The sequence below is a fragment of the Pyrus communis genome, chromosome 1 (genome assembly GCF_963583255.1).
Source record: "Pyrus communis chromosome 1, drPyrComm1.1, whole genome shotgun sequence".
Lineage (NCBI taxonomy): Eukaryota > Viridiplantae > Streptophyta > Magnoliopsida > Rosales > Rosaceae > Pyrus > Pyrus communis.
This window is the reverse complement of record NC_084803.1, coordinates 42698418-42769272: the sequence shown is the minus strand read 5'-3', so window position 1 is coordinate 42769272 and position 70855 is coordinate 42698418. Positions and strand designations below refer to the sequence as shown.

Below are 70855 nucleotides of genomic sequence, written 5' to 3'. Positions count from 1 at the left end.
ACCACAATCTCATAGCTCATGTTTTAAACATAGCGATGTCATACCTCAACTTATGAATTTGTTGTAATGTCAAACCTCCATTAAATTTTCTGTCAGTTTGACTGTTAAATGATGACTTGGCAATAATGGGACCCACTCATAATTTAAAAATTAAATAAGTGAAGAATTTTTTATCTGAAACAATTAAAATTATTAAAAACCCTATCTCTCCTTGTGTCTCTCTCCCTTTTCTTCTCTCTCGTCACTTCTTGACTACGATAAGTCCTTTGTCATGGAAGCCACCTGAACTCGAGATCCGGCTACTATATGAGCTTCCTGTCGGAGATTCTTGGATATGGCGTCGTGAGAAACTGAAGCGGCGTAATCGCCATCGCCGTTACTGATGTGGTTGCCGTTACTGCTGGAATCGAGGGCACTAGGGATTTTGGAGTAGTGGAAGGCATCGTTCTGGGGAAGGAGGAGGAACTCGATGGAGTCGGGGGATGAGATCTTTTCGGTGAGGTAGTCTGCACATCTTCTCTTTTTCCTTCTCTCCTTCGTATAGCGTGTATTCTCCACCGATGCCCAAAAATCATTTTACCCATAACATCATGGGTTTAAATTAAAAATTAAATCTTAATTTTCTCCGGTAGAGAAATAGTCTAGTGTTTTGGTCCAATGGCTATGAAAGTTTTGTGGGATTTGAATCCCACTCCGGTAACTCGTAAATCTCACTAGTACAAAAAAGACTTTGTGCGACGCAGGACCTTCGTCACGCAAAGTCAAAAAAACGTCGCTCAAAAATTAGCCCAACAAACCTTCGTCGCGCATCCACCGTCGCGCCAAGGCAATGAAAGCAGGGTTTGCGTGACAAAGAAGTGACCTGTGTCGCGCGAAACCACTTTGTGCGACGTAATACCTACGTTGCGCAAAACCACTTTGCGCGATGTAGGTCACTTCTTCGTCGCGCAAACCCTTCCTTTTTTTTTCAAAAAAAAATTTATTTAATTTTTAATAAATATTGTAATTAAATTCTAAACAATAATTAATAAACCAAGAAAAAGTATTTAACTATAAAATATATGAAAATGTACATACAAGATGTCCGAACAAAAAGGAAAAAACTATTAGTCTTCTAGGTTTAATACATCATGCTACTGAGTATCGGCTGGGTGAAGTGGCTGGGAAGCCGAAGGTGGAGCAAGATCAGGTGCTGGCATCGGGATTTGGAGGTCGGACATCGCTAAGGCCTAAACAATCATATTCATCATCTCGTCCTGGGCCCTAATGTGCTCGCCCTAGGCCTCAAGCTAACCTTTTAGGGTTGTCACTTCCTCCTTCAAGGAATTGACATCTCCTATAGACGATCTGGAAGATGAGGCACCCGTCTCACGAACCTCCGCCTTCCCCATACATCGAACAACCTTGCCATGACGACAACCTAACTTTTGATTCAGGACCTCAGTCACGATTTGAAGACCTGCATCCTCGGGTACAATGACATCCTTGATCGGGGTCTTCGGGGGAAGCTGCGATGTTGCTTCTTGGAGAACAGTAGTGCTCTTTTCCACCATAGCACCCTGTAATAATAAAGAAAAAACATATAATGTTTAATAACAAAATATAAATAATATTTGAACGATTCATAAAAATAAGAATAATAACAATTACATATACTTACATGAAGTTGCTCAGTGTTCTCATTGCCGGGTCGAACGTAAACGTCCTTGAACACGTCAATCAGTGGGAACTTAGAACCCTTCTGAAGAAAAAAAAAATTAAGAAAATTTTATTAATCAATAATAAAAAAATTAATTGTATAAAATTTAAAAATTAATATACTTTTACCTCATGTCGTGCCTCAAGCCTATACGAAAAGGGCTTCGAACCAGAATAGTGGAGAAATGTCTTTGAGTCCCAAGCTTTCTTGCCAGCAATAGATTTCTTCTATTAAACATACAATATACATGTTAGTGCGACTATTTGAAAGAAATTATTAAAAAAAGCTTAAAAAAATAACAAAAACAGTAAATTATTATTAAAGTATTATGTACATACCACAAATTTTGGGTCCGTAAAATGTTTGCAGAGCCACTCCCAATCCTCAGGCTGGTCCTTCAACTCAATTGGGCAACCCTCTAGGCGAGCAAGCTCCGGATCATCTCATAACTGAAAATACTTGTGAAAAGCGCTCTTCCAATCTTTGTACCGGTTTGCTAAGGTCTCCTCTAAGTAGGCATTGACCTGAGGGGATATGTGTTGAAGATTAAAATTGACCTACAAATATGAAAAACAATAAAATAATATTAAGATATAATATACTTTGGTTTATAACATTTGTAAACGAAATTTAAAAAAAAATGATAAAGGTTAAAAATTAATATACTAACTGACAACTTGTCTCGCACCAGTTTCTTCATCTCCTCGGGAATTTGTGCCCAACACTCCCACTACATGGGATAACAATTTAGAATAACATAACCATAGCTAGTAACGATCCTGCTATGCGGCTGTGAGGTAGCCGCTCCATGATGTCGCAAGTCATACGCAATCTTGATCAAGAAGGCGGACATACGTACGGCATGTGCCTCCTTTAGCATTCGATTAGGCCCCCTAGTATTTTTTTTGGCTGCGCAAAAAAACTTAAATGGTAAAAACCCTAAGCCTAAGCTTAAATTTGTACAGAAAATTTGGCAAAACCTCCCCTAACAGTATATCATTTCCCAAAACCTTAAAACAGTAATTCACAACCCGTAACACATTTTCACAATCCAGCAAATTTTCACAATCATAAAAATAATAATTTTAAAATGAAAAAAAAAATACAACATGGTGAGAATTAGAAAAAACTACCTGGTTGGGAGGCCCCACCCTCGACTTTGGAGGACAAGGAAGCATGATTAGAAGATTCCAGCTCGCGGCGGCATTGGTGAGGCCGCCGTGCACTGAGGGGCTGAACCGACACTGATGATGTTGATGATACAAGCACCTGTGATGCTGTAGGAGTAGCCTCAGTAAGGGGAGTAGGCTCCCCAATCAATGGAGCACTCACTCCTGGAGCAGTAGATGCTGATAAAGCAGGAGCCGCATTGGACACACTCCGACAACAAGTGATCAACTGCGACATCTATACACTTTTTGAACCATAAAATATAACATTAGAGATGAAAGTGTAAAACAGAAATTGGTGAGGATTCTAGATGCCCATATAAAATTTCAAAATTAATATACTTTTACCTCACGTCGTGCCTCAAGCCTATACGAAAAGGGCTTTGAACCAAGGCAACACGATTGATTAAAAAGAGTCAAATTGTAATTGTAACATATATTACATGCACTATTTTAAATGCATTTTCTTGAACTAATAAGGAGACACATGCAGAGATAAAAAAGGAAATGTTCAGTTATTACGTAAATATATAGAGCTCTATATACATATCGAGCATCACCGACAAATAGCAGTACAATAATCGAGTCCGAGAAAATGGTTTTTGTAAGCAATAAGGCCACTCCAACAACAATTGTAAATATTGGTTAAATATCACATCTCCCAGACTCCATCAGTCAAGTCACAGCTGCATCCATGATACTCACAAGTATAATTGTGCACATTATTTTTCTATACTAAAACCCAAAAGTCAGTGTACTGTTCACGGACAGTGGAGTGTCGAAAATGCCCTCCGTTTGGTTTTCCAGCAAGCTTTTCTCTTTGTTGCACAGTTAAATGACGGCATTGCCCTTCTAGGCCACGCGTGACTCCAATTCATTTGCCCAGCCCACGTGTTGATCATCGTAGGTTGTTGCGTTTCCCCTATATTCTTCCCACTTACGTTTGCTTCCAATATTAGTCTCTGTTTTTCTATCACTTTTAGACCTCACTTTCTTTCCCTTTCAAACCCTTGCTTCCGTTGGTCGCGAATTTGTGTTCTGTCGCTCTCAAATCCCGCTTTTTGTCGTTCTCGGCTCTTGGTTTGCTCAGAGAGCACCGAATCAGTGTAAGGTTGTTCAACTTTTCAGTTTTCTTTGGTTCAAAACTGCGGGTTTGATTTTGTTACATATAAAAATATCAAAAGTTAAATCTTTGTTTGTGTGAATTTTTTAACCCAGATCGTGTTATGGGTTTTGTTCATTGGCCTTTTTGAGATTTATGATTTGGTTTTTTTGGTTGATTCGTTTGTTTTGCAAGTTTCATTTATACAGAGACAAGGACAACTTGGCCACTGCACCATTTCTCGGCACTTGAGGGTAAGATTTAGCTGGTGAGGTGGTGGATTGCAAAGCTGTAATGAGATCTTAGCTTTATTTTTAATCAACGAATTTGGAAGCATCTTTATATGTTTAGTTTGCTATCTTCTGTTTCGGTTGGATTTTAGGCACTGGAAATTATGAGTTGTTTTGGGTATGGTTTCCTGCCTCTGCTGCTTCCTGATTCTGTCTCTGTTTGTTATTTGGTTTGCTAGAATTTGTGGTTTTGTCCGTAAATCTTGAAAAAAATTTGGGCTAAGCAGAGGAACCAATTCAGGTCTCAGTCATGCTCCCTTCAATCGTAATTTTATACAATACAAAAGCATTATAATTTAGAAAAATGTTAATCGCTGTTTGTTAGCAAACTCTATGAGTTGGACTGCTCCCTAAACAGATAGTGAACCAGCTTAATTTTTCATTAAAATCACAAGCTTTGATATCTGAGTCTGCCATATTAGTATCATTCATTAGTTTTTAATCCCATTAATTATATTTTGAACATGTTTATTTTTCATACAACAATAGTTATAAACATGTGAATTCTTTTACATCTGAAAAAATAAGAAACTGATCGGGTTTCTGATTTTCCAAGCCTGGTTTATTCTGCATCAGGTACACTTCTGGGCATCATTACGGGTGTCAATTTCTTTAGAACTCATGGATAAGTAGTTTCGCGATATCAGTTGATGGACTCCGTAAGTGAATTCAATTATAGTTTTCTTAGCTGAGTTGATATCTTATCCACTGCACTGTCGACCTTCTTTTCTTTTGAGAAGATTTGTTTTCTATTGAATTACTAATAAAAATAACTGGGGAAGGAAATTGAGAAAGAAAAAAAAACAGCTTTTCTTGGATATGTTTGTGGAGATTGTCTTTAGTATTTACTCCTTTTGGTATGTTGTGATTACATGCAAATACAGATTATATGTCAATATTGTGGGGTTATAACACATCGGTTTTGGAAAGCATCATTTTGCGTTGTGAATTCTGAATTCTGTGTTTAATTTGCCTTTTGTGTTTTGAATTTGAATTTGTAGTCTGATTATGATGTCAATGCAGACTGTCTACTATCAATCAGATACTAGACTATGCCTTCAATCAATTGAGAAAAGTCAGTTCATTTGCAGACTGCCTGGTTATGAGTTTACTTTTAACTATCTGGTAATTTGCAACCAAGTTTTCTTTTTCAACTTATGCTCAGTTTACTATTCTTCTGCAGCTTATTTTTTCATAGATTCAGTCTTCAGTAGATGGCTGAGGAATTTCCACATGCAGCACTGTATCAAATTATCATTGATCATAGGGTATGGCATTGTAAGATCATCTTCTGTTCACTTTGATCAAATTTTTATCGACTTTTTTTTTGTCTTTTATTTTTATAATTATGATTTATTTCTTATTTTGCCTCTAGTTTAGTTGACTTAAGCTTTGTTTATTATCTCTGCAGTACGAAGAAGGCCTTATTAGTGTAATGAGAGAGTCCAATATCAACTAGACGGTAAGTGATCCATTCTTTTTGTTTTTTGTTTTTAATCCAATGTCCATACATAGTGTAATTTTTACCATATGTTTGACCTTTGTTTTTAAATTAAAATCCACCAATTTGGTTGTGGTTTGTTCCATGATAATTGTATAAAGATGATCTTGACATTACATAGTTTGGGAATTAGACTAAGCAATTTGATCAATCTGAGTAAATATATTTTAGTTTTTCTTATGTTTTAACTGTTAAGATAGAAAATTAATGGATCATTTACATAAAACTCACAAATTATGAGTGTGTTATTGCATATGTCCATATTGCTCCTAAATATTAATCAATCAGTATAATTTGTTTTTGGAAAACTAAGTTTAATCCTGGATGGGAGGTAGGTAGGGATTAATTTTGAGAATCGTTACCCTATGAGGATATTCACAGTTAATGGTGAAAGTTATTTTATTTTTTAAATTATCTCATGAATAAATCTGTTGAGGGAGATGATAGTTTTCTTAAAAATAGCAACAGAAGGGAAAATGGATATTGAATTTTTGGGTGGTTGTTTCTGCATTTTCATCTTTCTGATTTTTTCCTTTGTTGTGTGCTAACTCTGTTAGCGAAGTAACATTTACAATTACTTTGGGCGGTTCTATACTAAATTGGAGGAAAAGATACATGCAAAGGAGATGGAGAAGAATAATTTGCAAGCCAAGTATGAGATGGTATTCCAATAGTGTGGAAGAAAAGAGCACCATCGCCACAAAAGCCAGCTTTTCATGGGAAGATTCAACAGGGACAATGTGTGAGAACCAAAGAATCTTTGCTTTGTTGTATCCTTTTTAGTTTGATTGATATCTGATTGATTCCGTAAACCCAAAAATGAAATATAATTATTTCTATGTTTTGATGGGTGGAAATGGTCAGGATTTCAACTGCGTTGGAGCATAAGAGGAAGAGAGATGAGTTAGACCCGATATCGTGGTGTTCAGTAACTCAGCTGGTAAGTTTTGGCATTTGAAAATTTAGTTGTTTTTGTTGTTGGTTATATTTATTTGTCAAAGTAATGATTTTGGTTTCATGGTCAAGGTTTTATGAGTATGACCATGATGGATCAAAAGCTAGGGATCTTGAATTGGCAATTGGAATTAAAGTCTTAATACATGGTAAGTTTTTTTTTATTTTTTTTTATTTTTTATATTTCTGCTGCAAAGTTTTTGATTTTCTCATTTTTTTTATACAGAAAATTCCATTTGAAAAGAGTAGGTTGGTTAAATACAAGTTTTCCATACGAATTAGAGGACTTATGTAGTGCTGATGTGGGTATTTTGATCTTCCGTTATAGGAGTGAAGAAACCGGTTGGATTAATCATCATCTTATTTTGATCAAATTGCATATGGGAACTGAATCATCATGACATTGGAATTCAAGTTTCTGTTTCTATCAATGCAGGCTATTTCTAATCACCAAATTAATTATGTTTGTTGAAATTTTTGGAATAATATTTTTCTAAAGCCTGATTAACCTCGCTGAAAAGCAGTTGCACATGAAATCATTCACTTTACATGTACAATTACACTCAACTCAGCCAATAACTTTAACAATCTTGCTGATTTTGACCATGCTATTTTACGGATCTGCCAATTGACTTTCTTCTTTACACTTCATCATGGTTATCTCATAACGATTGTCTAACACTTGAATCTTTTGTTTGCAGAAAATTTTTGGGCATTTTGCACAAGTAATTGGAGCTGCTGCAAAATTTTAACACTGACATGGATGGAGGGTATAGAAATTTAATGGAGAGTGAGTAAATTGGCTAATTAAAATAATTTAAGTGACAGTGATCAAAAAGTTCAGTAGCAAATTGACAGAATAGTCTTTTGAATTGATTAACCATCTACTTAGAGATGCATTAACAAACATCTGCATGCACATGCATTTAGGTTGAAGCAAACTATGTTATCACTTGATTGAAATCATCTATGTACATCGATAAACTTTTAATTAGCACATGATTGATATGGGTATATAGACCCAACATCTTTAGCTATATGTTATAGTTTGACATAAAAATTGAATGTATCCGTTTTAAATCTTTCAATCATGTTATTCAATTGATACCATAAATTGCCATAATTTTTAAACTCTGTGGAAAGGAATTTACATGCAACATGATCAAAATGACTCTATAAACTGCTTATAAAATATCTTTTCAAATACATAAGCAAAAAGAGTGATGGTTCTCACCACGTCTTTACCATTGTCCCATTTTTTAGCTATTATAAAGTCTATGAATTGCTAATGGGTTTACCTTTTTCATGGAATTTTCAGAATTTTGGGTCGTTGGAGGAAGAATTTGGCTGCTTGACATTTTGAGGTATATGCTTTTGTTTTGATTTCTTCAGTTTGATAGTTAATTTACACCAATGCTTTTGTTTCTATTTGGATTTTTGAAAGTTTAGGGCTGTTGTTGAATCATGATAATATTTATCCAAATAGAGGTTAAGTCAATTTGATAATATCACGATAATTGATGGTTATGAAACGTTAATATAATAAATTGATGCTTTGGTTGGTCTAGAATGGTGGTTCACCCAAGACACTCATGATAATACGTGGAAATCCTATTGCATAAAGATAGAAAATCATATGAACATTCAGATAGTTGCTTTACAGGCAATATGATTGCCCTTCATTTTTCAAGTTTCTTGAAGTTAAAAAAAAAAAAAAAAAAAAAAAAAAACTACATTGACCAAGAAAAAGAATTTATATGACTATAATTGTTTGAAACCAATAAGTACGTAATTTATATTCTTATTTGAGCAATGGAGTTCTCAACTAAGTGATTTTGACAGGGTCTTAGAAATATGATCAGTTTGTCAAGAGTTTCATAGAGAGCTCTTTTGTTTCTCTTTGCAACCACTGCAAGAGTGCAATTAAAATTTAATCAAAATACCTTCACATTCATAATCCCAAAAGTGACTTCATAAGATGAAATTAAGTGACCTAATTATGTGCGAACCTCCAATTAAATGAATGAAATATTCGATGTGGATCGAAAGCGAAACCGAAACCAAAACCAAAATGAAACAAACAACAGCAACTGGCGAAGTTTTTAAAAGTGTAATTTGGATTTATAAATAAATTTTCTGTTCAAATTTTGTTATTGTGATTTTGGAGAAACTCTTTCTTTAATCTACTTATGTTGTGGGATTTCAAAGTTGAAAACCATTTGCTTTCAATCTTTTGGAACAATTTAGCTTTGGTAGGTAACAGAACAGATAAATTTCTAGAGGATATAAAAATGTTTGCTTTGCTGAGATTGTTATGTTTAAATTAATCAATTTTATAGTGCACTTTGAAACCTAAGTCATCGATCTGTTAGTTTCAATTTAAACACTTTTGGAAACTTAGAGATACATTTATTAGTTCAATTAGTTAATTCCTACTAAGATTCTTGCAAAACGCTTTTGTTATGCTGTAGTTAAAACACTTTTTAGGGTTGTAAATAGATTTTCACATGATGTAAATAAGATTGTTTTAATGATTTGGAGAATATGGAGAAAAGTCATTCCAAACTTAAAATTCAATGGTAGTTTATTGGTGTAAATTATGTTACTCTCATTAATTTTTCTGTCATTTTTTGGAGTGCCTAAATTTTGACTGTTGTTTAGCTTGGATAAAGCTCAAGGCTTATAACTAAGTTTGCTATTTATTTTGTTTGATGCATTTCCAGTCTTTGTAGCTGACACAACTACATCACCTCCAAAGTTGCAGACAAGGATTGCAAGGTTTTTTCTATCCTTTGGTATTCATTGATTGAGTTTGTTTGCAGTTGAAAATGCTGTCTTATATACTCGAATGTGTTGTTCGTTGTTTCTGATGTTAATCGTTTTTTTTTTTATCAAATTTAAAAACTCTGGTTTGTATTTTTTAGTATTGTTTTAGCATTTTGGCCTAATGGGTTTGGTTGCATCTAATTGCAAACCCTTCAATTTCTCATGATTTAGTAGTTCACCAAGTAATTATGTTTATACATACTCTAATTATTATTTTTTTCCAACATGTGTTCATATAGCTGAAAATAAAAAATCAGCTGATTATATTAGATTAAACTTTGGTAGTCGTTCAAACATAATTATTCCTGCAATTTGTAATCCCGCAGCAACGCGCGAGCATTATTATCTAGTTCTTAACTAAGTTTACAACTCAAACACTCACTAATTATGTGGCAGTTAACTAAATGATATTTACTCATATAGCTTCAGCCTGAATTAGAAATATATAGAGCTAGTTGATTGCAATTAAAAGAGTGTAGAACATAAAAAATTGTGCCAAATGCTTATTAGTTTTTTCTGTTCGTATCTTTGTTAGTGCCAAAAGCTTAATTGTGCCAAAAGCTTATTTGTTTTGCAATTAAAATGAGAATTTGATGATGTTACACTATGTTTGGATGAAGAAATTTAATATTACTAAGGAATTTTAAAATGACGGGATTTTATGTTCTAGAATTTGTGAATTTTCTTGTTTGGTTAACCAAAAAAACAATGAAATTGAATACGGAATTTGTTATTTTTAAACTCTCAATCATAGAAATTGAGAAATGACATTTATTTATATGGAATTTAAACTTAGGAATTGGAGGTTCCAAATTCCAAGTTTTTTTCTACGCAGAAATTCTAAATTTTTATATTTATGAATCTAAACAAGGGAATTGATGCATGTCAATTTACAAATTATGACTTTAATCCAAATTCCAAGTTTATTTTCCTCATCCAACCATAGTGTTAGAGAAAATTTAAACATTCATAGAACAAATTCAACAGACCACAAATCATATCCAAATCAAGAAAGCAAAATGATATCCAGATTTCTCTAAACAACCGCAGCTTGTTCTTTCCAACAGACAAATTGGGTGCAGAGGCAAAATTTTCAAAGCATATCATAGAAAAGTAACTCCTTTAGAATTAAAGAAATTTGAAAGGCAGCAGAAGTTTAGTTCAATTGTTGCCGGCTTCGGAAAAGTTAAATACAGAAAGCGCTTTCTGCAGAAGTTCGAATCCGGTCCGTTGTTCAACCATGTTGCAACTCCAAAACATAGATAGGAATCCCACAACAGATTGACATGGAGGCCTATGAAGCAATGTAAGCAAATATCAAGAACTTGATGCGAAATCACGAAAAACTAGTAAGCAAACCATTACAACATTGAAACTAAGCACACAGTTACTGCGTTGGGTTGGCACAGTTCAACAGCTACACATTTGGGTATAGATTAAAGCAAATTATAAATGCGAAATCGAAATTGAACATTATATTTGGGTGAAAAATCACCTGGACAAATCTTTTCAAAGGTTATAAACGAAAAATCACGATTTAACAGTAGTTTAAACTCCGATTTTGATGATTTTTTACAGCTACACTCTTTAAACCTATATGAAGACAATGAATTAATTCGATCGTCAATTTAAAACATTTACATAAGTGGATACATACAAAAAAAGGCAATGCAAGAATCCCAAAAGAAAAGCAAAAAAAATAAAAATAAACTTTGCGCGACGCGTAAAGTTTTTTTTTTTTATTTTTTTTTTAGCCCTTCTCCGCATATAAGCTCCACGATGCCACACAGTCCGACGCAAATATAATTCTTTTCTATTTTCAAGTGAAAACACTTCTAAATTCTAATACATCAAACAAAGTCCGATGCTAACATAAAAAATTTCTATTTTGAAGTGAAAACACTCTTCTAATTCTAATCCAGTAAACAAAGTCCAACGCCAATATAAATTTTTTTTATTTTCAAGTGAAAACACTCTTCTGAACTCTGATACAATATACAAATGCAATGCAGGCTTTCATAGCAATCAATAAAAAAGTAATTGCCAGGTATCGAACCTGATATAATCGCAACCTAGTCATACGTCCCACCGGAAACATCAGCACGCAACACAACCTTAACCTGCAATCCCCATTTGCGAAATTCCGAAAATCAAATAAATTAATTTTACACATAAAGCTACGGCATTGACAAATTAACACAGACGAACAGAGCAGAAGGAAACAAAAAGGACCTGAGGGAAACCATCCAAGTACTGCAGCCCAGGATACGTTTCGACAAGCCCTTCGATGAACTCAGTCACCACATCTGCAATCACCAATACGAAAAATTTACAACTCTCTCAGTGAAAAAAAATCAATTTCTCTTCGCATTTCATCTGATTTACAATTCCATTTCATTCTAAAAGCCATCAACAAGGAAAGATTCATTTTTACAACGGAAAATAAAATTCAAAGCTTTCAATCTCTACATGTTCCTTGAGTCTTGTCTAAAAAAAACAAACAGATGCACTAAATCAAAAGAAAAAGAAGTCATCAAAAAATAAATGAAATTTTGAAAAGTAGCAAAATTGGGTTTAAATGGTTCTTCTGGCAATTGGGTTTTCTCAGTTTTGAGTGAAGTGTTGGAATTGGAGTGATAAGTGTGATCAGGGCGGCTATGGAGGTCTGTAGGTGAGGGAGAGGGTTGGGATGTCTGTATTTTTCCCTGTTCTGTTCTGGCTTTTGACTTGTGTTAGAATAAATGATAGAAGGACAATAATTTATGGTTTCACTTTGCTCGACGCAGGTGAGCCTTCGTCGTGCAAAACAACTTTGTGTGACGCCAGCCTTCGTCGCGCAAAGCAATTTTGCACGACGAAGACCCACTTGTGTCGCGCAAAGCTGTTTTGCGTGACGAAGGCCCACCTGCGTTGCTCAAAGTTGGGAAAAAGACGGTAAAGATCCTTGATTTAGGGCCAAAATCTTTCGCAAGGCACAGAAGCGTCGCGTAAATGGCTTTTGCCCAACGGAATTTTGCTTGACAAAGGATGGCGTCGCGCAAAACTATTTTGCATGACGCCACCTTCGTCGCACAAAGTCCGTTGCGCAAAAGCCATTTGTGCGACGTTTTGTGTTCAGCGTCGCGCAAACACACTTTGTGCGATAAAATTTGCTCCATCGCACAAATTGATTTTCGCACTAGTGTCTATTGGGATTTTAAGGGTTTGTAAATTTTTATTTGTGAGATTTGGGAATCGCGGCTTGCTTGTAATTGCCGAATTCAAATTCAATGCACAGTTTTGGGATAAAAAATGGGGTCTGCACTTTCTTGTGATTTTTTGACTTGGGTTTTATTTTTATTTTTTTCTAGAAAAAAATTATATGCTTTGGTTTATTTGGTTGCTCGGAAAATGTGATAGGGGGGTAACGGAGTATTGGGGATGAAGGGGGAGGAAGGGTTGCGGCTGAGAGAGTTGTTTTTTTAATTGATTTTAATTATAAATAAAAAAAATTAATAATTAATTAATTTTTTATTCCAATTGTCAAAGGAGTGGGCTCTACTCATGTCATGTCATCATTTAACAGTCAAAATTGATAGAAAATTTAACGGAGGTCTAACATTGCAACGAATTCATAAGTTGAGGTATGACATTGCAATATTTAAAACATGAGGTATGAAATTGTGGTTCGATCCATGGTTGAAGTAGTTTTGTGTAATTTACCTTTTTTTTTTTTTATTCGAGTGATAGCGTTAATAAGTTAAATGTTAAATGTTGGAAGCAAATTATTTTGTCCCTCTTATTATTATAAATAAAGAATTAAGCATGAAAAATATCAACACAAATCCTCGCGCCCTTTTATTTTCTTTACCGTCTCTCTCCCTTCTTCTTTCTCTCTAAATTTTAGATCACAACAAATTTATGTTTTTTTATAGGAAAGAAAATTTATGTTGGCAACTGTAAATTATATAAAATTAATAAAACAAAGAACAAGATTTTATAGAGACAAATAACTTGACATCCATGGATGCTTGAGTAATAAAATTTCCAAACACTGCATCCCCTTCCCCCCATCTTCTCTCATCAACTCAAAATCTCAATTTTCCGATCTTAAAATTCGGTACTTGTTGAACAATTACTAGCGCTCATTCAAAAGCCATGGAACTTGTTGTAAGTATTAGACTGAAGTGGATAATTTTCAAAACTGATGGGCTGTTTGGAAAAGATGAGTTCGACTCGATGATCGACTTTTGTAGCTTTGATCCAAACTCATATACGATACTATTAAAACAAAAACAAAAAAAATATTTAGCATGATACTTTAGCATTTTTGGTTGTTGATATGAGATGCTACATACACAAACGAAACAAGATTCTAAGCCAAAAAGAATCTAACCAAATTGAACACCATAAACTTGATAAAACACGAGTAGGTATATCTCATGTCATAATACAATTAGAAGAATACTAAAAAAATATATTTCTCTCTAATCATATGACATGTAGTGTATCGACTTAAATTCCAGATAAACAGAAAAATCTCTTCATTTCAAAGGTGGGATGGTGTGAAGCGGAAGCAACAAAATTGATGGTGCAATGACGTTTAAGCCTGTTGCGTATGGAGTTGCCACACAAAACAAATATTTCAATATTATCATATTTTATATATGCAATTCAACATAGCTAAGAAGAATTTCTAAACATCTAGAGAGAAAAAATTTGAATAAAGAGTGAAGAATGATGATCGAACAAGGCACGTAACAATCAAAATTATGGTTGATATGATTGTTTTTTGCTGAATTATGTACTTATGAATGTGGCTTCAATTTCGATTGGCTTTGAAATTTCAGCAAAGTCGATTCCTCAACCATCAGAATCAGTCCAACGGTTATTATTTCAACCATGGCGGCTTCCAGAACTTCTCTTTGCTTCCGATGTTCAATGACATTAGCACAAAGTTTGTTTTATTTTCTTCTTTAAAAAAAAAAAATGAATTTCAATTTTTAATAACGTAATTTAGAAATATCTTAATTTGGAAAGCAACTTTGTTTATATGTAATTAATTCATTAATAAACTCAACGCTCTCAAAATGTACCTCTATTATGGTTTGACTATTCTAAATCTGTACACGTAAGTAAAACAATATAGCAAACAAGGCACATATTGCAAACTAGACCATGACTTACGTGGTTGTCAGGGAGAGATTGAAATGTTTTTGTGAGTCTTCTTAATTTCCGAAATGATAGACTGGCATAGTTAGGCCACCAGCTGATCACCTTTATTTATAAACATTGCAGGAGATGCAAAATGAAACATAAGATGTCCCAATGCAAAAAGTAAATGTTTTTAACAACTTTATCAACGAGAGTTTTGACAGTCTACATCATTTTTTATCAACAGATCGAAAATCTAATCCAGTTGTTAAAGAGGTAATCTCAAATAATACCCCCAAGTCCAAGAAAAAGATGAATTATTAATGCCCACTTTTTTTGACATGCTGCAACTTTTTTATTCTTCTTCTAATTGTTGGATAAAACAATTCAAAGAAGAATCAATGACCATAATTAAGAGCAAGTGTGCATAATTAACTCCCACAAAAAAAATATGTATATGTAATACAAGTCAAATTCACAAGAATACTTTTGCAACGAGCCGTTAACCTACCTATAACAAGCCACAATTTAAAGTTCAACATATTTACAAAGAGGCGTATACAATGCCCCCTTACTCAGTTACAACAAATCAAAGCGGAACACATTAGTACAACCTCACCATAACATATCGTTCTCGTATTCATGTGAGTCAATTATATGACCTCCTCTAACCTAGTGGAGACTTGTTCATGTGGTTATGTGCTAGTTCCTTAGATATTAGTTCTCCCTCTCGTATATATGCACATTCCACAGTTGACTTTCGGTTCAAAACGAAGTTACCCTTTAACTTTTGACTTTCAATTTTGCAGTTAGCAGTTTAACTGTCAAGAAATGAGATCAAACACCGAATCCAAATGTAATCTTTTAAATTTAAATCTTTTTATTTATGGAAAGTTATATAGCGCTCCATCAGGAAAGGATGTAGGGTAAAACAAACCGCCCTGACCAGAATGCACATATGAATTTGTATTTTCTCTCACAAATTTAAAACAAACAATAATTATTCTTATATTCTCACAAATCCAAATGAAATCCTCCAAAAAAATCCATCCAATTTCTCTCAACCAAAAAATAAACCATAAGCAAATGACGAGGCTTTATTCTAGTGGTAGAAAGTAATAATGTGTATGCATTTTGGTGCGGCTTCGATCTTCACTAGTTCCCTCCTCCTACATGTGACAATTTACCACTAACGCTATCGTCTGTATACAAAAATTTAAAAAAAAAAAAAAAAGTCCAATCATACGGTCTGAAATTGAAACTCCATGATTCTTACCATGTTTTGTCAACTTAGCCATGGAAAAACTAAAAGGAGGAAAATTATTTTTTCCATGAATTTCCAATGAAGCTTCTCCTGGGAATGAATTGTTTCGTATATAATTACAAACTTTCCTTAATTAATGGGAACGCCAACATATTGATAATTCAACACTTCCTTTTCTTCCTCAACAATTCATTTCTCCCAACCTTTTTTTTCATTTCTCTTTATTAATTGTTTCTTACAAAACAAGTGATGTTCTAATCTCTCTCTCTCTCTCTCTCTCTCTATCTCTCTCTATCTCTCTCTATCTCTCTCTCTCTCTCTCTCTCTCTCTCTCATCAAGTGTTCATAGGAAGAAGAGGCTGCTGGTTTTGATGGAGAAATCGCGGGTTGCCGGAAGGTGCCATAATCAACCCTGGTTTGTCCTCCTAATTGCTTCATTTCTTTTAGTCTTCGTGTTGCTTTTATCCGACTATTCGGCTCTAAGCGCCGGAAGAAATACTCAACAGGTCACCTATTTTATCACCAACTTTGCAAACGTAATAGTCAACCAAGATAATTCCACCTCTCTTCCATATCATGATCATTCTACTCCAATATCATCCACTCAAACCGAGATTTGGCTCACGCTTAATGTCACGAATTCGAGTACTAGTAAAGCTATTCCTGCACAGTTTTTTGGCCATGGCAGAGAGGAAAATCATAGCGTCGAGTCTGTTGTCATTAGTAATCCACCACCAGTACAACCGATATCTCCACCACCAGTACAACCGATATCTCCACCACCAGTACAACCGATATCTAATGAGATTGGGAAGAATAACTCTGATGTTGATTCGTGCTCCGGGCAATATATTTATGTTTATGATCTTCCTAGGAGGTTCAACCAGGACTTGCTCAAGAATTGCCATTCACTCGTGAGATGGATTGATATGTGCTCCCACTTGTCAAACATGGGACTTGGTCCAAGAATTCACAATTCTAAAGGAAAACTAGTGGGAAATGGTTGGTTTGCTACAAACCAGTTTTCATTGGAAGTTATTTTTCATAACAGGATGAAGCAGTACAGGTGTTTAACCAATGATTCGTCGTTGGCCTCTGCGATATTTGTACCCTTTTATGCCGGCCTTGATGTGGGACGATACCTCTGGGACTACAGCACCTCGGTGAGAGATGCCTCTCCTCTTGAATTGGTGAAGTGGCTTTCGCGTAGGCCCGAATGGAAAGCAATGTGGGGGAGAGACCATTTCTTAGTTGGAGGGAGGATTGCTTGGGATTTCAGGAGGCTGACAGACAACAACTCCGATTGGGGTTCCAAGCTCATGTTTTTGCCCGAATCCAAGAACATGACATTGTTGTCTATCGAATCGGGCTCCTGGAACAATGAGCACGCAATACCATACCCAACATACTTCCATCCCTCAAAGGACAGTGAGGTGTTCGAGTGGCAGAGAAGAATGAGAAACCGAAAAAGGCGGTACCTCTTCTCTTTCGCTGGTGCACCAAGGTCCGATTCGAAAGACAATATTCGAGATACGATTATAAACCAATGCCGGTCTTCAGCCACATGCAAACTTGTAAGCTGCTACAATGGTGCAAAAAAGTGCGACGACCCTCTAAACGTAATGAAGGTGTTTGAAGCATCAGTTTTTTGCCTGCAGCCTTCGGGAGACTCATACACGCGTCGATCAACGTTTGATTCCATCTTGGCAGGCTGCATTCCAGTTTTCTTCCATCCGGGTTCCGCCTACGTGCAATACTTGTGGCATTTCCCCAACATCCCATCTAAATACTCCATGTTCATATCCGAAAACGATATTAAGGATCAAAAGGCGATCATCAACGAGACGTTGCTTCGAATTCCGAAGCATCAAGTGGTAGCAATGAGAAAGGAAGTTATAAGATTGATTCCGAGAGTAATATATGCAAATCCAATGGCACCTAGGTTGGAGACAGTTGAAGATGCATTTGACATAGCGGTTAAAGGAATGCTTGACAAGGTAGCGAAAATTAGGAGGGACATGAAAGAGGGCAAGGATCCTGGCGTCGCTTTTTCAGAACTAAACGGTAGAAAATTTGATATGCCTGCAGGTTAACTTTTTGCAGTTTTTTCTTGGAATGTGTCCTTCATTACAATGTAAATATGTAAAGATTTCTTTATGGATTATGGAATTTTTTTATTAAGATGCTTTTCTCAAACATTATTTGTTAGAAAATTTGGTTTTGGCCAATAATTTTTGTGAAACTTTAGGTCGAAGTTGGGCGCTATCAAGAGCTCAAGATAGGGCTGGGCCAGGCCCAATTTTGAAGGGACCAGACCGGATTCGGGTTTAAAAGAAACGGGTCGGGGCGGAGCGGGTACAACCAATTTTGAAACAGAAACCAGACCTAACCCGGCCCGTTTCAATTCAAACTGGGTCCATGAGTCCTTTTTTTTTTCTTCTTCTTCGTCGACCGAGTCAAGAGCACTCATAATCGATCGAGTCGCACCAGATTGGGCAGTCACCAGCCGAGTTTGGAGCTTCGTGACTCATGTGGTGGCTGCTGTGATGCCGACGGAGTCGATTCGAGGGGTGGGAGGGAGAAAGAAAACCCTAAAGTTCTCTAAATCTGGGATGTCATCGAGGACTTGAGGAGGACAATCGAGGTTGCTAGGCCATCATGGTGGTCGCCAGTGCCCAGACTTGCAACGGTGGTGATGTCGAGGTGGTGGAGGAGATGATTGATGGAGAGTGGCGGAGTATGGGTGGAAAAACCGTGGAGGGGATGATGCACGCCAGAGAGAATCAATCGAGGACTCAAGTGACAAACATAGAGGATAATCGGTGGTGTCGTGGTGATGATCGTGACAACAGTGATGGGTGACGATGGTGATGAATCAATGGTGTCGTGGTGGTCTGCATTCGGTGTTGTTGGCGAGGAGAGATGGGTGACGATGGTAGTAAACCCACATGGGGCATTGCCTTGTGTATCGTGGCTGTTTCGGCGGGGTCACTCGAAGAAGAGAAACAAATCCCATCCAAAATTAGATTCCATTCATTCCATTTTAGAAATGGGTCGGCCTGGGGCCTCGTGCTTCTATAGACTTGGACTCACCCCACCCCGTTTCTTCTTAGAAAAATTAGACCCATCCCGACCCGCAGTTCCTAGACCCGTTTGCCCACCCTCAGTTCAAGGCCTATGTGGAGAATTTGAATAAGAAAAGCTGAGTGACAAGCAATGATCTACAAAATGAAATTAAAGATGATAAATGAAATTAATGCATAGTGTGAACTTTGAAAAGACGATAGGAAAATTGCGAGAAGTATGTGAGACTATTTTCTTACCCATCATGTGGGTTTAGAATGAGCTTTCACTTGGCAACCATTTATGGCTACTTGTGAAAATTATGTGGGTTCCTATTCATGTGGGTTGCGAATATTATGATTCAGGTATTTAATTACGAAACCATACAATACAAAAGTTGAGTTATAAACTTAGAATTTTAGGAATCAATACAGATTATAAACTTGGAAATATTCGTGTTCAATAATATTTGGCATGTAGTCCAATATCAGTAGATAATGCCCCTGCATCCCGAATACAAAACTCCCCCTCCTTTTAATAATAATAAATTAAAAAAAGATTGGAGTCGGATCGGAATGTTTAATGGCGGAATCGAAAATTTCAATCCAACTCCTGTGGGGATTGGGCCGAGCATAAAATGGATTAAAAATAACCAGAATGTACGGAAAGCTGAAAATGGGCCGGATGTAGCCTAAAGTGAAAAAATACCCAACCCGTAATCGCTGTAGTCATTTTTCAGTCGCAACAAAAACCCTAGCTCTTGGCTTGACCTACATCAGTATATCGTCTCTTGCTCTCTAACCTTCTATCCCGGAAGAACGCTCCGCCTCACAGGTCTCTCTCACTTTCTGTTTGTTTCTCGAGAAAATTGAAGTCAAAATTCTTCTCTTTGCATCTACCAATTTTTTTCCGCTGTAATGCTGATAACAAAGTTTGGGGTTTTTTTTTGGCTTTGCATATTTCAGATCTAAAGTCTGAGCGAAACGTTTTTCTGGAACAGCCATGGCTCTGGTGAGTTTTAGTTTGTTTCTTCTGATCTTCCAATCTCAGTTCTCGTCTCTGATTGCACTGTAGTCCAATTCTTGTTATCGTTCACAGTTGTCGATTTGTGTTTCAATTGCATCTCAAAAAGTTCGTAATTCAGTGATCGTATGCGTTTGGTTTCACCAGTGGCCGGTGTAGATTTGGTTGATGATGATACAGTTCAATTTTAGATGTTCTTATACTGATCTGTTTTCGAAATTAGATTTGATTTTCGGGTTGACCTGATATTATTGATAAAATACCAGAAAACCCAATTGAACTTCAGCAATTTTTAGGGATTTGTTCTGCTTTAGTTCACTTACATCATGTTCGGATAAAGAAATTTAAGATTACTAAGGAATTTTAAAATGATGGTAATTGAAATGACGGGATTTTATTTTCTAGAATTTGTAAATTTTCTTATTTGGTTAACCTAACATAACAATGGAATTGAATACAGAATTTGTTATTTTTAGACTCTTAACTCTAAATCATAGAAATTGGGAAATGACACCTATTTACATGGAATTTAAACTTGGGAATTGGACGTCCCAAATTCCAAGTTTTTTTTTCCATGCAGAAATTCTAAATTTCGATGTTTATGAATCCAAACAAAGGAATTGGTGCATGTCAATTTATAAATTTTGACTTTTACCCAAATTCCAAGTTTATTTTCGTCATCCAAACATAGTGTTAATGTTCAAACCTGTTTTAAGTTTTTTTTATATGATTTGTGGGTGTGATTTGGTTTCAACTATTATGTTATCGGCATCAATTTTGGTATCTTTGTTTACTAATAAGGTTGGTATTGTTTACTTTTCAGGTTTTGCATGCAGGGAAGACAAACAAAAATGGTTACAAGGTGCTCATTGCTGCAGAGTATACTGGTGTGAAAGTTGAACTTGCACCTAACTTTGAGATGGGTATCTCAAACAAAACTCCTGAATATTTGAAGTTAAACCCTATCGGGAAGGTAGACTTTTGTTTTCTCATTATATACATGCTTAAGGAAATTTTAGTTTGATTTTATGTATTAAAGAATCTATGTATAATTTCAGGTTCCGCTGTTGGTAACACCGGATGGTCCCATTTTTGAGAGCAACGCTATTGCTCGCTATGGTAAGACTATCAAATTATATTTTTGCATTTTTATTGTTGTATTGGAAGTTAACTATGTTTTTGTGTTGCTTCAGTTGCACGCTTGAAAGCTGATAATCCTCTGTATGGTTCTTCTCTGATTGATTATGTAAGAAACTCTTATCCGTCTGTTATTTTTCCATGTGTAAACCTAAAGGCTTAAGTGCACCTCCCCTTTTCTGTTTCATCATTTTTCTTGGTCCTGGTGAAATAAGATTTTTGTTATGCTTACCATTGTATGTTATTCTTCAGGCCCATATCGAGCAATGGATTGATTTTGGAAGCATGGAGATTGATGCTAACATAAGCAAGTGGTACTATCCAAGACTGGGATATGGCGTGTACCTTCCTCCAGTGAGTTACATAATCTTGATTCTTTGTCTTTTTATATTCCCAATTTAGGTAGCATTTTTTTTACGATTTGATTGCTTAAAGTGTGCTTATTTTGTTTATTCTTTTAGGAACCATGGAAATCGATCATTTATCATAGAGACAAGATTAGATATATATTTTGTTTAGTTAGTAGCGTCACATTGTGAAGATTAATGGAATATGATAAATTTTTTTAATACCAGTTGCACTCTTTTTAAGGCTAGTTACAACGGATCCTGTTAGTTGTTATGGTCAGATATACAATCATGTCAAATACATTGGTTGAAATGGTCAACACGAATTTGGTTGTGACACTTGACTAAAGTGAAATATATTATTCTTTCCCTGGTTTACAGTGCACAATCTATGTTGTTTATGATTCCCTCGTTCCTTCCAGCTACCTCAATGGTTCATTGGAGTCTTTATAACATTTTCTGTATATTCTAATTAGGCTGAGGAAGCTGCAATTTCTGCATTGAAGAGAGCACTAGGTGCCTTGAACACCCATATTGCTTCGAACACATACCTAGTTGGGCATTCTGTAACCCTTGCTGACATTGTTGTCGTATGCAATTTGTACGTGGGGTTCACTAAGGTCATGACTAAGAGCTTCACTTCAGAGTTTCCGCATGTTGAAAGATACTTCTGGACCCTGGTCAATCAACCGAACTTCAAAAAGGTACTGGGTGATGTCGAGCAGGCTGTTTCAGTTCAACCAGTTGTATCTGCAAAGAAGCCTGCCCAGCCTGCTAAAGGCAAGGTGAAGGAGGAGCCCAAGAAAGAAGCCAAAAAAGAGCCGGCAAAACCCAAAGCAGAAGCTGCTGAGGAAGTGGAAGAGGCTCCAAAGCCAAAACCCAAGAATCCTCTTGATCTGCTTCCCCCAAGTAAGATGGTTTTGGATGACTGGAAGAGACTGTACTCTAACACAAAGAGCAACTTCCGAGAGGTTGCTATTAAAGGTAATTATCCCAATGCTTGGTCTTTCTGGAATGTAGGAAGTCAAAAATACCAGTTGGGTTTGATAACTGTAAATTGATGCATACGCCTTTGTTTATTGCAGGATTCTGGGACATGTACGACCCTGAAGGATACTCTCTTTGGTTCTGTGAGTACAAGTACAATGATGAGAATACAGTTTCCTTTGTGACACTGAACAAGGTGGGTGGATTCCTTCAGCGGATGGATCTGGCCCGCAAGTATGCCTTTGGGAAGATGCTTGTGATTGGCTCAGAGGCACCATTCAAGGTGAAGGGGCTGTGGCTCTTCCGTGGGCAAGAAATTCCCAAATTCGTGATGGATGAGTGCTACGACATGGAGCTCTACAGCTGGACAAAGGTTGACATTTCAGATGAAAACCAAAAGGAGCGTGTCAACCAGATGATCGAAGACCAGGAGCCGTTCGAGGGAGAGGCTCTTTTGGACGCCAAGTGCTTCAAGTGAAAATGTCTAAATTCCGTCACCGGAAAGGGGTGTGTTTTTGGTCGGTCTGATCTTTTTTTGTTAGGGTTTCTTTCTGTGAGTGACCAAGTATAACTTATAATCCATGTTGTTGCAATTTAATTTTGGAGAATGGTTTAGACATAAAATTCCTTGTGATAGCGACATCTAATGCTCATTTTTATTGTGATTTGATTTCGTTACCTACCATTCAATTTTAATCTAAACGACGGGATCATGGGATCTAGTCATTGGATCGGTTTGCTCAAAGGCCACAAACTATTGAGGACCACCATAATATGCCGAGTATGATACCAAATCTCTTTGTCAGAAAAGTTAAGATCCCGCTCATGGTGTTGGGATGGGGAGCAAATTTTGATAAAATAACCATTAGAATTGTTACACCGTCCGTCCCTTTGTCCGTCAAACTATCAAGTTAGCTACTTTTTTTGGGGCACTTGGTGGAGGATTTTTACGAACATGGACGCCAAATTGATTCGATAAGGTCAGTTTTCATGTTTTTCTATATATTGAAGTATGAGAATTTGTAAAAGACTTACAAGTTAGTTGGTTAAGAGTTCTCACTTATTTAAGGTCTCGATTTTGATTCCCCTCCATCAGTATCTTGTATGGAAAGAGTGAGTTCTCTCTTTTGGTTAACTCTTTATTTGTATGACATCTGTTAACAAATTAGATAGAAGTTAGAAGACTAAACCACTGCTGATGAGTCATTCTTAAACTATAGTATATTTCACCCTATTCTTAATTGGATTTTATATATGTTTTTGGGGAGAATGTTGATACTTTCTTTATGTTTAGATTATAGGTCAAGCGAAATCTGCTTTGCTCGAAAAGTGACGAAACAATGAAATTTTGGAGTGATTATAATTTTGGAGCAGAGCTTCACCCAATAGCACTCGCACAACAAAAGAAACAAATATAGAAAGAATTATAGTGATTAATTTTCTCTCTATACAAAGCTCAAAACAATTGCAACAACTACAACTTTGATGGGTGGTTGCCAACAAAATGGGGGCAGCAGCTCTCTTCTCTTCTTGCAAATAGAGGTTGTCGGCAGCTTCTAATATCTCCCTCTCTTTCTGCTTCAAAACCAAAAGGGCAGCAGCTTCTTGCAATATACCCTAGCCACAACAAATGGCTTTCACATGGGCCGGATAAAAAAATGCCCATTAATTTGGCCATAATTCAACAGCAACTGCAGGGACTCCGACGCCAGGATATGTAGAATCTTCACAACAATAAAGTTAAGGGGTGGAAGTTGAATGCCCCAGGAATGAGTCTTTACAGGCTTCTGTTGCTGGTCCAGACGTTCCTCAGTTCCTTCGAATAAACCTCTGGTGCGTCAATGGAGATCCGAATAACTTCACCTCGCATTTCTCATGGCCAAAGCCAGGACCAACCGCACGCTCCCTGGCTCTCCGCATTACCTGGAGTACAAGTTATGAAACATAAACATTGAATAAGAATTTCAAAAGGGCTGCACTATCTATTATCTTTTCTTCTGTCTTCTTTGAATTTGACAAATAAGAACGCAGCCGTGAGTTTTCTATTGGATTGTACTTCTGTTAGTAAATTTATTCTCTTTAGATACAGATTTGTACTCAACAGCTGAAGAATATATGGATCAAATGATAAGAAACGTAGGTAAAGCATATGTACGTAAGTAATTTGAGCTCTTTATACGCAGAATATATAGATTTGTACGTACTTTGAGATCTTTATATGGATAGAATTTCGATCGGATCACTCACATTTGCATCAAATCCCAAATGAAGATGTAGGAACGATTCACTTTGGGGGGTCGGTCTTCGTCCTGTCCTGAAATGACTTTGGAACAGCTTCCTTAGGTAATAGATTGTCCCACATACATGCATTGCTGCAACAGATTTTTTCGCACGTATAAACTGCAGCATAAATGTTCGTTCCAATGTTAAGACATAAAATACATATAATTCACTTCAAAGACCTCAATCCCCGGAACAAGTAACCTGGCTAAAAGCCCCGCCCAAGTCAATCCGCCGATACCACTCCCAATGACTACAACATCAGACCCTTCCCTACTCCACAAGAAGTTCACTTCACTCGTATTCAAAATAAACATTGAAACAGGAAGCAATTCAGTTTTTACTCCAACTCCAGCTAGAGTGACCAAAAAAATATATAGAGATAAGAGCTAGCTAATGGCACATAAACTACTTGGATACAAAATTTACTAGTACTAGAGCAATCACTCATTCTATATCATGGAATGACACACCCAAACTCAGCCAGAGTTCTTCAACCGCGTTGAGCATATGCATCCATTTGTTTGACATCAAGAAGTCAGTAAGTAATATAATTATTAGTGCAATTTAGAAACTAATCAGTAATCATAATATTATTTTAACATAAAATTATTTATTTATTAATCATGATCCGCGCCTAAAGAAGAGGACCTTGACCTACCACTATGACAAAAGTCCAACCATATATTGGACGCCTACTGTACATGAATAATCATGACGTTGTATTGGAAAGCGATTGGCCTTATATGGACAACCCAATCAACGTAAGAAGTAATCAAACACCTTCAAATTCAAATATTTACAAATATGCTAATTAAATTATTGAACCTTTTTCAATTCTACTTTCAAAGACATGGCTTAAAAATCCGATTTGGAGATTACGGGATACTAAGGGGCCAACACGAAATAATTTAAAAACTCAGTACACTGACCTCAATAATTTGAGGACTTGCTATGCACTAATTCGATTTTAGGTATGCAGGTTAGGCTGTATGGCAAGTCCTCTAATTATTGGAGTGGATGTACTGAGTTTTTGAATAATTTTGTGTTGGGCCCTTAGTATCCTGTAATTACAATCCGAATTTTTAAGACATGTCTATGAAAGGAGAAATGAAAAATGTTTAAAAAATTTAATTAGCATATTAATAAATATTTGAATTTAAAGGTGTTTAGCTAGTTCTTACGTTGATTGGGTTGTCCACGTAAGGCCCGTTGCTTTCCAATACAACGTCATGATTCTTCATGTACAGTAAGTGCATATAGTCGTAGGTTAAGATCCTCTTCATTGGGCGCGCAAGAACCTTTGGGACACAACCCACATGATGTTGTGGGGATTAAAATCCAAATTCTGGTGTTCAAATGATACACAACTTGGAAGCACTGGGTGATGTTACTGACCAACAATCACCTAAATTGGCATCATGATTAATAATGATTAATTTTATGTTAAAAAGATATTATGAATTACTAATTAGTTTTTAAATTACACTAATAATTATGTTACTGGATTTTTGGTGTCGAACAACTGGACGCATATGCTCAATAAAGTTGACGAACTCTTGTTTGCCATCCTCATGTCTAAAATTAGATTAAATGCAAAAAAAGAGATTAAATCCAAAAAAAGAGATTAAATCCAAAAAAAGATTACCGATTAGCTAGCAATTCTGATAATAAAAGAAAGTGAAAATCCACTTGTTACCTTAGCTACTTTAGAGTACTTTTAACCAAAATGTCCTCTCTCGCCACTGAATACTCAGTATATTAGTATTTCTTTTCATTCAGAGTTCTTAGGTTCAATTCTCATCAAAGACGAATTTGTACCACATTATTACTAGTCCATTGTGAGGCTTAACCTACTCCCCCACCCCCGAAGTGAAAATACTATTGTTTGTTAAAAAAAATGACATCTTTCTCAAAAGTGGGAATCTGCTACCTATGTTTTTACACAATATTTATTGGAAATATATGCAAATAATATAAAGGAATTCAGTTAGGATCATTTCTTGTGAAATTAATGAATTCCAGATCGCAATCTCATTCCTACGAACCGTTGCATGAACATCGAACGTTGCCAAAAAGAGGATTTAGTTGCATCTAACCCAACTAGACTGCCTATAAACACAAGGATCAAACCATCGTAAATTAGTAGCCTCCTAATTCTAGGGCAAGATGATACCCTAGATGCTACACTATAAAAGAAAAAAGATTACTGAGAAGGGAGAGAATGAGAGCTTTCTTTCCTCTCTAGAGCTAAAGACAAATTGTTCTTCTTGGTGTGTTTTCTCCTTTCTCCAAAGCCTCATTATATAGCGGTTAGGAGGGAAAGAGAAAAAAGAAATGTGGGACAAAAGACTAAAAAACAAAATACCTTATTCTGAATCATTAATATTGGTGGTTTATATATTATAAATATCATATAAATTCTAAATGTTGTCCCAAAATTAACGTTAAACTGTGAGTCCATAGAGAGTTAGAGTCCATAAATAATCTCACTGAGAGATTCCATTTCTCATTACTACCTATTTCTTAGAATTTATGGGTGTGGAAACGCATCTTCCATGGCTTCCGATAAGTCTTCCATATGAATGTATTTACTGCTACTTCCCAGCACACGTCCGAGAGCCATGGATACATATCTACTTCAGAGAGTAAAATTGGAGACGGGAGAAGGATGAAAACAAAGGAGAGGGGAAGTGTGAACCTGCCCTAAAAAAGCTTTGGACATGTTTTTTGCAGAAGAGTTGTGGTCTGTACCTCTTTTGGGTTGGAATAATAATATTATTTGAATACAAAACTTAACACATTGTTGATATGAAAAATAAACGATATTTTAGAGTATTAAATAACCCACCACTTATAGGCCTTGATTGAACAACCGTTAAATGAGAGATCTAACTCATAAACATTGCAGCCTCACTCTTACTGATCATCTAAAATAAATTATTGTGTCGTTATATGTATTACTACATCAATTGAGTGATCCTCACCTTCTAAGTTTTCAACATGTCCTCGTTCTATGTAGGATTTGTTGGAGTATGAGTGTGATTCATACAGTTTGGTAATAATCCTTGTTGTCTCAAATTGCCATAAAGAAGTCTTAATATGTTTATGAGAGTTAATTCAACTTTTGTTTGGATTGAAACTCTGTGTTAATAAGTTTAAGAATAGAACTCGTATAAGGATTTGGTCTTGTATTCCTTGTAGGATTATTATAGGGTAATCCAGATTTTGTAAGTTCTTTCTTGTGCTAATATCGTTTGGTAGATTGTCTCCTATACTAATTATAATAGGAGAATCAGTTGGGGACATTCGATACATATAGGTGTGTGTATATATATGAACATTAGTCACTGCTCTTACAATATCTTTGTTTATCTCGTTCCAGAGACCTATTATTTAGAAAGCAATTGTGTTTTGCTAAAGAGGAGAAGGTTAATAGTTCCAAAGCTGCATTGGCTTCTTCTTCTACATCGAATTCTGCTGGTATGTTTTCTTCTTGTCCTTGCACTGCAAATTTGTTCTTGTGCTTCGTGATTTAATAGCATATCTATGATCTATAGACCGTGTTGAGTATTTGTCTTACAAGATCTTTTTGTACAATTGGAATCAAAACTCCATTTCTACCATGTAAACAAACTAGAGGAGAATACAAACAACCTTCTCACAATGACCATCATTTATAGTTTTTTACTTTAATTTTTACACTGCAACAGTCTAATTTGTAAAAGATCAACTATATAAAATAATCAACCAAATCAAAAATTGTTCTTTATCCTCTTGAATAACCGTTATATAATTATGAATTAAAATAAATTTTCGCGTAAATTATTTTCAAAATATGACCTAAAATAACCAGTTCGAATCATTTCACAACTAGAGATAGACTTCAAGTCAAGATAAAAAAGAATCGAACATTGTGCAACTAGTAATATGGAAAATACGTGGATCATACGGAAAGAAAACAACATTTTTGTTGTTATTCAAATTTAAAAAAATAAAATAAAAAAAAAAAGAAGGAAAAAACACAAAAAGCGTGGTTGGTCAAAGGGGAGCGATCTCTCCAAACTTTGAGAGAGCGAAAGTTTCAGAGACGCAGAGTTTTGGAGAGATGAGTGAATTTTCTGGTTGCAGATCGCCGACTTTGTTTCTATTATTCGCTTCAATTTCTCTGCAATTCTTTCCAGGTTCAATTTCAAAATCATTATGCATCAATTATGTTGATATATATATATATATATTTGTTTTGTATATCACAAAGCAAACGAATTTTACTTTATTTTATTGGATTATTTTGCTAGTATATTTGGTAATTGAATTATCTCTGTTTGTTGCTTTCTGGGTCCGTTTCAAATCACTTGTTTGGTTTCTGAGAAAAAGAAAGTTCCAAGTTTGTGTTTTTTCTGTTGTTAATTAGCTAAAAACCTACCTTAACCAAACCCAAGTTAGTCATTGTTTGTTTAATCTTGTCCTGATTTTGTTTCCCCGCAAAAGGAAATGCTTATGTTTAAATTTGAAATTTGAGATTAAGAAAAAAAAATCCGAATTTTGGTTTTCTTTTTGCAACATTGTCTTGTTATGTATACTTTCTTGTTGCCAACTTTGAAGTGGATTGTGTATCTGGGTTATCTGTTTTTATGGAATCCAAGTATCGTAGCTGGATTTTCGAATGTAATCGTAGCGGAAATCTGTGGTTGAGTGTAGTGTGGGTTAGAACCTTTGGAAAATGAACAAAAGAGAAAATGTACATATTTTGCAACATCTCACTCTCAAGTTTGAGTACTTGCTTTGGTAGCTGCAAATTAATTATGTTTTAAGATTCTTGGCGGTGAAGCATCCCTTAAGCATCGCATGATTTAATTGAAGTTCTAGTACTTTAAGTCTTGAAATTAGACCTTACGATAGACTAGATCCTTGCTTCTCATAGAACGCGCCTTTATGTGCCATGAGGGGATTAGATGAACAGATGAAGGAATGAGATGTGATGCTTCTTGATAATGTGATATGTATATGATTAATTTTTTTCTCATGTTACCACGATAAGATCTATTAACTTTTGGTCCTTTTCGTTCAGGCTTTTCTGATGATTCATCTAGTTCCAAAGATGGTAAAAAATCTGAGAGTCGTTCTACTTCCAGCCACACTGGGTCTACATTGGTCATCATATTCCTTGGACTTGTAGTAGTTGCGTTGTTCTCCTTTTTCCTTTTCAAGCTATGGCAAAAGAAGAAACGAGACGAACAGTATGCTCGCCTTTTGAAGTTGTTTGAAGAGGACGATGAGCTTGAGCTCGAACTCGGTCTTCGGGATTGATGTACTGTTCGTTTACATTCAAGGTGTGCCTCCAAGCCTTTTTTTCTTCTTCTTTTCAACGTGCAAACTATTATTTCCTTCTTTTGAAAATTGTTTTAGATTTTCTACTCTTTAATTAGTAGGGTGTCAGAATACTAAGAAACTACTTAGAGCATTTTAATTGAGAGATGCAAATTTACATTTGTACTTACAATTTCCAGCAAGATGGGTATTATTTTACAACCCCTTAAAATTCACCAATTGGAGGGCTTTCTGGCCAACAAGAACTGTAAAATGCACACCCCCCAAAACATTTTGCATCTTCCATTGGAGATGCTCTTAAAGATATCAAAATTGACATCAATCTTTTATAGGAACACCAACGGTATAGTGGGAATTCTAAAGATGTGTTTAGGGAAGAGTAAGAGTTATTATAAGTGTATTGTAAAAGGGAAAGACCACTTTGTGTACAGAAGCCTATATGGATCAATATAAAGTGAGATAATATCAGGTTCTAATCTTCCGTTGTTTTCATCTAGAAATCTAGACTCTGATGGTTTTTTGAGTACCATTTTCCTTTTTACTTGTGTTTTGAATCTTGATCATACTCTAATTTATGTAGATGATCTACCAAAATTTTTGCGAGCATTTTGACCAAACAAAAAAATTGCGAGAATTTATCAAATCCTTGAGATATCCATCGCTTACTGTATCCTGGTTAAGTTTGGAAAGTCAGTCGGTTTATGGTATTTCTCCATATGGTTAGTTCTATCTATATGATTATTGGTTGATGAATTATTTCCTAATGAGGGAAATTTCTTCTTTGTTTTTGCAGGGTTGAATGGATTTTGTATTTGAAAAACTCTCTCCTAACCAGGATGGAAGTTTGGTGTCTGGGGTTGAGGTTAGATAATTTCTGTCAATTGTGACATTTGTAATCATATCTTCAAATGTAATCTTATCCTTTTATATTTCGTTTTGTTTTTGGGTATGATATCATACCATATTTGAGCTAAAGAAAGGATACTATTTCATGTGGAACGCTGAGGTTCACAGTCAGTGTGTATAAATGACCTTGATTTTGAATTCACCTGCTTGATTGACATCAAAGTCTTAGTAAGTTGTCTGAATCTTTGATATGATTTAAGGCAACCGTAAGTCGAGTAAGCCATTATCGCCATCTGCTTTCAATTGGTTAACTTTTGAAGGGTTCATTGTCGAGGTTATATGAAAATGACGGCAATACAATTTGCAGGGTCAGGCTGTCTTTCTCAATACAAAAAATATTGAGAACTTAGTCATCTGGATCTAGATAGTGGTATCATTTCTAATGTTTCAAAGCTACTTGTTTTCTTTTTGTCATTGTTTGATTTTCATGTTGATCTGCTTTTAGAAAAATTTGATATTACAAGATTTCGGGCAAATCTGTTTATCTTACAGGTGATTTACCACTTACCAGCACAGTGGTAAGCTTTACGTGCGATCATTTCATGAGTTCCATGATGATCCTGTTTACTTGTAGGCGAAATCAGATACTAGGCAGGTTGGAGCCAAGTATTTATAACGTAGAGATATCTTTTTATTATTTTTGAATTATTACCGGCGCAGTTGTCCATGTTTTAGCAATGCATTCTGTGTGTCGTATCTGTTCTTTACCCAAAATTTGTTACTTTTGGAACAATAATTCAGTTGTGGTTCGTTCTCGAACTTTTTGAACGGTTTGTCGAATTTTGCTATTTTAGTTTGGGAGTAAGCTGTGAATGTCCACGTAGGACCTTCGAACCCATAATTTCTGTTTTAGAACTCATATATAATTGTCTTGATGTTTCCTCCTGCTCACTCCAGTCCCTCCCTTTCTATGTCTTATGATCTATAAGGTATCTCTAAACTTATATTGCCTATTGCCTTGTCTTTAAAGTAAAGACCGAAGAGGGTGCCGGAACTGTTAATTCAAAACCCTGTTTCTGTGACTGAACACTGCTTCCAACGATGCTTGATGAGCACCCGAAAGAAATGTAGAGTCCGTTGTTTCGTGTGTTGTAGATGGGCGTCACAGTAGCACATATGCGAACAGATTGTGTTCATATGAAATAATGGAAGGTTTGGTTTGCAATTAGCGTTGTGATTGTTGAGATGAGACTCAAATGTGTTGGTGGGTCCTATCTTATTAGCTGCGAAAAGGACAAATGGATTCGACATTACAAACCATAATTTAAATACTTAGAAAACCCATGAATTGGACTGATTAGGTGAAATACTTTATTCAATTCTCTTTCTCTCTTCCCATTTCAAGTAAATATGTACGAATTTCATTCCTTTTTTTTTTTTTTTTTTTACAAACAATACCGTTAGTGAGTTATGCAGTTGGTTGCCAGGGGAGAGGATTCCCTAGGGATCGAACCTGCACCATAGTGCACTTGCTTGGCAACTGCAGTAAAGCGTCATTTATTGTATAAATTTCATTCTATTCCTTAACAATTAACATAAACGAAACGTACTTTTATCACAAATGATATCACTAACATAAGCTACACTAAGAAAAAAGAAGAGTTTGAACTCGAAACACAACGAGTTGAAAGAAAAAAAAAGGTTATATCTATCAAAATAATCCACCACTTGCAACGTAACGTTGACAAATGACAATGCTAACGGGGAAAAGTGAATACAGTGAAGCCAAAACCGAGTGACACTAATTAGAAACTCATCTGAACTTTTTATTTTTATTGCAAACAATTGCACAATATATGCATACAAAAACAAAATTAAAGCTAGTCAATGAGTAGCATTTTGCCTAGTACAAGATGCTGGAAATGATCACAGAAAGATTCAAACGACGGCCTACAAGCTAGAGGCTATAAGCTACAATATAACTAAAGAATAGTAATGTGTTCGCTATCAATGGGATAACACACGAAAGAATATATTACCGTGGACGTTGAAGGCATGTCGCACGGAACTAGTGAAGCTGTTGACCCGTCTGAGAGGCCGGAAGAAGGGCTCGAAATCAGTTCATCAGTTTGTCAATAATGCCTCCCAATGTGTTGGAAGTCAAAACTTCGACAAGTCAGATGTGAATGTTTCTGTGATTAAAATCACTCGCGATCAGCATATTTTGAGGATTTTATTATTTTCCTGTCTTGGCTCGTTTCATCCCTGTACTGTTGAAGGGCGACAGGCTCGGGCTTAGACTTGGGCTCATACTAGGGCTCTCTTCCCTCAGTGTACCGTTTAACATAGCCAATTCTCTAAGTTGTTGCTTCTTATAGTGATCGAAGGACTCGTCCTGCAAGAGACGGGTTAAAACTTGTCCAAGAAAATGAATTAAGAGTCAAAACTACATGATCTATACTATTCATACCACAGGCTTCAGAAGGTTCTCTAGTATTGCCACTGCATGATCCAACCGAGCGTTGATTATATCCTCCGGAAATTCAGCCTCCACCAACACATGCAACGGCTCATTAAGATGTTCATATCCAGGCTTATCTTTTAATTTCTCTTCCTGAATAAAAACAATGTACACGGAGCATCATGAAAATCAGAATCAGTACAAATATGTAAGGAGCTAAATGATATCACTGAAACCTAAAATTTGACAAGGATACATGAGTATTTTTCAAACAAATGACTCTTCAATGAAGTTTGAAAATCGATACACCGCCTTCCATTTTTAGTACACAATGCCATTCAGAAAATGTCCAACTTATTTGTCATTCAAATGTTGAGACCAAAAAAATATAAGGATAAAAGGTTAGGCAAGCGAATTCAAGATAAGCTATACAAGAGTAACCAGGTAAAACCCCAGCCGAAGATAAAAGGAGAACAAAAGAATAAAGAATAATCAGGTACAATCCCAGCTGAGGATGATAAGAAAATCAGTAATTTCCTAGCTACCTCCATCTACGTCATTTTCAATGGATCAAGCTGTTTGCAGTGAGTTGCAGTATGAACTTTTTTCATGATTAAATGGAGATTATTACTATATAGAGTATCACTATGACGAGGTTTCACTGTACTAGCTTTTTACTTCAACCAACAACAATAAATATATACATCTAACCTACCAAAACAACAATGCAATATATCTAAGGACAACTGTAATCAGAACAAGAAATTATTTCTAAGTTTCTAATTGATTCGCTAGGATTCTCATATTTGAAAACTTCATGAGCATTGTAGCATTGAAATACGTAAAAACTACAAAGGAAACACACATCGCCACTAGATGAAGATGGATAAGAGCTATCTATGCCATCACCTACAATTTGATATGTCCTTATTTAGAAGTTTGCAGGTGGCAGACAAAAAAATAAGATATCTACGAACTTAGTTTTAACGAGCCAAACTCCACCATAAATCGGAAAAAAAAATCTTTTGTAGAATGCATGGATTGATGCCTCTAAAACTAATATGGATGAGCAAATTTAGAATTAATTTTTCATGAAATCATGCCATTGCCAACTAACTACTCCAAAAAATATTAACACTACCTTTACAGAATCCTTCACAGAGCCCCGGCCTCGGATGTACACCCTACACTCTGTCATGGCTTCAACTCTTTTTAAGGAGTTCCCACGTGGTCCCAAAATTCGGCCAACAAAATTGTACTGCCAAGTTTGGAGTGAAAAATTGTTAATTAAAACAAAAAGGTTGAAAATCAACTCTATACAAATCATAACCGCTTCCTTTCTTACATGTGGATATTTGTCAACCGGAACATCAAGTCTAATAACTCTCTTTACAATAGGGGTGGCTGGAATTCCTTGCGCCCCAGGCCAGCCCATAGAAGGAGATTGGAACGGGGCCATTCTCTGGATATGTCCATTGTCCTATAGGAGAAATTATCATGAATGAAGATTCACACATACAAACAACATAAGACATGAGCAAAACCTAAACCCTCTTCCCACTAAATCATACACCATCAAAGAGTTTTATTCAGCTACGGGTAGATGATTGAACTACAAATGGGGGAGTTGTTTCAACAGTAACATATTGGAATTTGGCTTGGATGGCCACCAAAACATTACAAACTGGACCACAGCTCCGGCATAGTGTCTCACAGGCTTCTCAAACATGCATAAAAATCCAAAATCTCATCTTACATTTCAAGAAATGAAGGTTATACTGTCACACATGCAAGAAAATACTACGCCCTTGTATGCTTCTAATACTCTGGAAAAAAAATAATAATTAAACAATGATATTGAATTCAAGCCACAACAAGTATGGTAAAAATGTCAAACAAATTACAAAATACGCATAGCCTACATCTATATCTAGCATTACCTCCATGTGTGTTCCTGGCCATCCCTCCAAATCCATTGGTCTACCATTCGCGTTTTGACTTAATGACCTAAATGGACTGTCATGCTCAAATCTCTCATGATCTGCAAGAGTTTGATTGAAGCCTGATACTCGTCTGATCTCTGTCATGGCATCAAAAAAGTATATTGTTTATGGGTTAAAAGATAAAAAGGTGGTCAAAACTTATTTTCAACAACAAAAAAAGTTAGTTCACAAGAGAGAACAAAATTTAATGTGACATAAAATTTAGAAGTGGGCTACATAGGGGAAAAACATTAGATAGAAATTTCATCTAACCATGATTTAGAAGTCTGCTACATTGGGGAAATATTTGCAGGAATGGTCCCAACTTTTGCTTCTCTGCCAGTAGTTCAGCCAAATATCTGCCATTACACCAGCCAAATCATGTGTCAACTCCTAGCATACTTCGAAAAGCAGTATTATGTAGTGCCCCCTACTAGTTGACATTCCAAAAGTGAAGTGTATTAATGTAATTTGAGAAAGAATATTATCACAACGTTGTTTGAATGATTGTTTTTACGAACTCAATTGAAGTATTACTGGAAAATGGTCATGATTTCAAAGGGAATGAGCAACATGCTCAAACATCGTCACTTCATCTTCACTTGTATGCATGAAGTGAGATGTGCATCAATGATTCAGAAAAGTACGAACATCATTACAATGGACAAGATGACTGGAAGCCAACATAATAAAGAACATTAATATGACTAAAAGGATAAAAGCAACCCCTCCAGCCAGTAAAAGAACAGCAAAACAAAAAGAAGAGTTTCTCTGAACTTTGAACAGTCTAAAATCCACAAAGAAGACTGTGATTGAAATTTGTCCCCAAACTCCACTCCCTCCCAACAGTAAAAAATCTTTCTATATCTTTCTTACCCTTCCTCCCAAAGCACTACAATCACACCACAACTCCATAAAACTTCTTATGTGAACCCTCAACCCTTGAACTTCCTCATTAAAAATTGCAAAACAACTTTCTGGTATAACCCAACTTTCACTCAACATCTCCGCCACAACCAAACGCAACTGGGTAATGACAAAAATAGGTTCAATACTTTTTGCCACACACTTGCGCATCATACACCAGCGAGCAGAGACATTAGGTTTACAGCATTCAACCATGTCACAAGTGTTTCACCTTATAGTGATCCATATGTTTCACTCAAACATTATACACCAGTCAGGAGAGACAGGTACTAGGTGTCTAGCTTTCAACCATGTCACACATGTTTCATCTAACCATTACAAATGGACAAGTGGGGTCTGGGGACTATCTGACACAATAACAGCAATATGTATAACAACGGCAGTGATTTGGGTTCCACTTAAAAGATGAGAGAAAAAGCAGGTGAGCATGAAAGTAGGTTTAAAACTATGTCTCACAACTTTCACCTGCCATGCTAACAACACTTTTCCACTGAAGAGCATGATCGCATCAAAAGAATGAGTGGGTTTGTCTTTTTCCTTTTATGCTTTGATTCAATATTTAGAAATATATAGCACTATGTATGATATGAAAGCAGCGGATGGGAAGTGAAATAAGAATTTGTCTGGTTAAAGCCCAATTTGCAAGCACTCAAATTACCCTTTGAAGCTTATCCATGTTAACAAGTTCCTGAGAATTACTTTGTTCGATATTCAATGGGGTTCGCTGGCTATAGAGATCAATTAATGGCATTTAAAATATAAAATAAAAAATAAATAAAAAAAAGAAGTCACTTTTGTCTGAAATGTATGCAAAATCAACTTCCCAAACGCACGTACGAAAGTAGCAATCAATTTTTTTCTTGATTGGTATAACAAATTGACTATTTATGGCATTTAAACAATATTTCTACTTCAAATAAAGTCTGAAATTCCATCGCAAGACATATCAATAAAAACATAAACATTTAATCTTGAACAGTAAAAGAAACCAGCAATCTAGATATAATTTATCACATTTCAGGAAGATAAAAAAGTAGTTAAATTACAAGGTAAAGTGAAATGTCTGCAAGAACAACAATCTCCCAAATATGAAATCATTTACTAGCTCCCTTTAGATATTTTTCCATCTGAAACTGAAAATCAAATGGGGTTTATGTAATTAACTCCCAAAAACTCATGGGGCATGCTCGAGGACTCGAAAGTTCATAGAGCAGTACCATCTTAATCCTACTAAAGATACTAAAGGAAATATAAGGACTGAAACTCAAATACATCAGAAAAGCATAGGACAGCCACATATATGGGATAAAACACATAATCCCTTGAAAACTAAAGTATTTTCTATGAAAGACAAAATTAATAGAAAAGCCATCGATGTATAATGTATTTATGATAAAACCACCACTCACACCGACAGAAACTGTCAAGTACATATCACTGGTAAACTATCAACAAGGAACCGAAATGAGATCGAATTAACAGGTAAAACATTAAATATTAAGCAAATTACTGACCTCTCTCGGTCTGCAGGGAGAGAAGACCTGCGTGGAGAAGCATGGACTCCAGGAGGTGGGTACTGGAAGTAACTTCCAGGAGGGATTCTCTCCCCCATACCACAGGGACTACTGTACATGTCAAAGAGCCCACAACAGAAATGAACAAAACCACTTCAGAAAACGCAGAAAATATGGCATATCACTATATAAAGGTCAAATGAGCAAAACCCAGTTGAGAAAAACACCGATAAAGCAATACCTTCACAAGAAAATTGAACCCACTTTGAAGAAAACACGCAGCACCCAATAGAACAACACACAACCCAGCAAGAAAAAAAAATACCATGTACTTACAGATAGAGAGGCTTACCGGACGGGAAGGAGAGACGAGGGAGGTGGGGGCAGAGAGATTCAAATCTTTTCTGCCCCTTATTGGAGGTGGGGATTGGTGCGAGAGAGAGAACAAAGAGGCAATCCCTACTACACCACCAGTCTCAATGATCCCTTCCTTGTATTTATGTTCAATCAAATCTCACTCGTTTTAGTTTTCCCTTTTCTTTTTTTTTTCTTTTTTGGGCCACTGCTGTATTATTTTTGTTGTGCCGCCCACCTGATCCGCTGCCGCACGTTGGGGTTAGCTGTTAGCATGGTTTAAAACCCTCGGACTTAGGAGAGATTTTTTTAATCTGATGGAAAGACGGCTTGATATATTAGTGTCATAATATAATTGCAATAGCACTTGAAAAAAAAATGAAGTGTTGAAAGTAAACCTGAGCACTTGTATTATAATATTTGAACTGTTTTTTCCCGCACACTTAGAGCATATGTTTTTTTGGTAATCACTTAGAGCATATTTAATTTAATTTGATATTAACAAGAACTAATATTAAATGTCTTACTTACTTAACTTATTCTTTATACAACTAATCACTTTTATTTTTTTTAGAATAAACAATATTATTTATACTAAAACGGATGAGTTTTACCTCACAATGAGTTAGCAATAATGTGGATATGTTTACTTACAGGTGAAAATGAATACCATTAGATCATAGTACTAAGTGACACATTAATATTTTACTTAGTTTCAAATTCAAGCTCCAATACTTGTTAAATACATAATTATATCGTAATTTCTCTCAAATTTTCCAAATATTTAATACTCTCAATTTTTTCCAAATCAATTGCATATTTGTATCTTATTTTAACGCATTATTGTTACAAAACTAAACAAAAAATGATAAAGAGAAATGAGTAGAAGTGAGTATAGTAATGATAATCTTTACCAAATTGAAATAAAACCAAACCGAAATTGAAGAATTGAACCAAACTGAAATTTATTAGTTCGGTTTCAATTTAGTTGTTTAAAAATTAAACTGAACCAAAATAGGCAAAACGTACCCTTAACTATAGAAGGCTATTCCCTCCGAGCGTAAGCAAATTACTAGAAGTTGGAGGTTTTTAAGTTGGAGTGTTGAAGTGTAGAAGATGGTTTGGTTTTCGGTTCTGTTAAAAACTGAATAAAACCGAAACAATTTTATCATCTTTTTAATGTAAAAAATATCGTGTTTTTTTTTAAATAAAAATAAAAAAATAAAAAAAACCGAAACCTCCCCGTAAAATTAGGAGTCTAAACGGTGCGTCCTACGTTATTACTTCCATATGTCACGCGCCAACACGCCCACGTATTCATACATATATGACTTCTTCGCACAAAACCCAGAGAGAAGGACAGAGGAGAGGGGGAGGAGACCTGAAAGCGCAAAACGCAACCGTTCCCAACTCACTCTTGCGTCTGTAGCTTTTCCGTGCATGGCGATTGGTGAATTTGGGCTTTCAATTAAGAATTAGGGTTCTTCAGAAGCCAATAAGATGTAGTTTAACGGACAATTTTTCGTGTATTTTCGAAGCAATTTGCGAAAATCGCTCGAGTCTGCTGCGAAGCTTTTAGTTGGTTTCTAGGGTTTTTAGTTTTTGGAAGGGGAGATGATGAAGGGCCAGTTGGATCGTACAAAGGTGGTGCTGCGACACTTGCCGCCTTCGATTTCGCAAGCTGCGCTTGTGGAACAAATCGACGGTTTCTTTGCTGGCCGCTACAGTTGGGTCGCTTTTCGTCCGGGCAAGAAGAGGTTAGGGGTTTCTGTCAAAATTTTTATTGGTTCTACTTGAAATACAACTTCTTTTGCTGTTTTACGTGTCGGTTTGGCTTTGTTTTCGTCATTTTGTTGATGGGTTAGCATAATTATTCCGTAGAAATTGAGTACCATAGGTTCATGCTACTTGGAATGTGGACTTTGTATCGGATGGGAATGTTGGGTGGGTTCTTCTGATCGCTCCTGTGATCGTCATTAACATGGATTTGCAATTGAAATATGTCTTTTGATCTTCTATTTTGTGCTCTTGAAGGTCATTGATGAATGTAATATATTGCAAAGTCAGAAATTTTATTGTTGCCATTATCTGTTTAAGATTTTTCACATTTCAGTTTGCATGGTTCGGATTGCATAGTTTTTCATAGCTACTGTGTCATCTCCAGGTTCTTGCATTTATATTTTAGTCTAAGGAAATGTTTCCAGTATTGGTGGTATATCAAGAATCCTTTATTCCGGCTGTTGCTTGTTTCTGTGGCTTTGTTTCCTGCTTTTATTTGATAATTCTGGGCTCCTTGTTCTAATGTTGAAACTTCCTTTCATGGTTTAAATTGTAATTGTAATAGGATAATGACTAGCCACATTTGAGCATCAAGTGTTTGAAACTTTGAATGTTCGGCTGCATAGAAGATTAGCTAATTTTCTTTTCTTGAATTAATTTTTCAGCCAAAAGAATCAGTCATATTCTAGAGCCTACATTGATTTGAAGAGGCCAGAGGATGTATTCGAGTTTGCTGAATTCTTTGACGGTCATCTGTTTGTTAATGAGAAGGGTACTGTTTGAGCATGCATTTGCAGATTTATCATACACATCAATTCTCTTGCTGGAAGTCTTGTTGAAATTTATCTTTATTCAGCTTATACGCATGTTTGTTTTTTAAATTACATTTATTCTTTCTGTTGCTAAGACGCACTCCAAACTCAGGGTGGTAAGGAAGTTTTTTCTTGTGCTTTACTTGCAGCTCAAGAAATATAAACGCTGAATTTTTTATTTTTTTAGAAGACTTAACATGCCATTCTCATGTTTTTGTCTTTGTTTATATTCTATTTGTCTCGGGAACCTTTCACAATTTTTATATGAGACATGGAATTTAAACGTATTTATTTTCCATTTTCAGGTGGTCAATTTAAAGTTATTGTTGAGTATGCTCCATCACAACGTGTTCCAGAACATTGGTCTAAGAAGGATGGTCGTGAAGGAACCATATTCAGAGGTAATAATTTAACATTTAACATTCATTTAAATAAAAATTCGACAGCTTGTTTTGTTGCATGTGGACTTATATATACAATCATTTTCCTGTTAGTAAGTACAAGTATTTACTTGATGAACATCTAGATCCCGAGTATCTGGAGTTTCTTGAATTTATTGCAAAGCCTGCTGAGAATCTTCCAAGTGCAGAGTTACAATTGGAGAGAAGAGAAGCAGAACGATCTGGTTAGTCAGACAGATCTCTTAATATAATATAAGCTTGGAGCTTGTAATTATAGACAACAAAGAAAATTCCGAAAACTCAAAATTCTCATAGTGCATTCTTTTAAATGGTTCACTTTTCTTATTTTTTAAAGGTGCTGGAAAGGATGCTCCTATAGTTACACCATTAATGGACTTTGTTCGTCAAAAAAGGGCTTCCAAAGCTGGATCTCGGGTATTTTATGGATTATATTACTGAAAACTAGGAGACAATTGATTAGTGGAAATTCATATTTTCAATATGATTTTCAATTATTGCATTTTAGTGCTGTTGGGAGCTGTTAAAATTGAATTTTAGATAATGATTGATGACTTTCTAAGCATACTTCTTGTTTGTTGACAGAGGTTACTGTCTAATGGTAAAGCAAGCAGAAGAGCTGGTGTATCATCTGCTCGAAGTCCTACTTTACCTATGACCAAACGAGGTTCTGAGAGGAAAAAGAATTCTGCCTCAATGGTACTTATTTTTTTATGCATATGAAGTTCACATAGGGGAATGCCAGTTTATGAAATCACTATATATTCTGTTATATTTTTCCTGAATAACTGTTTGAGTGGTAAATCTCACTCTTAGCCTCCCATTGATCAGAATTGAGAACTATTGATCTAGAACACCCAGTGATTGATCGGAATTGAGAACTGTTGATCTAGAACACCCAGTGATTCACGACCTCCACCTTCTTTGGAATCCTTTTCATTCCCCACATCATCTTGGAAATACTGGTTAACATGGGCATAAGTTTCAAATTATAGATCATCTCTCTTCTCAGTGCTTGTGTGAAACTCTACCTTCATGTTCAAATATGACGAAGGCTGGTAGATATTTATGTTTAACAATGGTTCACTAGGAGTTCGACATTTGCATTGGCCAGACTTTTCCATATAATCGAATTGAGGGGTTGATATGTCTCAACTTTTAAACTTTGGAGTTCCCCAGGAATTGAACAAATACTTTCAGCAATGGTAACCCCCTTTTTTATTTATGTTCTTTGAAAGCTATAATACCATGAATTTAATAGTGCTAGTACTCATATATGCAACATTGTAGTTATTATATTTGATCAATGTTATTGTTATCATATGTAATTGTTCAAAAAATAGAAGAGATGAAACTTGTAAGGGTAATTGCTTTTTTAACTTTTGGGTATGGGTTGTATATCCAAAATTTGAATAATTTTGTTGGTTCTCTGCATTACTTCTGGTATTAAAAGGTATCGTACTAAATGTAGAATCCATGGCTTATCCTCTTCCAGCTGGACCATTTTCATCTTATTCATTGGGTTTTGCATTATTCTGTTTTCTTGTAGTTGGCCAGCCTATGGTGTTTTCTTAGTTTTTCAATTTTTGCAGTTCCTAGTTCCGTATTTGTCTCGTAATTTATAATTGATTGCATGTCAAATATTTTGTTTATGGTTGTTAATAGGGTCTGTCTGATTTGCAGTATGTTGTGAGGGATGCTAGAAAGAACACCGGTGACAAAAACAAGTCAACACATATATTGGTACCCAAGCGCGAGGATCAGCAACCTTCCAAGAAGTCTGCCACTTTGGCATCTGCAGTTGGAACCGAATTGTTGGAAGATAGTGGTATGTCGTTTGATTGTTTGAGAGTATTTGCTGACGACTATGCATTGTTTGCCCCTAGTACCTTCACTCACATGTAATGACTCACTGGTTTTCTTCGTCTGCGAAGTGGAGTTATCACTTTTGATGGCTCTTTTAAATGTACTTTGACGTCAAAGTTCTTTTCCCTTTCATTCTTATGGCTCTTGTGATTTTGTGATTATGTTGCAGAACTATAGTTTTAGGAATGGACTTTGTGCCTTTGGTCATTTACAGAATTTAAGGTTTTAAATTTCGTTGAGTTTTGAACTTTGGTCTTAGTTCGGTTATAATCTTGATTTGGTTGCAGAAAATGCTTTCATAGCTAAGAATTTTTTTTGGTAATTTTCATTGTTTCAATTAATTTTCATGTTAGCTTGATATTGTTTTAAGTTTTAGTTGGAGAATATCGACACAGTTCTGCATTTGCAAGCTTCTTCCTTGCATCCTTTCACATTTGAGTTTGTAGGTTTTTTCCTCCCTCCTATCGTTCCCTTTTTTAGTATTGTCCGTATTCCATTTTCTGGTACTGGATTGTTATTGTTGTATCGTATTTTCTTTTATTGATGTCCCCACCCCCAAAACCTTCTTTTGCGGTTGTTTCCTGAATTCTGTATGCCTTTTTCTTCTGACAGTGAGTTGGTTTCAGTTTTGATCTTTAAGTACTTACCACTATTTCAGGAGTTTCTGGTGCTGATGCTGGGAAAAAGAAAGTCTTGCTTGTGAAAGGGAAAGAGAAGGAGATATCTCATGTACACCTCCTCCTTCCTGCTTGATCCTGATCTCATTTACTATTGGTTATCTTTTTCTCTACATATATTAATTTTCAATGGTGGGCCGGGAGGGCTTATTTATGTTTTATTATGTGGTTCTATCAATATGCCAAAAGATGCCAGTTAAAACTTACATACTAGTTAACTTGTTGCACTTTTTGTACAGCATGATATAATTTAACGCTATATTCAGTTGTGATAGTGGCTATAGGTGCATATACTGTAGTGGTAAAGACATGCATGTACATACTATTATATTGTTTATTGAGCGCATGTTTCTGTGGAAAAGATCTAGATGCAACTATGTATTAATTTGCATATTTTAAGCATTATGTTATGTAAAATAAACATTTAGCTTCTGAAAAATGGTCATCAAATAAATCACGAAGTGCAACTTTTTGTTTGCGTATTAAGACTGGTTGAAGATGCACACTGAGAGATGTGGTCTCTTTGACTTCTGTTCATGTCTATCACTCCTTGTGCAGGTGCCGCCAAACATGTCACAGCAGCAGAGTTCATATTCTAAAAACATAGGTGGTTCAATTGCACTGAATCAGAACCCGCGTCGTCATGATAATGGAAGGATTATAAAAGGCATACTTCTGAACAAGGAGGCACGTCAAAGTCAGTCTTCTGGGATTCACTCAGGGCAGCAAATCCAGAGTTCGAGTTCAGATAGGAACAAACAATTTCCTCGATCGCAACATGTGCAATTGATTTTAAAGGATACAAATGGGGCTCCAGATCATAAGATAGTTGGGAATGACTTGCATGATATTTATAGTGAGAAGCAGGAGAAACGGACAAGAAATAAGGACAGACCTGATCGTGGTGTATGGACGCCTCTTAATCGTTTAGATGGATCATCTGCAAGTGATGAGTCTTTCTCATCTGCTTTTCAACAGGATCACTCACTTTTAGATTCATCAGAAGGTGCGACTCCTATTCAAAGAAAACTTTGTTTTCGGGTTACAGTGCATCAATGTTTATGTTCCTTTCCATGAATAATTGAAAATAATATGGACTTAGGTAAGAAAATACTATTGTTGAAACGTTGAAGAGCTTATCAGGCATAATTTTTCATGATAAAAAAAATTCCTGTGTAGGGTTCTTATATTAAATACTACAAGTGGGAATTTAAAACCCAGCTATTAGATATCTGCGTAAGTTCCAAAAACACAATTATGGACAAAAATTCTAACATCTCTATGTTGGTAAAATTGAAGAGGAACAATTTTTTGTGAAACTTCAAATGCTGTTTATTTGATCGATTATCTACTATTTTGACTATAAAAAACTAGTTAAATATAGGTTCATAAGGGCGCCCCACTTTCTAAATATATTGCAGGCTGTGCAGCTTACATGCTTACTCATAAATTGTTGTAGTGACTAGTGACTGATTGGATTGTGTCAAATTTCCACTTGTAATACTTCCAACACAGGATAATGTGGGGGAGGTTTAGGTAATAGGGTACAATGCATGTGATATGTATGTTACATTAGCTTTTGTATGTAGGTGATATTCTCAAGCCTAAATTTTTGTGGTGCTATTGAAATTTTGACCAAACACAGGCAATGGCAGTTTTATGCCATTATTATTCCGGGATCAAAATTTGGGTTCTTATGACTTTAAATGATGTTTCTATATGACTAGCAAATGTTTTGCACATTAAAGCACCTCCGCATTTGCGCGATCTATTTATGCATCTTTAGCTAGGCAGGAGCTTGGTGCATTTTTCTTAATGTAGTAATAACAAATACTAATACTTAATGCAGGCTCTCATAAACATCATGGTCGCCGTGGAGCAAAACATGTTAAGGAACTTGATGGCTCACCAGTTGCAGGTGAAGGAAAACATTCGAAGAGAGGCTATGGCTCCCACGAGGTGCATGAAGTCTGTTTTTAGCATGCTGCTTTACCTGTTTTCACTATCTTGTCTTTTGCTCATTCTGTAATAGGCTTTTAAACTTTTACTTTGATGTGTCTGCAGAAACAAGTGTGGATTCAGAAGTCGAGTTCTGGTTCCTAAGGATTTATTTTTTCTTAAACTGGTAAGCACTTATTTTGGATCAGTTTTATATCCACATCATCTGAATTATTCTGATCATCAACTAAATTATCTGCTTTCATTCTTTTCTATGCTATGGATAATTGATAGGAGTCACTAAAAGGCCATACAAGTCGATTGAAAAAGAGTGATACCTGTTAATGATAAGAGAGAAACTAACTAAAAGGCCATACAAGTCGATTGAAAAAGAGTGATACCTGTTAATGATAAGAGAGAAACTAACTTAGGTGGTAGGAATATATGCATTATAGACCTCTAAAAGGTAGAGCAGTGAAAGTAGAAGGTAAAAGGTAAAACACCACGAGACAGATCAAAACTAACATGTGATTCATTTGCAATACGGATGGCTCTTTTTTTATTCTTTTTAATTAATTAGGTATTGCTTTTGATAAAAAAAAAATTAATTAGGTATTGCTCTGAGTCTTCTAATTGTTTAGTGACTGGCAAGTAGGGAATTAACTGTTTAATGAACTATTTTTGAGAAATTAAATTTCTTGTGTGTTATAATGACTCTTTTGGACACCAATGGTACGAGCCATCAAGAGTGGTAAATCATAGCAGGACAGTTAAAAATTAAATGAGATCAGTTGTCATCTATTATGAATTGGGGTACCCTAATGCACTATATGAAGTTTTTTGTTTTGTTCTTATGGCTTTCATTTGAGATTCCCGGAGTCTCTCACTTGCATTGGTATGTTGTGACAATCACTATTGCCAGCACTGCCGAAGATGCTATTTTTATGTTGACTATGGAAACTGCTAGCTATGCTACCATTTTCTAGAACTACTGCGTGCACAACTGCATTAGTTTGCCATCAAAGCCTAGCATTTCATTTTGAAGTCCTCTCTTTCCGGACGCATCTCCCTCCTGCAGTATTGTTGAATCCATGCATGATCTACCAGCATTGAAAATAACATATAGATATTGTGTTACATGTATGATGGGTAATTAAGAAATCCATGTATGCATGATTAGTATATATTGCAAGAAATAGAGAAAAGAGGAAATCGACGCTTCTGATAAGAGGCTTAAATGGGGATTTGTCTTCTTATAAACGACTTAAATTGGTTTCTGTTTGTGACTTTGTAGTGTGATGTGTGGCTACTTGAACCTTGAGAGCAAATTACGCAAAAAACGAGAAAAAGAGAACCTTCATAGTGAGGCTATAGCAGCGCCCTGAAGCTGTCTGTTTTTGCCGGACAGATTACCAGGTGTAAACAAAAAGCTTCGGCAGCAAAGATGTTCCTTTTGGGAAAGCCATAAAGAAACCGGTATATAGAGATAACGTGTTTTGAAGAAACTGCCAAGTTTGGTGGTGACGATATGGAAATAGGAGGGGAAAGGAAGAATAATAAAAGTCATCAGAGTATATAACATAGTTTTCATCTCGGTGCCCCACCAATGGGTTCCTCTCAGAAGAGTTACAGACAGTCATTGTCGCCCTTCACTGGTTATCGGGATATCTATGTTATAGATGGTTGTCATCCATTAGTAAAACTGTAAATATAGAAGCGGAGCACTATATACAGATTCATGGTTTCATTATTTCTTGTATGCTATTGCCTTGTTGCGAGCAGTCTAGCATCTGGAACCAGGTATATTGTGTAAAGGCCCCGGGGTTTTCGCCGATACCCTTTAGCAGTTGATGGCCGGGCGAGTGACTGATTGATTGAGTCTGTTTTGTCGGTGTGTCACCTTGTTTTAACGGATGAGACATCGCTCTGAGTGAGATTGTATACAGGTCGTGGTAGTGTTTAATTGCCAGAACATAGTTTGTGTTCTCTCTCTCTCTCTCTCTCTCTCTCTCTCTCTCTCTCTCTCTCTCTCTATATATATATATATATATATATATATCTGCTGTTATATTGAATACAGGTTTCTGTAGTTTGTGCTTTAATTACTGGAGTGTAGTTTGTGTTGCCATCTCGCGTTGTACCGTTGGGGGAAAAAACTCAAAAAATGGCCTCCAGTGGTCCATTCTTGCCAAGGCAAGTGCCCGGTGAAGACCAACCACCGGGCCGAGGGAGCTTTAGGGCATGCGTGATGGCACAGAGTTGGAATGCAACGTTGATGATTGGAATTGTATATTTCAAATCCTATGTATGCATGTTGTAGCTATAGGGATTTCAAGTTTGCGGAGCTATATATACGAAACAGTAAAAACACTAGAAAGTAGAAACATTGATGTTCAGGTTTGCTTTTTCAAAAAGCACTTATGTTCAGAAGCCTTGTAGATACGGTAAAACGCTTCTATTAAACATTGAAGTCATTTATCATAAGCATTTTTGGCGAGGACTTCACTTTCAAACACTCATATCATTCAGGCTTAGAGAAGTATACAAACTGAACCACGTACATCTCGTACGACTAAATACATACACGGATTTGTTAATAATACGTCTCTATAACGATCAAAGCCAATTGGGACTGTGAAGCTGCAGAAGTTAACAAACCCTACGTCGCAGCCTTAAAGGGAATAAAAGTGACTCCTCATCATTTTTCACGTTCTCTAGCGTCACCAAGAAACCCTAGCCTAAACATGTCGAGTTCGACAAAAAAAAGTGAAAACTATTCCTACCCTAGTAAGATTTTTATTATTTATTGCTTCCTCAACAAAACCGACATTCCGGATGTAGGTAAGTTTTCCTTTCACGAGTGAAAAATGATAAAAATGCAGAATTAGTCAAGTCGGATTTAGAAAATACGTGACAATGTGGCAATATGAATCTTTCTGCATGCAACATAGTTTTTTTTTTTTTTTTTTTTTTTTTGAAGATCGTGCACTTTGACATTCACAAATTAATCATTTCGGAGAAAGTCTTAATTGTCGTCGGTTTGGTTTTTTTTTAGTGTCTCTTCAGTTCTATTTTCAAATAAAATTTTGTACCATGTTCTTCACTTAAAAAGTTTGGAGAGGGGGATGGGAAAGCATATCAAGAAACTCTGTGATTTCCAAGACTCGCTCCAGCCCAAGTTGCAAGCCACGCACAGAAATACTTCGCTCGGAAGAGCATGCTCAGAGAAAGGATGAGCAGATCAAGGACAATCATCCATGATATTATTACCACAACTGTTGACAATTGAAGTGTCTTGTCTCACCAGCAGCAGCTGCCAATTACCGCGGCACAACAGAATAAAACATCTGCACCAAGCGCAGCCACCATGGTAGGAGGAGGAGGAGGTGGACCGCAGTCAGTGAAGCACAGGCCTCAGCCGCACATACAGAAAAAGCTGGGACTAAACTGTCTGCACTATCAACACTCCTCTTGTGCCGTGTCAAATTAAGGACTGCATGGAGTTGTGATTGTTTGGTAGCTTCAATTCCTTCAGCTTCTTCGCTTGAAATAATTACTGGCTTTATTGCTAAAAGATGCTTACGGTATCAGGTTTATTTAAATCACAGCTGGAAGTATTAAGGTTCATACTATTTGCATTCTCCCAAGAACGCGTAAGCTCGAAGGAAAATGATTTTCACACTCTCATTTTCTTCACTTACACTCCTTGCTTGTCTATGTTCCTTGATTGATCGTTGATTCATTCAATCTTGCGACCAAACATGAGAGGGTATGAAGCTGCAGAAATTAACAAACCCAACAAGCATGTTGATAGTGTATAAATTAACAGATCAAATTCGTTTCCGTTATGGTTTCTCAAAACTTTATTGATCTGCCGAGACTAGTGAAACGTAGCATAAGTAACATGCCATCATGTTTCTGAGTACCATATCATGATCTGAATTACAAGAAAATAAACAAACACTAGGACATGTTCCACGGTTCCTTCCAAACATGTATTAATTTACTGCGTTGCTTATGATTAATCACTTGTAATTTATGTTATGTGGAGAACCGTGGAGCGTGCGGCATGGTGCTGGCTTTAGCCGATCGAGAGAAATGCGAAGTGAAGTTAGTCTGATCTCCATTGACACCAGAGGTTTCTTCGAAGGAACCGAGGAACGGATTGACCAGCAATACAAGCCCGCCGGTAAAGACTCTTTCCCGGGGCCTTCAACTTCCATCCCTCAGCTATATATTGTTGTGGAGATTCTATATTTCCCGGCATCGGAGTCCCTGCGGTTGCTGCTAGTGGTGCGATTGTAGCCAACTCACTAATTTCTGTGTCTCAACTCCGAACTTCTTGATGCCATTGGAATTTGAAATGAAAATTTAAGGCTGCTTAAAATGACTCTTTCGGAAACTATTTTTTGGATCGATTTTGATATTGGAATGCCTGCTGGAAATGAAATAGTTATCAAACGGGATCGAAATAATCGAAAAATTATAATTTCAACATGATAAGACGCGGAGTGTGAAGTCCAAAGTACATGTCTGTCTTCTTCTACGTTCGTTTGCCTTGGATGAAAATAAGGGGACGCGGAGAGTTACGTTTGCATGCTGTCCATAAAAGTACTTTAGATGATTGACTTTTAGGGCATGCTTTTTCAAGTAGTTTGCCTTGTGGGCCTCTTCTTGGGACTTATCCTAATTGTTTGAGATTTTGTCCTTGAAAAGTCATTTTTGGTTCATTCAGTTAGTCTTGAAGTAATTTTAAGTTGCCGGAATATTTGAATTCGAGATTTTTTCAAACATTTGATTTAAGCGTAGGACCTTTATGATTGAAGAATTGTATCTACGATAATTATGTAACTATTGAGTAATGATGTTTTTATCAACATGTATGGCCTCTTTTTTCTTCACCGGTATTTATTTCATGTGATTTTACTCCAATAAGATTTTTTCTAAAGACCATTTCCTCTTAACATGCCAGCTACAACGTAAAGAAAAAAAAATTACAAATATGAAGGGCAAAAGCAGTTTTTCTTTTTTCCATTTAAAAATATATTAGACAAATTAAATTTGTAATATAAGACTTGGGTTGTTAATAAGTCGAGTAAAACTGAATATCACTTTGCTCAAATTTGAATTATTCAATTTTTTTTCGAACTCAAACGAGCCTAACTCAAGAGAACTTTAAAAAATAAAAAATCGATACCAAGCTCAATTGCTTCGGGCTAATAGTGCGCTCTTGCAAACAAGAATTTTCAAATTTATGAAGACACATTTTCATTGTAGAATACATTAAACAGAAAACATATAACACAAAAGATTCAAACAGAGTTGTTGGCACAAAGTCAACCGATGCTTCTTCCCAAGATATAGTCATTGCTTCTTCTTAGGAAAAAAATTTTACGACACGTAAGCTTTCTATCTCTTCGCAGCATTGCTCTGTCATACTTACGTCTATTGCGAAAAATTCCCTACTACCACCTTCTTACAAAAGTTTAAGACTCAATACTTGTAATTTACAAATGAAATTAAATATTAATAGACCGTAATAATAATCGACAGAAGGCAAGCAAAATTAAAAGTATTAGAATCATATTATATTCCCCTCCTCATGTTTTTAGATAAAGAAGAGCAATGGAAAGCAAAAATCAACCTCCACTTGTCCTTAAACTCTTATTATTCTTTCTTTGTCTTTAAACAAGAGCCCAAAGCTGTCGTCAACTACTTGTTCGTACTCCTGACTCACTCACTACTCAAACAAACTCACTGCAAAAGTAATTTAAAAAAAAAAAAGAGAATAAAGCCTCATCAAAAAGTAGATTGAATTTTCTGGCAGTAATAACAGTAATCCGATCACTCTCTCCGATCGAATTCTTCTCCTTCCCAAATTTTCTGCTCAAATCTCAAAAATTCCAGGAGCGGAGCGGAGTTTAAAATGCGCGAGCTCTGCTTCCAGGCCTCCCCGAAACGCTTGCAGGTCAGTCGTCCGAACCGATCCGTTTTTCTGGATTTTGGATGTATTGCGTTTGAAAATGCCGAGAATTAATTGTTTTGTTGGAGTCCGATTGATTTCGGAGGATCGGCGGTGGTTTTTAAATTTTTATTTGTATTTGGTGCTTAATTTAAAAAATTGGAGTGAGTTTGGTGTGGATCTGAGCTAAATTAAGTAATTGATTGACTCTGCAATTTTTTTAATTTTTCATTTGAATTTTGTTTCAGCAATTTCAGCTCAATTTCTATGTTTTATGGATTTTAATTTTAATTAATGCTTTTGTGGAAAGAAATTTGAATTTTTTATTATTTTTATGTTGTTTAATAGAAAGATAGGTGCTTGGATGGGAGTGGACGCAGGAGCAGGGTGCGAGGAGGGGAAGGAGTAGCATCATTTGCTGTGCTGCAGTAGTGAAGTGATCAGACGTCGGTATGGCATCTGCTAGCCTAGGGAATGGTGGAGTTGGCAGTTCAAGGTCTGTGAATGGCTTCAAGAGTTCGTCTAGTTCGGTTGATTGGCTGGGGAGGGAGATGCTCGAGATGAGCTTGCGGGACAAGCCGGATCGTGATGACGATAGAGTAAGCCGTGTTCGTTCTAAACTGTTTGAATATAATGTGAAATTTTTGCTTTAACTGTCATTTGTTGCGACTATCACATAACGAAATCGTGGCCCTTTACATTGCCACAAGCAACTGATGAGCAAAATGGTTCTCAAGCATTTTGGTCTAGATTAAGGCCCTGCTCTAGTTGAATGCGACTTGTTTTGACTAGAATTTGGTGTTTTTTGACAGTCCTTACTATTTCTTCTGTTGTAGGATAGCGAACCGGATGTAATTGATGGAGTGGGTGCTGAAACAGGACGTGTAATACGAACGACTGTTGGTGGTCGAAGTGGTCAATCTAGGCAGGTTGGACAAGATTCTATTTTTCTTCAAATTTAATCTAGTAATGGTATTGCAAATCAGAAGCAGTGATTTCCTATAACTCGGTGACTTACATTTTGTTTCTTTGTCTGGTTTCTACAGACAGTAAGCTATATTTCAGAACATGTGGTTGGAACTGGTTCTTTTGGGGTTGTTTTCCAGGTAGGTAGAACTATATACTTTGCTCAATAGAATCTACCTGATTTTCATATGAATTACATTGTTGATAAAACTTTAACTTCTTTGCGCAGGCGAAATGTAGAGAAACTGGAGAGATTGTTGCTATCAAGAAGGTGCTCCAAGACAAGCGCTACAAGAACAGGGAGTTACAGATTATGCAGATGTTGGATCATCCAAACATTGTTGCCCTAAAGCATTGCTTCTTCTCAACCACAGACAAAGAAGAGGTTTACTTGAACCTTGTACTTGAATTTGTTCCTGAAACGGTGAACCGCATTGCGAGGAACTATAGTAGGATCAGCCAGCGAATGCCCATAACATATGTTAAACTTTATACCTATCAGGTATGAATTTGGCTTCATTTGTACTTTCTCCGTCTTTTGGTTTAATTGTAATGAACACAATCTAAGGCTTCTCTTTTTCAACTTTGTTGTGGTGCAGATATGCAGGGCACTTGCTTATATACATAATTGTATTGGAATCTGTCACCGTGATATCAAGCCTCAGAACTTACTTGTAAGATTTTTTTTTTTCTTCCTAAGGAACTGGGAGCTCCTGTATGACAAAATATGTGATTGACACCATTGCAAGTTATCTGTCTGACCAATAACCTGGTCTACTAAGCAGAGCCATTGATTGCTTTTACTAGTCAACTCTCATGTATGTGTCAAATTGGTGCAATACCTTTGTTATTTAGATGGTAATAGTGTTTTCAGAGTCGAAGGCATAATATGAGGCGTTTTGTTGCTTTTTGAACTACCATAAGCTTTCCGTGTTTTCCCATAAATATTGTAATTAAGTTAGACTTTATTTAAATCAAGCAGTGCTTAGGGAGTTAGGGTAATGCTGCACATGCACAATGTAGTTCTTGTGACAACATGCTGCTCTAATGATTACTGGATCAATACTTAGTAGCTGGTAGACTTTGAACCTTCCATATATATCTCTATTTGTGTTTTGTGTGTGTCTAAGTTTCCACACCATGCTGCTTCTGCGCCTCTATTTTATGTACCTTGAGTCCTCCAATTTCAAAAATTCCCCGCAGTGTTATGGATAACATTCTCATAATAACATTCTCATCAAGCTATCTCATATGATATCCTTCAATTTCAATAAGAAAGTAGTTTGATGCGTAACTTTTATAATTCATGGATTTGGGGTGATTTTAGTGATTGCAGTTTCTCTTCTTCCTTTGAGGATTAGATATTAGTTCTCTTAGAGCCTATATTATATTGAGCATTTTGGTGTCTATGGAAAGGACTTGATTTTTATTTCTTAAAGGGCGTAAATAGGAAGTTACTACCCTTCCTTATCAGTTTGTAAGGCTGTATTATCATTGTCAGCCTAGCAAGCTTAAAAGAAAGTTGGTCAAATACCATAACAAAGAAATTAATAAAGAAACAAGATAGATAGTATTGAATAACTTGGAGCACATTTTGCGGAAGTTTGAACATTCTTGTTGGGCACGTTCCGCATTGTCTTTCAATAATTTGAGCCATCCACTTTTTAGGTCCCACTCTAAGAATGTATCTGATCACAATGCCTAAATTGTATTCAATTTGTCTAATGTTCAAGGAGTATCCTCGGAAGGGTCTGAGAAAGTAGAGGATTCGATTCATTGGACTACATTGCAGGATGGCCTCTACAAGGATGTCTACGCTTTTCTTAAAATGCCGGCCTCCTCTTTGAATAATTTTTCTACATCTATATACTCTGCCATTCACCTTTTGTTGGTCATGTTCTAATGCTTCATGTCATTCAGGTGAATCCACACACGCATCAGCTGAAACTTTGTGATTTTGGGAGTGCAAAAGTGTTGGTGAGTTTTGCACTCCATCCTTTTTACTGATGAAGGTGTCTTATGGTCTTGTTATCTAATTTCATTTGCTTACATGGCTGTTCCATTTGTGTTTATCAGGTGAAAGGAGAACCAAATGTTTCTTACATCTGCTCAAGATATTATCGTGCTCCAGAATTGATATTTGGTGCCACTGAGTACACAACAGCTATTGATATATGGTCTACAGGTTGTGTGATGGCTGAATTACTTCTTGGCCAGGTGATTTGGTACTCAAATATGTGAATACTTGCTGTTTTTGTTACTCTTGTCCTTAAAAATACTTAATATTGTGTAGCCAAATTCTCTTGCAGCCCTTGTTTCCTGGCGAAAGTGGAGTGGACCAACTAGTTGAGATAATTAAGGTGAGGATGTCAATCTAGTTCTGTGTAGATTGCCATTTTGTATTTATTTAGCGAACTTTAAATATCGAATTAAAACTGTAAAACAAAACCATCAGGGTTGAGTATATGAGTTCGCTTTGACTCTTTTTGGGTTGATTTTGGTCATCCTAGGTTCAATCAACTATTATAAACTGTTACTCCTTAGAATTTCATCATTTTTTTTTGGTGGTGAAATCTTCTATGATTTAAAAGTCTACAGTTCTCTAGTCTTTAAGAAGCTGTTGTTTTCATGTTTTCAAATTTCCACAATTATGAAAAGAGGAATGAATAGACATACGGTTAATTATACATTTTTGTGCAGGTTTTGGGGACTCCAACCAGAGAGGAGATAAAGTGCATGAATCCAAACTATACTGAATTTAAATTCCCACAGATAAAGCCTCATCCGTGGCACAAGGTGTGTCTTTGCGCGTACTCTTATATTATTCTTACATTTATGCTTGTGACTTTAAATTTTATTTTATAGATCAAGCCATGATGTATTGCTAGACCTTAAATTGTATTATTGCACTGATATGTGTACATTGTCACCGTCAAACCTAGCATGAAAAATGCTCCTGCTGTTGCTAATTCAGACAGTAGTCTTTATGAGTGAAATCCTAGTAGTAGTTTGATTAATCCTTTGTAGTGAGACTAGGGTAAATTTTTTTATTTGGTTGGTGTCCTTAGCAGGCCACTCCCAAGTTTTGTTAAATTAGGACTGTACTCAGTAGATTGAAAAGAGAAATGTTGCTGTTTAGTTATGAAGAATCTTCACAATGGTTTTGATAAGTGATTACACTGATTGCTAAAGTAAATAGAATTTTTTGCACTTAAGTATAGTGTTTTCCAAGAACATGTTAAAGGACAGGAAAAAAAATGTCATTAAATTGATGACCTGCCGTAATGGGATATAGCCTGAGAGAGCTGATTGATGAATGAAGATTTGTAGGCTCTAACTAGTAAAGCATGACGTTTTTCACTTCGAGTTTCGTTGGCTTCTTTGGTTGAGCTAGGGATGATTTGCACCATGTAAACATGCCAAGAAAGAAAAAGAAAATATTTTAAGGTGATGTCCTAATCCTATCATGTAAGAGCATCTCCAATCATGCTCTATATTTTCAAGTCAAATTTAACTGAAAAGACTAGAAAGTTATCTTAGGAGCTACCTAGAAAATTTCTACTCCAAACATATTGTCTAATTTGGGAAGTCATAGTAACTATGAACCAATACAAACAGAGTTTATATTTGAAAAGTAATCAATGCTAGGAGATCCTTTCTCCCTCCCCAAATTTAGGAGTTCTTAGAGGATTTGCTATGCTGGGAGCAGGGTAGGGAGTGTCTTGGAGATGAATTTTTTCCAAAGTCTCCCTAATTTTTAGTGAGGAGCTCATTTAGGGAACCCATTGGAGATGCTCTAAGGATATAGTCTATGTGGAACTGATTGGTGACTGAAAATTGAGTAACTTCAAGTATTGTAAGCTGGGCTTTGATGAGTTTGAGTTTTCCTGGCTTCTTTGGTCAAGTTAGGGATGACTTGTCACTGTATGTTGCATTTCTCATGTATCTAACAAGGCATATAAAATCCGATGAAAGTACATCAATAGAAATTATAAAGTTGGTTCAGGTTGGATGTATGAACTCTTGGTATGTGACTAGTGCCTTGTCCAGTGGAATCTGCTTCAGAGATTAATGCACTGTCTATTTGTGATGTGTTTGGATGAGACTTTTTAAGGTATAATTGGGTGGTGATTAGGGGCATGATGGTGTGAACTGATATGAACCTTTGTATCGTTTAGTTTCTAATATATTTAAGATGAGTGGGCGTGCAAAAATAATGTATATGTGGAGCTGGCAAAGTGGGGTTGGCAATTTGCATGGAGATGGAGACTATTATTCATAGATTTTTAATTAAGAAATCATGAGGTCATGACATATAGGTGTTGAAGGTTGAAAATTCTGTATGGGGCCAAGGCTTGCATTAATAATTTATTTATAGCTTGGGAACCCTACGTTTTTTATCCAGAAGTTGACATTTATAACTTTCTTGAGTGTCATTCAGATGGTCAAATAAACTCGAGAAAAGTAACTGCTTAATCATGAATCTTTGACTGCCTTAACACATATTCCGCCAAATTATATTATCCCATGCAGAACGCAGTATGCCTGTTCCTGTTGATGTGGTATTTATATCCATCTCATATGTAGCTTTCATCATTATTGCTGTTGTTCATTTTGGTTGTGATAAGCTGTTGCTCTAAATAGGAATTTATTTATCATGGAGATTAACCATGATATTCTTGTCATGTTGCAGGTATTCCAAAAACGCTTACCCCCAGAGGCAGTAGATCTTGTTTGTAGGTTTTTCCAGTATTCCCCGAACCTGCGATGTACTGCTGTAAGTATGACTTTCAATTTTAGTTTCCTTCAGTAAAAAAGAAAGAAAACAATTCAGCGCTAATTACTTTATTGCTTTGGTTTTGCAGTTGGAAGCTTGCATTCACCCTTTCTTTGATGAATTGAGAGACCCAAATACTCGTCTTCCTAATGGTCGCCCTCTTCCTCCTCTATTCAACTTTAACCCCCAGGGTGAGTTTGATTTGAATCCTTTACATAAAAACATGGGAGTTTTAACAAAATGCCTGCGGTACTGTTCACTTTAACGAAAAACCACATTTTTACACTAAAAAGTCAATTTTGGTACTGTTCAATTTACCCTTTATTTTGTCCTTATTGTTAAAACTCAAAGTTTTCAAGCCCTTTTCATTAGTTTTCCTTAAAAACATAGTACCATTTCACTTTTCTAGAAATTTTTGTGGAGATTGTGCCATTGGCTTCATGGTGATTATGATAATTGCAAGTTCTTTAATCTAATGTGAATAAAAAGGCTCGATTATGTCCTTTTTTATTCTTATTCTACAAATGTGCAGTTTTGCATTCACCGGAATTTTTTACATTTGGTTTCCATGTTTCTAATGCTCCTTTTATGCTTCATTATATTCTCTTTGATAGAGCTTCAAGGAATTCCAACAGACATAGTCAACCGACTTATTCCAGAGCATGCCCGTAAGCAGAACTTATTCATGGCTTTGCACACCTAGCAACTTCCACGAGCGTCTGTTGCTTCTGCATACCATCACAACTCCAGTATGTTCCTGTATCAACATATGTAAAATCTCTCTTACCTTTTCACTTGTCATCGTGTGTCCTGTGATTGCGAGTAGTACGAGTGTTGCAACTGTTTGCGAAACAAGTTAGGAAAATCCGAAGATTTAAGTTTGCATGCGGATAGAGGTAGTTTTGTATGCTTATTTGAAGACCAAATATAGATAATATCTATGTTACTGCGACTCCCACTGCGAGGAATATGAGATGAAGACCGGTAATATGTATACGCCAAGAGTTTCTTTTTTCTTTCTTCCTTCCCTTGGTGTATGGTTGAACGCCCTTTTTGTCTACTATAATTTGTTTAATTTTTTGACTGTCTTTGTGCTTTCAATCTGAACAATGTGAATCTTGTGCTTCCTCAAACCAAAACGATAATTAGTTTCCACACTTGATCTTCGTTCTTGATTTTAATACGAATGAAGTGCTTACGAGATGGACAGAACGGAGCATGTACTCTTCACAATGAGTACAGCCTCGGACTGTTCGAATTTGATCCTGTACTCTTCGCAATGAGCTTTGATACCGGAAACTCAGCTATCTACACAACATTGCGCCCTCCTCTCGTCTGGAGAAGAGCGAACGATACTTTTTTGAAGTGCTAAAAGCAGCTCGAGAGAGAACGTCGATGTGCTTTTGGCTTCTTTATCTGCTTCCATGAGAAGGCTGTTTGGATTTTGAGGAGCATTTAGGAGAGTTAGTAATGGGGGAAGGAAGCATGGCAATTGCAAAGGAACGCGATGATTTTCTTTACTTGTACAAATCATGTATGTGTATAATTCTCTTTTGACTTGTAAGGTGATGAGAGAGATACACGCATATACAACATCTTTATACAAAATACCAAAAAATCACACAAAAGACTGGAGCCCTTAGGTTGCAGATGAAAGTTACGTATATCTGAATCGGGCGAAAGAAATGAGGAAATCGCCTTAACTACATTTTTGGTGCGGTAGAGACAACCCCATATATTTAGGGTTGAACTTATTTTGTTTGGGTAGCAAATTTTAACACTACTCTTAATCCTTTGCAATCCAAATTGATGATTTTAATTTTTTCTGCCCTAGTCATAAAATTAACGGATCACTCAGTACTACGGTCTGGTGGTCTTAGCTTCGAATATCGTGAATGGCGAATTTGATACCAAATTAAGCTGTCCATTGTGTGACTTTGCCGAACTCTCTCTTCCTTTAATGTAAACATATCGATGTATTAAAAAAAAATCTCATTTAATTTACTTTTTAAATTTCTTGTTTCTTTAATTAGTTCGAGCGTCTTAAACCCTCAGTCCTTGGAAAATGACGCAAACACCCAAAACCCCCCAAACCCATCGTCATCTTTATTCTTCCTTCCAATTTAAATTTGCGCGCAGGATAGATTCTCTGATTTGCGGAACACAAAAGGGGAGAAAACAGACAGGACACATACATTCTCTGATTCCTAGGAAATAATGGGTTGTACGACGTTGGACCTCGCCGGAGCTGTTTCTCTCAAGCTCAACAACGACACCCACTTCCTCCGCTGCTCTCCGAAGCCCTTCCTCGCCTCTGTGGGGTCCATCCGCTCTCGCCGCCATCACAACGGCTCCCCATCCACCCTTCTCACTTTTCGTGTTCACAAATCACCGCCGTCCCTTTCCCTTCGCGCCCAGTCTGCCACTGTTGCTCCTGGTACTTCCGGCAAAAAATAAAAACACCCTCTCATATTTTACTTCGTTTGATTTTTTTTATTTCTTTCAAATTTTCATGCTTTCTGGTTAATCATATCTGATTTTTGGTGTTTTGTTTTTTATTATTTTTTTAGAAATTAATTCATATGTATTTCTCAGTTTCATTTTTTATTGAAAAAATATTTAAAATTGCAACTATCATTACTTTAGTGGAATATGGCAATATCTATATAGGGGACGGATCTATGAATGATCGATGAATCTTGTTCTAAAAGATTGACGGTTTGAATCGTTGAAATATATTACAAAGTAGACAAGAAAAAAACTTGTATGAAAAGTTTGTGTAAAAAAGTGGTGCCACGGACCCACGCCATATATATATGCGTATGCAATGCATGAAAGTTTAATTATGTTTGTGTATATATATATATATATATATATATATATATATTTGGTGTAGATAACTATGTAGGTAGGAATGTATGTGTATAATGATTTAGTGTTGCTTGTTGATGCTACAGTAGAGCGGGTGGTGGTTTTGGTGATTGGGGGAGGGGGAAGGGAACACGCTCTTTGCTACGCATTGAAGCGATCCCCTTCTTGTGGTACTGTCTTTTGTGCCCCTGGCAATCCCGGAATTTCCACCTCTGGGGATGCCACTTGTATTTCAGACCTCGACATTTCTGATAGCTCAGCAGTCATTTCATTCTGCCGCAAATGGGGTGTGGGGCTTGTCGTTGTTGGACCGGAGGCCCCTCTTGTTGCTGGTCTCGTAAATGATCTGCTTGAGGTTGGAATCCATGCTTTCGGCCCTTCATCCGAGGCTGCTGCTTTGGAAGGGTCCAAGAACTTTATGAAAAGTTTGTGCGACAAGTATGGAATACCTACTGCTAAGGTTTGTATTACGTTTGATATTATGTTATAAAAGGGTGTTGTTAACTTCAAACATTGCTTGCTTATGATCGTTAGAACTCGAAAATGATAATGAAAAACGATTGGCATTGCCTTTTCAGTTCTTGTGTCGTTATTTTCATAAAAAAACAAGAGCTAACTAATGAATTGATTAATTGGTGCAGTATCAAACGTTTACAGACCCACCTGCTGCAAAACAATATATACAAGAGCAAGGGGTGCCTATTGTCGTTAAAGCTGATGGATTGGCTGCTGGGAAAGGAGTTATTGTCGCTATGACTGTGACCGAGGCTTTTGATGCTGTTGACTCAATGCTAGTAAAAGGTTCTTTTGGGTCTGCAGGTTGTCGTGTCATTGTTGAGGAATATCTGGAAGGAGAAGAAGCGTCTTTCTTTGCACTGGTGGATGGAGAGAATGCTATTCCTCTGGAATCTGCTCAGGACCATAAACGTGTTGGGGATGGCGATACGGGGCCTAATACTGGTGGAATGGGTGCATACTCACCAGCCCCCATCCTAACTAAAGAACTTGAAGATTTAGTCATGAAATCCATCATTTACCCCACAGTGAAAGGCATGTCAGCCGAGGGCTGCAAGTTTGTTGGGGTTTTATATGCTGGACTCATGATAGAAAAAAAGTCTGGCTTACCTAAACTGATAGAGTACAATGTACGTTTTGGCGATCCAGAGTGTCAGGTCAGTAAACAGATCACTAGTAGATACCTATATAAATGATTCATTTGTTCATTTTAAATGCGGAGGATTAGGAGTTACTAGAAATCTCACACAGTCGTTTAATGCATCTCATGTTGGTTTTACCATTTGGGAAGTCTTTATCAACAATTTTTTGCTAATTTTACAGCCAATAGTTTAGGTTCAGTAGTTGCAAGGTGGCTTTATGTCTGTCTCTCATTCTTTCCAAATCCTTTTCTTTTAATCGAAGGAATGGGTTGCGGTATGAGTTGATGAAAATTTGAATTTATCTTAGTCTACCTATTAGGTTGGTGTAGGAATGGTAGTATGGAAGTTTGGAACTTAGGCATGGAAATTGCTTATTTTTTTCCATCTTATTCAGATCGTGTTGCTGTTGAATAACATGTTAACAACAATTTTCGGTGTTTTTTGGCTTAATGATAAACAGGTTTTAATGGTTCGCTTGGAGTCTGATCTGGCACAAGTTCTACTTGCAGCTTGTAGAGGACAGTTAAGTGAGGTGTCGTTGAACTGGTCGACTGGGTCAGCCATGGTGGTGGTAATGGCAAGTAAGGGGTACCCAAGTTCATATGAGAAGGGAAGTGTGATCCGTAACCTTGATGAAGCAGAAGCTGTTGCCCCATCTGTTAAGGTATTTCATGCTGGAACTGCACTGGATTTAGATGGCAATTTCATTGCTGCTGGGGGACGTGTTCTTGGGGTGACCGCCAAGGGAATAGATCTCAAAGAGGCATGCGATCGGGCATATCAAGGGGTTGAAGAAATTAATTGGCCGGGAGGGTTCTACCGCCGTGATATTGGCTGGAGAGCCCTTCCTCTTCCTCAGAAACAATTTGTGAGAGGAGGTTAAACATTTGTACTAAAAAAGAGAGAATTCAGAGTTTCTATTCAAATTGCAGGTGTATGACATTCAGGACCATAAATGTGAGTTATTACCAACAGTTAATAGGGAAGCTTATATATCTCACCATCACATGTCCATATATCACATATGCTATGAGCTTGGCAAGCCAATTCATGCAATCTCCTATTGTTGATCATCTTCACATTGTTAAGAGAATTTTGTGCTACCTCAAGGGTTCAATAGGGCAAGGAATCATCATGCATAAGAATAAGTCCATTGCAATTAGTGGTTTCACGGATGTAGATTGGGTTGGGAATGCTCTTGATAGAAAATCTACCACAGGCTATTGTACGTTTGTGGGGGGCAATCTTGTTACTTGGAAGAGCAAGAAGCAATAAGTAATTGCTTGTTCCAGCGCAGAGGTTAAATATCAAGCCATGATAGCCACTTCTTGTGAACTTATTTGGCTTAAAGGGCTTCTTTCAAATTTAGGGTTTCCTACTCCGTCCTTTATGTCCCTTATATGCGATAATCAAGCAGCCATGCACATCGCTGTCAACCCTGTGTTTCATGAAAGAACCAAACGTATCAAAGTAGACTGCCATTTCATTAGAGCTCAAGTTCAAAATCAAGTCATACGGACCATCTGCACACGAAGCCATGATCAACTAGCATATCTCTTTACCAAGGCATTGACATCCATTTTTTCGTTTTTTGGGCAAGCTTGGCTCAATTAACCTCCTCAATCCAGCTTGAGGGGGAGTGTTGAAGGAATGAAGTGTGTCCCGATGGGTTTAGGGTAAGCTACCATGGGTGTATCTCTATGGTAACCTTAAGCCCATACTTGTTGTAAATCAGTTTTTCCTTAATTTAAGGGAAATGGCTGATTAGTGTAAAGTAGATAAAACCTTTCCTTAATCTAAGGAAGGTGACTGATTGGGTGAAGTAGGTTAGCTCTAGTTGGCTGTGATAGACAACCCTCTCTTTCTTCCTGTTAGTCAGCTACTTGCTGCAGCTAACTTCCCGGTCCTCTTCTTTCCTCCCTCTCTCATATATACCTTGTCTCTTGTACATTACAGAGATATAAAAAATAAATTGAAACTTAAAGCTAGAAAATCCACATGTTTGTATCCAGTTTCAATGTATTGGTTTGGATTGTTCATCTCCATTGCTTTTTCAGCCGCTGTTCTTTTTCTTGTCTACTTGCACGAGTTATGTGGTTTATGAACACCATATGGTTTCGAGCATATCTTTGCACGCTTCTCGTAGCACAAATTTGTATATGTTTATAGATTAATGTTCCGGATTGCTAGTTTGGCCGTTACTTTGATAGGTTGTTTGACTGGTGGTTGCATGTTCTTGTACGGAAATTACGCATGGAGATTGAGTTTTTTTTTTAAAATTAATTAATTTATTTATTCAGACCATGTTGGTGTTGAATAACATGTCAACAACAATTTTTGGTGCTTGTTTGGCTTAATGATAAACAGGTTTTAATGGTTTCTATAATTCTGAATATAAGTACATACAATCCTTGTTTCATAAGGAAACAATAAAGGATGTAAATATATAATTCTTAAAATATGACTATAATATTTACACAATATTTACATTCATTTTCTCCTAAATATTGACTCACACCAATACTCCCCCTCAAGTTGGTGCATAGATATCACATCTGCCTAACTTGATAAGTGAGTCATCAAAGCTCCTACCACACATGGCATGAGTAAGAACATTTGCTAGTTGCTCTTTCAAGTTCACGAACGGTATTGACACAATTTTTTTCTCAAGCTTATCTTTAATAAAGTGTCGATCAACCTCAACATGCTTCGTCCTATCATGTTGTACTGGATTCTCTGCTATTTCTCTTGCCGACTTATTGTCACATACAATTTCATCGCCTCTTTTTGCTTGAACTCGAGACCGCAAAGCAACTTTCGTAACCAAAGGATCTCACATACTCCATACGCCATGCCTCTGTACTCGGCTTCCGTGGAAGACCTTGACACCACCTTCTGTTTCTTACTTCGCCAAGTAACCAAATTTCCTCCAACAAATGTAAATACCCAGACGTAGAATGCCTATCAGTCACATTACTTGCCTAATCAGCATCAGTAAATCCCTCGATCCTCATATGACCATGACGTTCATATGATTACCCTTTCCCTGGAGCAAACTTTCAATACGCCAAAATCCACATAACTCCAGCCATATGATCCACAATTGCTGAGTGCATAAACTGACTCACCACACTTACTGCACATGCAATACCTAGATGGGTGTGGGCCAAATAAATTAGTCTACCTACCAGTCTCTGATACCTGCCTTTGTTAATCGGTTTCTGACCTGGATAAATACCTAAATAATGCTTCTCTACAATAGGAGTGTCCACAGGTTTACATCCAAGCGAGTGACTCTGGTAATATCCATTCCTTCTCATGACCTGAGTAAATATACCAAACCATGCACGAGGTGATTGGTTAAGTCTATAAAGTGACTTTCATAATCGACACACTCCAGTTCTCCCTCCGACATTATACCCTAGAGGAAAATCCATATATACCTTCTTCCAAATGCCCATGAAGAAAATCATTCTTTACATCAAATTGTTTCAATGGCCAATCCAAATTTGCAGCTAATGAGATAAGAACACGTACCGTATTTATCTTGAATACCGGAGAAAAAGTTTCCTGGTAATCAACACCATATGTTTGAGTATATCTTTTTGCTACTAACCTTGCTTTATACCTGTCTATCGATCCATCATCATTGTATTTAATTGTAAAGACCCATCTAGATCCATTTGGTTTTTTTTCCTTTCGGTAGTTCCATTACTTTCCATATATCATTCTTATGTTTTGCCTTCATCTCTTCATCCATTGTAGCCACCCATTTAGGATCCCTCAAGGCCTCATCAACTGGGGTTGGTACTTGGATCATTTCCACATTATTTCCATGCTCGGCGTTTAGGTGCAAGGTTCTTGCATGACACATAATTTGCTATTGGATACTTTACTTTTCCTTCGGGAGAAAACCTGTCAGGAGAAACACCAAAATTTTACCTTGGCAACAACTTATATGTACTTACAACATCATTTGGATTAGTTACATGAGCATCTATAGTACTGACCTTAGGGATATTCAGAAAAGACACATTGGATGGCACTATCTAGCTAGAGAGAGAGGGTGATGTGGGCTCGGCAAGAGTCAATTCATCCCCTGGTGTACTTGATTTGGCAACAGCCTGCTGCTATACTGTTATAGTTTCCTACGTAAAAACTTGTCGACGGTTTGCATCAGTCTCGGCAGGGAGCAGCTGAAGGCTAATATCATTCTCGGCATTTTCTTGCCGAGACACTATTGCCCCATTTTTATTATTTTCTTCAACACATGCTCCCCCTAAAGTACATATCACATTTTCTGGTACCTATAACCACCCAAAGTCACCTTAATCACCACTGGCGTTCTCACCGTGATGATTTGAAGGTGATGGGATCAGAGAATAAAAATACTCAGATTCAAAAAAAGTAACATCCATTATCACATACATTTGTTAAGTTTCAAGATGGTAGCACTTATACCCTTTCTGTTGGGAGGCAAAACCAACAAAGACACAATGAAGGGCACATGGATCCAATTTGCTACGATGAATCTTATGAATATGAACATTTGCTACACATCCAAAAAACACAAGGAGTAAGATTATTGGTGGATACTACGGGAACATGTTCCGTCAACACTTGAAGAGATGTATGAAATTCCACAACCCAAGATGGCATACGATTAATCACACACACAACATAGGTAATGGCTTCAGGCCAAAACCGTTTAGGCATGGACGCACCAATGAGCAAGGCACAAGCAGTTTCCAAGATATGATGATTTTTTCTTTCAGCAACCCCATTTTATTGTGGAGTACGAGGACAAGTAGTTTCATGGAGAATTCCTTGATCCCGAAGAAAGCCAGCCAATTCAGAACTAATATATTCCCCTCCATTATCAAATCGGAGAACTTTAATAACAGAGGAATATTGTGTTGTAATCTTCTGAGAGAATGACCAAAGCACCATACTAACATCGATTTTATTTTTCATCACATATATCTAAGTCATACGGGTGTAGTCATCAACAAAGGTAACAAACCATTTAATTTCGGAAAGAGTACTAATGGGGGAAGGTCCCCAAACATCATAGTGCACAAAATCAAACGGAAACAATCTTTTATTCATACTAGGAGAAAATGAAGCATGATGGCTCTTCGCAAGAATACATACTTCACAATGTAAGTTTGATCCTTTTATTTCATGAAATAAATTAGGTAACATACGCCTTAAATAACCAAACGAAGCATGTCCTAACTAACGATGCAGTAACCAAACTTCTTGCAAATTATTGGTACGGGATGCTCGAACTGCATTAGCTCTGCTAGGAATGACGTCATCCACATAATGCAACCCCTCTCTCTTACTACCATGCCTAATTATCTCCTTGGTCTGAATATCCTAAAGAAAATAAAAGAGTGGATACATGAGTGTAACACAATCTAGTTGCTCAATAACTTGAGGAATAAATAACAAATTATGAGACAACGATAGAACAAGTAAGCAATGATGAAGGGAGAAGGCCGGTGTGAGATCCACGATATCAGCCCCAAAACTGGTGCAGTGGTGCCATTTATCATTGCTACACACTTCCGATGAGTCGTTGTCATACAAGTAAACAAATTTTTATCAAAGGTCATATGGTCTGTTACACCAGAGTCCAAAATCCAACCTGTATAATGTTCAGTGTCGGAGGTTAAAAAAACACACCCTATAATACTTGTATTAGATGATGATTCACTGGGATTAGTCCTAGTCAACAAGCTTTGACTCAGATCTCCAGGGGTAGGCTTGGCTTCCTTGGTACTAGGTGCGGCAGAGGCAATGGATGCATGGCTCCCACTTGCTCTTTTATCAGCTCCCTTATTTGCACGTAACTTTTTCTTCAATTCAAGGAACCATTCAGGGACTCTATGCTTTTGAAAACAAGTATCCTCAGTATGATGGGTTTGACAGCAAAAAGTACACTTTAAATCATCTTTATTTTCTTGAGTAAAAAGATGGGAAGTTGTTGACAAAGGTGAGACATATGGCCAGCCAGCAGAGAGTGATCGTGACACCATGGCTATAGACGGTGTCGAGATTTCTCCTTGGTTGCTGACACTACTTCCTCCCATCATGGTAGCATTATATTAGGCTTCATGCCTAACAAATAAAACACCTCCTCAACAGATGGTATGGGTTGAGTTCTTAAAATATCACTACGTACCTTATCAAATATGTCATTAAGTCCTGCCAGGAAGGCATAAACCGGGTCCAATTTGATCTCCTCTCGAAGTGTCTTCAAGTTAGTAGCACACTCCATCTTAATTGGTCTTTTTTGATCCAGTTCTTGCCATACCGCCTTGAGATCGACATAGTACACACCAATAGGATGCTCTTCCTGACAAAGTTGAAATGACTTTACCTTTAACTCATAAATCTGAGAAATATCATAACCATCATAATATGTCCGAGCAACTTCTTACCATACTTCTTTAGCGGTACAAAGATGGAGGAAAAAACTCATGATGGTAGGATCCATGGAATTAATCAACCATCATTTCACAATTGCATTCCCGGTTTCTCATGTTTCATATTCAGCTCTTTCTTCCTTGAGTTCCTTGATACTCGCTGTCACGAACCTTTTCTTACCATGTTCAGCAATATGCATCTCCAATACTTTGGACCAAAGAGGATAATTTGATCCATTGAGTTTTACGGTATTTGGTACGTTTGAAGCATCATTTTGTATAACTACATGGCTCATAAAGGAATTGTTAGTGATTGAACCACCCTCCAACTTCAGCCATGAGTTTTCTTCGACACTAGCCATTGCGAGAACACACATAAGCAGCAATAAATACCACATCAATCTCGGCTCCCTGCATGGATGCATCGAAGAACAAAAAAATGTAGATTTTTTTTTAGCACGACAACAGCAGCATGGTGGGATTTTCTTCTAGGGTTACTACTCAGCTCGGATGCCAAATAGAAATATACGGCTTAATTTTCATGTATTTCATAATTATGAACATAAGTACATACAATCCTTGTTCCATAAGGAAACAATAAAGGACACAAATATATCCTTCCTAAAACATGACCCTAATATTTACACAATATTTACATTCATTTTCTCCTAAATATTGACTCACGCCAATAATTCAGACCATGTTGGTGTTGAATAACATGTCAACAACACTTTTTGGTGCTTGTTTGGCTTACACCCACCAAGAAAAATTATTTGTTTTGGTTCGACCTGTAATCATATATGAAATAGCATCCCACCAAGAAAAAGTATTTATTTTGGTTCGACCCGTAATCATATATGAAATAACGGATGGTATAAATTTAGCAACTGTTTTCCCCCAGGATCCATTGCGAGAAAGGGATAATCTAGAACTTAGGGTTATAAATTATATACTTTATGAAAATGGTAAACCAATTATGGGAATTTCTGGCACAAGTATTCAATTAGTTCGGACCTATTTACTACCAAGATAAAAAAAAATTCTTCTCCTCTTCCTTTATTGAAGTAAGTGCAAATGGTCTGATTCAAGATTTCCTAAAGAATCAACTTAGTGAAATTCCATACTTTGTATATCTAAAAAAGGAATGATCCGTTAGGTTCGGGATATGCAAATGATATTTTAACGAGGTAGAAGGATTTGAGTTAAGTCACACTATGATAGTTTTTATTTATTTATTTATTTTTAATACAATGATATATTACACTAAGGGGAGGGGGAGTTCGGCTAAGTCACACAATGGACAACTTAATTTGGTATCAAATTTGCCATCCACGAGATTCAAACCTAAGACCTCTTACTTACAAGTGAAGAAGAATACCAGCAGACTGTAGTACTAAGTGGCTAAGTCACACTATGAGTTAGACATAATAATGTGGTATCATACTTATTATATACAATAATCAAACCTTAGAAATCTTGAGTGAAAAAAATATCATTAAGCTATAATACCATTGTTGTAAAATTGAGGATATGTGTACAGTGGAACATAAAGTAAATAAGACACAATATTTATAAGGTTTGGTAAGTGTGCCTACGTCCTCAGGACAATAGTAGTACTTTCTTTCATTATCTGAAATAAAAGGAGTACAAAATAACTCTCCTTATTTTCTCTATTCTCTCTAGCCTAGCTCACTGGTATTTTCTCATGCATAGTTTTTTTTTCTTTTCTCTCTTCCTTTCCTCTTTTCTTTCCTTTCCTCCGTATCTTTCTCTCTTATATTGTTTTCATACATTGCATATGCTCTTTATATAGAACACTTACCATGTAAAAGTCCACAATCCCAAATGTTGAATGTTGAAATTCTATACACCAAAATAGTAAATAACAAAACTTTCTTTGACTTCCATTCTTCAATTTCACATGTTTGTTCATGTGTGTGAAGTCAAGACTTTTAGGTTTGGCTTTCCTTGTCAAATATTGTAACTGAAACTTATACATGCTCAATATAGCTTTAGGATATACTCTGTTTATGGGCTTCTGTTGTTGGAGTAAATGTTCAACATGTGGCAAATTTCACCTTAAAAGGTTTGTTCATGCATGTGCATTTCATATCTATATTTGTGTTGCATTTTGTCTAGTTTGATTGTCTAGTCAGTTTTGTGCGCTGACTTCCAGCTCTCTAGGCACACAAATTAAGACAGGCTATATGGGCCGACTGACACCTTTATGCTGGTAGTCAGTTTCAGGCCATTGATCTGCTTAGATTTCTTTTGCAGCTGATAATTGTCCTTGGGACAAATTGGCTGATGGAAAATCAGATTTCCTTGGGTATATTTGTTCCCTAGGGTTTCAGTTTGTTTTTTAAGGGTTTAGAATTTATTTTAAAGTGAGAGAGTTGCCTTAAAGGCTTTAAGCTTGCCTCTTCTCCATTTATGAAACCCTAACTGCCAAACCTTCTTCATGCATTAAACACCAATCATTAGGAAGTAGGTTTGCATTGTTTTCATGGTCTTACATTAAGTTTTAAATCCTTATATAGACCTGTTTTAGGATTCACATCAGTTTCCTCCTTCAAATATAGACCTGTTTCAAATATTTGACTGGAGAAACTAACTGGTCATTGAATCCAGATTTTACAGAACCATCATTTTCATATCATTTGCATTGGTTATGTTGGTTCTCAGTGCCACAAGGTGATGAGCTTAGGAGGAGTTGCCAGTTCGTGAAGATCGTCGGAGTCCATCTCGTGTACGGTAAGATTGCATAAAGGTAAAGCTGCTCCATAGATAGGGTTCTAGGAATTGAGCTTTGTGTGGATCTTTATATGAATCTTTGTTTACACTAGTGGATTGGACTCACTGGTGAGTCCCTAGTTTTTTAACCTAGAGGTGGATTTTTCCAGCCAAAAACTCATTGTGTTGTTTATTGTTATTCTTGCTAACATATCTTGTTATTTTGCATGTTACACATTGACTCTAGGTTTGCAAAGAGATATGTGTTGTTAAC

At 36.5% G+C, this 70855-nt stretch overlaps 6 protein-coding genes and 1 long non-coding RNA gene across 11 annotated transcripts; 6 read left to right on the top strand and 1 right to left on the bottom strand.

The window, feature by feature from the left end:
* The first annotated feature begins 16227 nt into the window (after positions 1-16227).
* On the top strand, positions 16228-18202 carry LOC137717702 (probable xyloglucan galactosyltransferase GT14). The gene has a single exon (XM_068457154.1). The coding sequence runs from the start codon at positions 16310-16312 to the stop codon at positions 18029-18031; it is 1722 nt and encodes a 573-aa protein (XP_068313255.1). The 5' UTR covers positions 16228-16309; the 3' UTR covers positions 18032-18202.
* A 1539-nt stretch (positions 18203-19741) lies between these two features.
* LOC137713327 (elongation factor 1-gamma) lies at positions 19742-23180 on the top strand. Of its 2 annotated transcripts, none has more exons than XM_068452612.1 (8): positions 19742-19835; positions 19967-20012; positions 20848-20997; positions 21083-21143; positions 21218-21270; positions 21414-21515; positions 21985-22492; positions 22594-23180. In XM_068452612.1, the coding sequence occupies exons 2-8, from the start codon at positions 20004-20006 to the stop codon at positions 22971-22973; spliced, it is 1263 nt and encodes a 420-aa protein (XP_068308713.1). In that variant the 5' UTR covers positions 19742-19835; positions 19967-20003; the 3' UTR covers positions 22974-23180. The 2 variants fall into 2 exon arrangements, with proteins under 2 accessions (XP_068308713.1, XP_068308718.1); XM_068452617.1 differs by having other exon boundaries at positions 19797-19874.
* A 5639-nt stretch (positions 23181-28819) lies between these two features.
* Positions 28820-31154, top strand: LOC137713320 (uncharacterized). Its single transcript, XR_011065295.1, has 3 exons — positions 28820-28959; positions 29847-30108; positions 30900-31154. It is a non-coding gene; the product is annotated as an uncharacterized lncRNA (long non-coding RNA).
* Positions 31155-32757: 1603 nt separating this feature from the next.
* LOC137713315 (KH domain-containing protein At1g09660/At1g09670-like) lies at positions 32758-38322 on the bottom strand. Its single transcript, XM_068452600.1, has 8 exons — positions 38189-38322; positions 37837-37947; positions 35669-35754; positions 35354-35493; positions 34759-34893; positions 34555-34671; positions 33423-33566; positions 32758-33347 (listed from the first exon to the last, which is right to left on the bottom strand). Exons 2-8 carry the CDS (start codon positions 37932-37934, stop codon positions 33189-33191), a joined length of 879 nt encoding a protein of 292 aa, XP_068308701.1. The 5' UTR covers positions 37935-37947; positions 38189-38322; the 3' UTR covers positions 32758-33188.
* A 1233-nt stretch (positions 38323-39555) lies between these two features.
* LOC137713298 (regulator of nonsense transcripts UPF3-like) lies at positions 39556-47667 on the top strand. Of its 2 annotated transcripts, none has more exons than XM_068452592.1 (12): positions 39556-39947; positions 40635-40741; positions 41087-41182; positions 41308-41406; positions 41538-41617; positions 41786-41899; positions 42884-43028; positions 43725-43795; positions 44302-44749; positions 45593-45702; positions 45808-45868; positions 46976-47667. In XM_068452592.1, the coding sequence occupies exons 1-11, from the start codon at positions 39805-39807 to the stop codon at positions 45844-45846; spliced, it is 1452 nt and encodes a 483-aa protein (XP_068308693.1). In that variant the 5' UTR covers positions 39556-39804; the 3' UTR covers positions 45847-45868; positions 46976-47667. The 2 variants fall into 2 exon arrangements, with proteins under 2 accessions (XP_068308693.1, XP_068308686.1); XM_068452585.1 differs by having other exon boundaries at positions 42866-43028.
* Positions 47668-51374: 3707 nt separating this feature from the next.
* On the top strand, positions 51375-58406 carry LOC137713261 (shaggy-related protein kinase kappa-like). Of its 3 annotated transcripts, none has more exons than XM_068452557.1 (13): positions 51375-51649; positions 51996-52251; positions 52480-52572; positions 52690-52749; positions 52839-53111; positions 53209-53283; positions 54530-54586; positions 54686-54826; positions 54919-54969; positions 55310-55405; positions 57303-57386; positions 57475-57577; positions 58001-58406. In XM_068452557.1, the coding sequence occupies exons 2-13, from the start codon at positions 52096-52098 to the stop codon at positions 58087-58089; spliced, it is 1278 nt and encodes a 425-aa protein (XP_068308658.1). In that variant the 5' UTR covers positions 51375-51649; positions 51996-52095; the 3' UTR covers positions 58090-58406. The 3 variants fall into 3 exon arrangements, with proteins under 3 accessions (XP_068308658.1, XP_068308655.1, XP_068308664.1); XM_068452554.1 differs by having other exon boundaries at positions 51376-51649; positions 51992-52251; XM_068452563.1 differs by having other exon boundaries at positions 51379-51649; positions 51992-52242.
* A 1085-nt stretch (positions 58407-59491) lies between these two features.
* On the top strand, positions 59492-62608 carry LOC137716231 (phosphoribosylamine--glycine ligase-like). Its single transcript, XM_068455658.1, has 4 exons — positions 59492-59823; positions 60344-60717; positions 60899-61429; positions 61875-62608. Exons 1-4 carry the CDS (start codon positions 59604-59606, stop codon positions 62295-62297), a joined length of 1548 nt encoding a protein of 515 aa, XP_068311759.1. The 5' UTR covers positions 59492-59603; the 3' UTR covers positions 62298-62608.
* Positions 62609-70855: the final 8247 nt, after the last annotated feature.

Coding starts and splice junctions, on each gene's coding strand:
- LOC137717702 (XM_068457154.1), top strand. CDS start 16,310: ATGGAGAAATCGCGGGTTGCCGGAAGGTGCCATAATCAACCCTGGTTT.
- LOC137713327 (XM_068452612.1), top strand. Junction 20,998..21,082: donor AGTTAAACCCTATCGGGAAG/GTAGACTTTTGT, acceptor GTATAATTTCAG/GTTCCGCTGTTGGTAACACC. Junction 21,516..21,984: donor ATGGCGTGTACCTTCCTCCA/GTGAGTTACATA, acceptor TATTCTAATTAG/GCTGAGGAAGCTGCAATTTC.
- LOC137713315 (XM_068452600.1), bottom strand. CDS start 37,934: ATGGGGGAGAGAATCCCTCCTGGAAGTTACTTCCAGTACCCACCTCCT. Junction 34,672..34,758: donor CGGTTGACAAATATCCACAT/GTAAGAAAGGAA, acceptor CAAACTTGGCAG/TACAATTTTGTTGGCCGAAT. Junction 33,567..34,554: donor CTGTGAAGGATTCTGTAAAG/GTAGTGTTAATA, acceptor GTTTTTATTCAG/GAAGAGAAATTAAAAGATAA.
- LOC137713298 (XM_068452585.1), top strand. CDS start 39,805: ATGATGAAGGGCCAGTTGGATCGTACAAAGGTGGTGCTGCGACACTTG. Junction 41,183..41,307: donor TGAAGGAACCATATTCAGAG/GTAATAATTTAA, acceptor ATGAACATCTAG/ATCCCGAGTATCTGGAGTTT. Junction 45,703..45,807: donor GAGGCTATGGCTCCCACGAG/GTGCATGAAGTC, acceptor ATGTGTCTGCAG/AAACAAGTGTGGATTCAGAA.
- LOC137713261 (XM_068452557.1), top strand. CDS start 52,096: ATGGCATCTGCTAGCCTAGGGAATGGTGGAGTTGGCAGTTCAAGGTCT. Junction 54,827..54,918: donor CTGAATTACTTCTTGGCCAG/GTGATTTGGTAC, acceptor ATTCTCTTGCAG/CCCTTGTTTCCTGGCGAAAG. Junction 55,406..57,302: donor AGCCTCATCCGTGGCACAAG/GTGTGTCTTTGC, acceptor GTCATGTTGCAG/GTATTCCAAAAACGCTTACC.
- LOC137716231 (XM_068455658.1), top strand. CDS start 59,604: ATGGGTTGTACGACGTTGGACCTCGCCGGAGCTGTTTCTCTCAAGCTC. Junction 59,824..60,343: donor GTCTGCCACTGTTGCTCCTG/GTACTTCCGGCA, acceptor TTGATGCTACAG/TAGAGCGGGTGGTGGTTTTG. Junction 60,718..60,898: donor ATGGAATACCTACTGCTAAG/GTTTGTATTACG, acceptor TAATTGGTGCAG/TATCAAACGTTTACAGACCC.